We start from the raw sequence: 72,089 nt of genomic DNA, 5'->3' as shown, positions 1-72,089 counted from the left end.
TAAGCCTTTATTACTCAGAAATACATCCAAAGAAAAAGGTTGATTTTTTTCCAAGGCAAAGCTAGGGTTCATCTTCCTTAGGCATCCATTCCAAAGAATCCTTCAATTTTTCCATTTCCATGTATGTGAGATTTTATCAATGGGACCCTTTCACCCGTTGAATCCCAATGTTAACCCTACTCTACATTTTAATTCCTTCATCATAATTTAGGGTTTATGGATATTAGAAAATTCAATGATATCTAGTTCCTTGGTGTCATTGAGTTATGATTCACGTTTTTATGAATTTTAGTATTAATACAAAGCCATGATCACAAACCTTATCTACGTTGTAAAATCCATAATTGTTGGACTTGAATCATTGAATTTTTTAAATTCGTGTCGTTTACGTAATTAGTATAATAGTTGTCAGAGATGGTGGATTATGAACACTCGGTGACCTAGAATTTCATGCATATACTTTTTGATACCATATTCCCTAGTTTACATGTTTTGAATTATTTTAGATAATGTATTTATTTTCAATCTCCAAATTATTATTTGTATTAAGCATTGTAATTATCAGTGTCATTCAGTTGAAAGTAGTACTTAGCATCGAGTGGATGAATAGATGAAGGCTCATTCGCCAGTTAGGTTAAGACCTTTAGTAGAAATCCTTGAGTCCAAGAACTACGGTAATACCATAGTTTTTAAAGTGTCAATCATCAGAACAAGCTTGACACTTTAGTCCTTTTGGATACTAGTTTAGTGGATTCACGTCAATCAGTGTTCATACACGAGGTAAGGTACTGAATACCCTTCCATCTGGGATTAAAGTTTGGACCCCTGTTAGCTTATATTAGGGCATATCAGTTATTAGTAGCTCCCATAGTCCACAATGTATAGTTCAGATCTAGATTCTTACATGAACTTGTATTCAGTTATTCAATTTATATACAACCCATATTCATTGCTTGGTCTTGGATTAGTTTATCATTTTACATGTACCATGTTCAACTTATATTGGTTATTTACTATTTCACATACTCAGTGCATTCAAAGTATTGATTGTATACCTTGTTTGTGCAATGTGTCATAATATAGGTTTTAATACTCAGTATCCGAATCTCGCCTAGTATGATCTCATACCATATCAACAATAGAATTCTTGGTGAGTCCTCATCATATGAGGGACAATGTCAGATTTTCATTATATTTTGTCTTTTTTATTCCCAATTTTTAAATGGTTAGAGTTAGCTGGGGGCTTGTCCCAACAACTTGTCTTACTAGAGGCTTTCCAGACTTATAGTTAGATGTTTAGCTAGTGATCTCAGATTTTTGTTATAGTTTATTGGATTTCTTTAGAATATTTATTTATTATTCCATTCAGCTTTTGCATAAGTGTTTTATTAGTTATTTTTTATATTTTTAGTGTTTTTCCAGGCCATGGATTAGCGTTTGATCACTTATGACTCAAAGAACTATATTACGACTAGGGGTAGTCTCGGATTGAAACAAACTTGATATCAGAGCAGTGGATTTAAAATGTCTTAGGGTGTCTGAAATTCATATCAAGTGGAGTCTTATTCATGAGTGTGAAGTGTGCCACATTTATGAGTTAGAGACTATGAGACTTTTCATGAAAAGTTTATTTCTTTCATTTTCATATCATGTGATGGAGCATGAGCTTATTAAAACTTTTTTCAAACTCATTCTCTACATGTTTATAGAATATGCCTCCAAAGATTCCTAACGGAAAGAGAAGTAGAAATGATAGTGAACCTAAAAATCAATAAGAACTGCCACCGGCTCCAAGAAACCCTTGAATACAAGTCTTCTATGCTGAATTCAGTGCTGTTTTTATAGCCTTATCACAGTCTATGACCACCCAAAATTATCAGCCTATTGTGGCACCAGCCAAATCATTAGTGAATACAATAGAAACCAAAGTTCTAGACTTTACTCGAATAAATACTCCAGTGTTCTTTTTGTACAAGTCTAAGGAGGATGGACATAAGTTCATGGACTGGGTATTAAACTAATTAAAAGTGCTAGCTAGACTCTTATCGACTATAGGGAGTATCCCATATTAGGTATAAATAGTGGAAGAAGGATAGAGGTTCAGATATAGAATCATTAGAATAGGATGGGTTTCTAATTTCATTTTTGGATAGGTTCTTTCTGCTTGAGCTAATGGAGGCCAAGGTACATCAATTCATAAATTTGAAGTAGGGTAGCATAAGTATAAAAGAGTATTCCCTTAAGCTTATTTCTTTGGAATGGTATGCTCTAACTATGGTTTTTGATTCTACGGCCTTCATGAGCAAGTTTGTATCTGGAGCTTCTAAAGATGTAGTTAAAGAATATAAGACTGCTATATTTGTAATGGACATGGACATCTCAATGCCGATGGTCCATGCTTTACAGATAGAGGAAAATGTAGTTAAGGAGAAAAAAAGAGATGATAAGAGGTCTATAATATGTAGCTTTAATTTCTCTCAATAGAGGTTAAATAATGGAAATCATTCTCTGTTCCACAAGAAATCTTTAGCTTTATCCCCATCTTCTGTTAGTGCCCCAATTCCCAAGCTCAGGCAATATAATTGAGATAACACACCAGGTTCTAGTCTCAAGGTAGTTTAAGTTGTATTTGTACCAACCCGATATATAAAAAATATGGTAAGAACCATAAAAGTGAGTATATAAATTGTAGTGATGGTTGATTTACGTGTGTGAATATAGGCTACAAACTGAGGGAATGCCCATTGGAATATCAGAGAGGCAGGAAGGCCCATCAACAAAGTCAATCCAATTCTACAACAGCTCTAACAGGTCGCTCGGCTCAGCAGAGTGCCTTATCTAGTATGGCTGGCAGACAATATCATAATAGGTTCTATTACCTTTAGAATCCATAGGATTATAAGGGTTTTTTAGGCGTAGTCACATGTACGTTACAGGTCTTCCATATTCATGTCTATACATTATAGATCGTGGAGCCATACTTTCTTATGTAACTCCCTACAGAAAAGTAGACTTTGGTGTCAGTCTCAAAATTTTTCAGAACCCTTCATAGTGTCTACTCTAGTTGGTGACTCAGTTATAACTAGACAGGTATACAGAAATTGTCAAATTATGTTTTCCAAAAAAGTTACCTCAGTTAATCTCATAGAGTTATATGTGGTAGATTTTGATGTCATTCTTGGTATGGATTGGAGACACATTTGTTATGCCTCTATTGCTTGTATAAAGAGAGTATTCCAATTCTACTTTCTAAATAAACTAGAGATAGAGTGGAAGGATAGTACCTCAATGCGTATGGGTTGGTTTATCTCTAACCTTAAGGCAGGAAAGATAATCTCTAAAGGGTGTATCTATCATCTTTTCTGAGTTAAGGATTCAAAATTGAAATCCCTATCTCTTGGGTCAGTTTTAGTGGTAAATGGATTTCCAAAAGTATTTCTAGAAAGTCTGCTTGGATTTCCTCCCAAACGACAAATTGACATTGAAATAGATCTCCTCCTAAATAGCCAAGCTATTTTAAATCCACCCTACATAATAGCTCCATCTAAACTTAAAGAATTGAAGAACCTCCTACATAAGGGTTTTATCAGGACTAGCGCCTCTCCATAGGGTGCTCCAGTTATTTTCTTATGCAAGAAAGATGGTTCTCTCAAAATATTCATCGACTACCATCAATTGAAAAAGGTTACAATCAAAAATAAGTATCTTATCCCTAGGATTGATGACTTGTTTGACCAACTTTAGGTCGCAAATTGTTTCTCTAAGATATACCTTATATTAGGCTATCATCAGCTTAGAGCCGAAGAATTTGACATTCTAAAGACAACCTTTAGAAATTAGTTTTGGTCACTTTGAATTTATTTTTATACCTTCTGGACTAACAAATGCTCCCGCATTTTTTATAGACTTGATAAAAAGGGTGTTCAAATAGTATTTGGATATGTTCTCCATTGTATTCATAGATGACATCCTTATTTATTCTAGGAGTGAGGATGAACATGCAGATCATCTTAGGATTGTCTTGCAGACTCTTAAAGATAGTCAGTTATTCCCCAAATTTAACATGTGTGAATTCTGGTTGAAATCAGTAATATTTCTTGGTCATTTTATCTCCAGTAAAGGCATTTGTGTTGATCCTCAAAAGACCAAAGTAGGGAGGAATTGTCCTAGACCTATCTCTCCAATAGATATTACGAATTTATTGGGCTTAGTTTTCTACTATAGATGGTTCTTTGAGGGATTTTTCTCCATTGCTTATCCTATGTCACGGTTGACTTAGTGGTTTGATTCTTCTAAGAAGAGTTTTCAGGAATTAAAGAATCGACTCACCACCACTCTAATTTTAACTTTACCAGTTGGCTTAAATGGTTTTGTGGTCTACTGTGACACTTACAGGGTTGGACTTGTTTGTGTGTTAGTATAGAAGGGAAAAGTTATAGCATATGCCTCTATATAGCTCAAGCCTTATGAAAAAAACTACTTAACTATGATCTTGAGTTGGGAATAATTGTTTTTTTCTTACATATTTAGAGGCATTATCTCTATGGAGTTTATGTTGATGTGTTCACCGATCATAAAAGTCTAAGATCACAAGAGTGTTCAGCCAGAATGATCTAAATCTTCATCAAAAGAGATGGTTAGAGTTATTGAAGGACTATGGTATAAGTGTTTTGTACTATCTGAGTAAAGACAATGTGGTGGCCAATATCCTTAGCAGATTATCTATGAAAAGTATATCTCATGTAGAGGATTATAATAACTAAATGTCTCACGAGGTTTATATATTGAGCAGATTAGGAATTTGGATGGTTGACTCAGCCGAAGGTAGTATTTTAGTTCAAATGGTTCAGAATCTTCTTTGGTAGTGGAGGTTAAAGAATAAAAATATAGTGACCCTATTTTACTTATACTGAAAGCAGCGGTCTAGAGTTAGAAGGTTGATTTTTTCTCCTAAGGATGATATGGTGTTCTTTGCTATCAAGGCAGGATTTGTGTTTTAGTCATTGATGAATCGAGATAGCCGATGCTAGTAGAGACTCATGGTTTTTGGTATTCTATTCACCAAGAGGCACTAAGATGTATCGTGATTTATGAGAAGTTTATTGGTGGAATGGTATGAAGAAAGATACAGTAAAATTTATGGCTAAGTGTCCAAATTGCCTACAGGTTAAGGTTGAGCACTAGAGACCTTGTGGCACGATTTAGGACATTAGTATTCCTACCTATAAGTGAGAGGTAGTAAATATGGACTTCATTATTGGGTTGCCTCGTACTCTTTGGCAGCATAATTCTATTTGAGTTATGGTGGACGAAATGACTAAGTCAACCCATTTATTGCCAATTAACACTTTATATTCAGCCAAGGACTATACTAAGCTCTACCTTAAGGAGTTAGTCAAATTGCATGGAGTTCTTCTAAGTATCATTTCAGATAGAGGAACTCAATTAACTTTTCAATTTTGGAAGGAATTTTAGAAAAGTCTTGGTAGTCAAGCTCATCCGAGTACAAAATTTCACTCGCAGACAGATGGTCGGGCAGAAAGATTATTCGCACCTTAAAAGACATGAAGAGAGCATGCTTAATCAATTTCAAATGTATTTAGGATGATCATATACCTTTGATCTAGTTTGAATATCATAACAACTATCACTGTACTATTCAGATAGCCCTATTTAAGGCACTTTGTAATACCCCGTACTTCTACCTAACATGAAATCATCCTAAATATATTAGAAACTTATTTTGAAAGATGAATCCACTTTTATATATGTGGAATTTTTAAGATTTTCACTTTTTTCATGTGAGAAATTAATTATCTTTTCAACGATACCAATTTCGTCCAAATCCGGTATCGAGGTAGAATGTTATGTCCATTTTATAGAAAGCAGTCAAAATAGCCCAGGTGCAATAATGAGGGCTGACGGACCATCGAGCTAGTGATGGACCATGGCCCAAACTATCGCAGCGGAGGCAGTGAGACCACTTTCATCCTAAGAGGGATGGCTCAGATCGATGGAACGTCGAGCTAGTGATGGACCATCTCCCAAGCCATCGTAACAGAGGTAGTGAACCCCTATTCTACCCAAGTTCGATGGTCAAGATCGGCAGGCCGTTGATCCAGCGATGGACCATTGCACCTACCATTGCCTAGTTTATTCAATTATTTTAAAGTCATTTTTAAAAGGGTATTTAGGTCTTTTCCACCTATTTTAACCCCTAATTATATCATACCAAGGCTCATAAGTTCATTATCTATATCCCCCCCCTATATACATATTATCATGGTTATTTCTGTATGGAATTTAAGCAGATTTGGTAGTTGTGCTTCACATGAGGTACCAAGATTATTAAAATTCTCCCAGTAGCTCTACAGGTTGATCCAAATAGAGTTGATAATGATTATTTTCTATTTCTCCTAGAGGCAAATTTGTAAGGTGTACATGGACCTCAAAGTCTCAGTGGGTCTTATCTAACTAGATAGACCAGTGAGAATATATAGGTAGGATGGGAATGCATTATATTCATCATCATTATCCCTTATTAGGTTCATGCATAAATCATTCTCATCATATCTATTAGTTGTTTTGCTTTGGTGCGATGAGCGATTGATTGACTATAGTTGTATTTTTTCTCTTTTGAGTTGAGTAATCATACCTTGTTTAGTTATTTGAGATGAACTAGATTGTTAATTGTTGTTTTAAATATTCGACTAGGTAGGACCTTCCTGGATGCAGGTGTATTTGGTTTCATCGGATTTAATTATTTTAGGTGGTGCTCGCCATCACATTGAATTAGTGTCAGTCGATAATACAGTTGAGTACTTATGGTTGGTACTAATGCTTGTTTATTTTCTGCACCTTACATGCAGGTACTGAGACTACGGTCCCCATAGATTGATTTCATGGTTTTTCACTTTGTTGCACTCCAAAAATTCTTGAGATAGCGATTGTTGATCCGAGAGACTACTGAATCTCCTTTATCTTTGTCTTTATGCTCTTTGCACACCACAGACACTTTAGACTCATACATTGTACTCCTTACTTTAGAGGCTTAAATTTTATAATTGGACTTCTTGGGATTGGTGTTGTAGTTAGTTGAGATTAATTATCATAGCCATTATCTTCTTTGTATTTTTACATTTCTTATTTATTGTTTAATTTTGGGTTGGCTTACGTATCATGCAGGGTGTTATAGGTTCCCTCTGGATCGAGTTTTGGGTAGAGACAATAGGGTATTTACATGCTTTCTCTTGAAGGATTGTTAAGAGCTTAACAATTCACACTACTACTTCACCACAAGTAGTAGTGAGGCTGTGCATTAGCACTTTCTTAATCATCCTTCAGAATTTATTTCTTACAAAATATTATTACATAACATTTAAGTATAGTCCTGTAGAGCGTTTCATTTGCAAAGAGTGCATTGATCATTGTCATTATACATAGATATTGTTATAAAGAAGTCAAATAAAACATGAAAAAATTGTTCTAGAAAAAATTAGCCTATTATAAAAAGATTTTGTTATACCAAGGAACAAGGACGGCTCAACCTATCCGGTGGCCTAAAGCCAAAATTCACTACGAGTCTCTAAATTTTTTTTATTTTTATAAAAAAATCATGCATACATTATTTGAAGTGTATTTTTCTAGCCTTTTAACTGAAAAATTGTTAATTGTTATTTTCAAAGTAGAATAATAAGTAAAGTATGTCACATAAATTGAGATCATAAATAAAAAACTTCAAATTAAAGAGAATAGAAACTAATTAGAATAGTAGAACAAATTCTAAAATTTGATTTTGGTATTATAATAAAATTTCACTACTCGTATTAGTTTGTTACTTCATTTAATTGTTTTTTTCAAAAAGTAACACATAAGGCCAACTTATAATAATTAATTTGAAGCCTAAAATATTTGGGGGCCTAAAGCGATCGCTTCGTTCGCTTGACCCTTGAGCCAGCTCTGCCAAGGAATCATTATAGAGAGGTTTGACTTATATATATATATATATATATATATATATATATATATATATATATATATTACCTTAGTAGACTATTAAATGCCACATCCTATACATTATTGTTATTTTGCAGGTTTGAATAATATAGTCGATGCAGCATCCAAGTGTTGTAAGGATCACCCAGAGATAATAAGTCCATGCAAACATGGTGTAGATGATGATCCACAATCAGATGGAAAATGTTGGAAACTATGCAATGACGAACCTGAATCATGTGAGCAGGGAGGGATTTGCAAAACAGTTGGACAAAAGACTTTGTGTCACTGCACACGTTCTTAATTGAATTTTTACAAAAAAAATAAAAATAAAAGATGAATTTATATTTATTCACCAAAAGGGTATTTTGTCTTTTTTTACATGGATTATAATGTATGTTTCCGATCTATATGTCTCTTTTTAATAAGATCAAGGTTCAATGATTTTTCTTCTAAAATTATTCTCCATCGGGTGTTAACGATAGGAGTCAGGAATTTGGATTCTAAAATCAGTTTCATCTGATCCAAAATAGTTATTCAATTAAAAAAGCGGGAAAATTATTTAATGAATAAACTACTCTTTCAAATTATTCATTTTTTAGTTTGTTTGGTATACGTTAACTAGGCAAAAAATTTAATAAATAAATGAAGAATATTTAAATTTGTGATCTTAAATATGTCATAAACATTTATGTGGTTATATTGACAACAAAATCACTTTAGTGAAAAAATCAAAGCTATGAGGTACAAAGTTGAGAGGGCTTTGCAATAGGTTGCAACTTTTTACTACTTTAAGGCGAGCAAGGGTCGCTTCTATGAAAGTTGGCCAGGTGGGAGACGATCTTATTTAAGAAACTCATCTACATTGGTGGTGGCGCAGCTATGATATTTTTAAGCGCCTGCCGGGCCGCTCGTGAGGCATGAGTCCATTTCTATGGAAGACCGTGTGGCCTGTGGTGCCCGTGTTGCAATATTTTTTTTTGTTTCTACGAGAATGCGCCTGCTGTCAAACCTTCGTAGGTGCAAACACATTTTACTTAAGAAATTGACATTTTTCCTTTTTATTATTTATTTTTAATATTTTGATTTTGGAGCTTGAGAACTCAATTTTAGGCGATTTAGAAGGTCATTTTTTATCTTTCTTTATCAAGTAAGTTTGTAAATCAGTTTTTTTTTTTTACTAATTTTCAATTATTATTTCATGATTTAATCATTAAGTCTTAATTTTCCAACATAAAAATTTGGGATTATCCCTATAAGTTATGAAATAATATTTGGGCGATTTCAAGACTGATTTTAACTCCCTTTTTGATGAAATTTGGGGTCATCGCGGCTATGATGCTTTTCCAAACATGTAGGATTGACTCTACTTCTGTCGAGGATTCCATGGCCTGTGGTGCCCACTGCTGTAGTATTTTTCCACTTCTGTGAGACTGTGCCTGCGGTCAAACCTCTGTAAGTGCAAACTTGTTGTCAATTAAACAATGAGTATTTCCCTTTTCATTCTATTTTTCAATAGCTCAATTTTTGGAGCTTAGTAACTCAATTTTAGGCTACTCATCAGGGTATTTTTGAGATTTTATATTGAGTAAGTTTTTAATAATATTTTAATATTTTTCAATGATAATTTCATGATTTCATCTTAAGCGGGATGAGTCCATTTCTTTGGAGGACCGTGTGGCCTGTAGTGTTCACGTTGAAATATTTTTTTTATTTTTTTGAGACTACGTCAGCTGTCAAACGTCCGTAGGTGTAGAGCAGTTTTCACTTAAAAAATTGACTTTTTTCCTTTTTATTTTTTCTTTAACATCTCAATTTTGGAGTTTGAAAACGCAATTTTTGGGTGATTTAGAAGGCCATTTTTGAGATTTCTTCATCGGATAAGTTTGTAAATCAATATTTTAATATATTTCAATGACTATTTCATGATTTATTATTGAAATAGTAATTTTCTAACTTAAAATTTTGGGGTGATCCTTGTAAAGTTGAGAAATGGTATTTTGATGATTTCGAGGTCTATATTAAATCCTTTTTCGATGAAATTTTAGATTCCAACTCTTTAAGTTATGGGTTTAATGATTTTCTAACAAAATTATAGTATTTACTTAAGATCTTGGGTTTGACTTTTGATAGGCTTTTTGGACGTGAAATAGAAAACTTGTGGTATGCGTATAGTTGGTAATTTTTCTAGATAGATTGGGAGCATTTTGAGGCCATTCAGATAGGAAACTCCAGCTTTGAGTTTGTTAACTATTGAGGTTTAGATTTCATGTGAATAACACAATAATATTAGTGAGAAAATGATTTATAATGTGCTACATATTTGTGCCGATTCAAACAAAATCTCTAATCGGGTAGCAGCTGACCCACTATTTAGGTTAGTATGGACTGCTACCTATTTATTCACCTGGTTAGCATAGTGAGAGACAACATTTGAATTGCATGGTAGAATGCATCATTTGTAATATCATTATTTTGTGTCTGATTCAAATAAAAGATGCACGTGGAAATAAAGTAATACCTTTCTATCCATTCCTCTGGCTGACATTTCTTTCTGGAGGCATGATCTGAAATGCGTAAAACATAAGTTGGAAGAGTAAATAGATTTAAATCCATTTTATGATAATAACATGAAAGAATATAAGTTTTTATTAAATTTGTATCATATTCTCTCCCTCATAAGTGTGGCGCGCTTCACACCTATGAAAAAGACTTTACTAAACATGAATTTAGACATCCTAGAGCTTTTTAACCTAGTGTTCAGATACCAAGTTTGACTTAATCAGAATCTATATCCTCGACGTGATATAGTACTTACAGCCACAAGGGATCCTAAGTGAACCCTTGGTATTTGGGCATAATTCAAAAAAATGCACTTATTCAAATCATAGAGGAAGCATTTTCAAAAAAATATATTGACAATATATGTAATACCCCATCCCAGGAAATCTCTATTCCCAATACGACTAAGCCTCACAAGTCGTATTCACATATATGAGTCGTGAGTGGGACTTGATAAGTCATCAATTTGACAACTTACTAGCATTTTTAAGCCTATATTATCATGCTTTGTCAATGAGTTATTGTTACTTTCTTACTTAATTTCATTTGTGTAGGTAAAATTTGAAATGAGAAAATGAGCAAGGAGACTTGATAAAAATGAGATAAGAAGAAGGTGAAAAAAAGAAATGTGAGCAAAAAGAACATAAGCTGAAATTGCAGGCCCAAGAGTCAACCCTCAGTTACCGTGATCGCAGTCAAGAGATGGCAATCGCGGTGGAGTGAAAAATTTCTAAGGAAATTTTTGTAATTTTTGGAAAATGTGGAATTGAGGGTTAAATAGAGATTTTTAGCTCATTATTCATCATCTTTTATCTTACATATTATCCTATTCTTAGTTTAGGGTTTTTGTAATTTCTTGGGGCTTGGAGCAAAAATTTGCACTAATTTGAGACAAGAATTAATTAGAGTAACTCCAAAGTGTAGATTTGGCATCACCCATTGAAGATTAATTGGATTCTAAAGTGTGGTTTACCATTTCTTTATTTTCTTATGGATAACTTTGATTGAAATATTGGTTCACTTGTGTTTATTATCATTATGATTTGCTAGATCTACCTCTTGAGATTATGCTAGAATAGGATGCAATTGTGTGTGAGTTGTGATATATTTGTGTGTATTTTAGTTTGTTGATGATGAGTTCTATTATTGCTTTATTAAATTGGTTGGGATTTAAGGGTGAAAGTCCCAAATTCCCAAATGAGTTTGATGGATGAAAATTCCAAGCTCTTGAAAGCTCAAACCATCCTTAAAAGAGGGGTTTTGGGTGAACTTTAGGAACCCACCTCAACCTTGAAAGAGGGATGTGGGAACCAAAGTAATAGTAGATAATTTATGCGTATGTCTTGCCAATTTTTTACTATCTTAGACATAAGGGTGATTAGGAGGTTGACTATACCATAGGTGTTATCCTAGAAATAGGGATACCCAATTGAGGTGTTGGGTGGCTTTAATTGTTTCACTCGTTAGGTACTCAAAAGCGTCAAAGAGTGACATCTTTGAGGTTTTGTTGAAGAGCTAGCTTCAAGGACTTTAAACCTAGACTACCACATCATCAACAATTAGAATTTACAATGAATTATCATGTTCCCATGCATAACTTTCCCCTAGAAAAGCATAGTCCCAAGACCCATTTCAATTGATTATGCTCTAATTATTCTTGATCTCAAATTAGTCCTTTAGAATCCCAAGAATTGCCTTCATATTAGACAATATTGAAAAAAACCCCAAACTATTTTGTGCCATAGGTTTGAACTAGAAAGCTACTTTTATTTTGAATTTCCTCAATCACCACTCACATTGTTCCTTGCGGATTCAACCCCGACTTTTAGTTGGGTAAATATATTGAAAACAACCGCCTTGCACTTAAATTGACGTGTAAGTTGAGCGTTATAAAAAATGGTGCCATTGCCGGGGAACAATTTGGCGTATTGAGTTAGTTTGGAATTCTAGCTTACTTTCTTGATTTCAAATTTGTAAATATTTGTTTGTGATTTTTTTGTGTTATATAGATTTTTATTTTTATTTTTTTATCTACTTGTCACTATGGCATCTCGGGACTATTATGATTTTGGTAGTTGGAAATCATATCTTGATGATCCATGTCCATATTGTGACGTATCCCACTTTTTATGAGATTGTAGATATGCTCTCTGGAAAGATATGTGTGCTCCATCTCGATCCTATTGGGAGTATGAATATTTTTAATGTGGTTGTCATGATGGATATTGGAGTAATTGTCTAAATACCCCTTCCCCCTGTCATACTAACCCAATAGCTAGTTCTTCTTATGATTTTGATAGGTCTTATGATGAGAAAAAGGAAATCAAAAGGATAAAGGAAGTGGGTATGCATGTTAATTTATCAAATACCATGGGTATGCCCACTCTTTAAAATGAGCTCAAAGTTGATGAATCATCGGTGATTTCCCAATCGACCGAACCAAGCATTAGAGATGATGCCAAAATTGAGGAAATGGTACTAGAGTCGGAACAAAAAGCCAAGCAAATCCTTTGTGAAGGCTCTAGTCCATTTTGGGTTGAGAATTCCAAAATGGATACAACTCTAAAATTAGGGAGAAGATCTCACTCGAACCACTTTTCAATATTACGCTTGGTGGATGTGATGAAAGTCGAACCATCCAAGCAAATGATAAATTTTGGAGATGAGAAGGAAAATCCCTATAATTTGGAGTTTGTCATTCCAAAAAGGCAAAATGAAGCCCCTTACTTGAAGGCCAATAAATATAAAATTTAGTGTGTAACAAGTGAATTTTTTATCTTCTCACCAATACTCAATGAGCCTATTAGAAAGTTTGATGTGAAATTGGGTAAAAGGGTTAAATCTTCAACATGGCGATATAGAAAATATTTTATTGTGTCCGCACCTTTGCCCAAATTACCTCAAAGATGTATTGATCTCAGGTTGGGTTGCCGTATTATGTCTTCCAAATGGAGACATAAATTTGATAGGCAAAAGATATCGTGCCGCGAATTTAACTAAGGCTCTTCTTAGGAGGCAACCCAAGGAATTTTTCTTTATGTTTTCTAACATTTTTAATTCGCTTTTTAGCTTGTTTTTGGGTGTTTGTAGGTGATAGCACAAGTTAGAATGGGTACCTCAAGAATGAAACCCTGGATAAGTATATTGGACTTTCTTTTCATCAGTTTTCTCTCTTTAGTAAGCTTACAAGGTATGATCTTTACAATACAAATGATGACCACATTTCATGGTTTCTTTGTTTGAATTTAATTTATTTGAGCTTAATTTAGTAGAATGTGGTTGTTGGGATGAAGATTTTTGAATATGTGTCTTGTCTCAAATGCTAAATTGCAAAATTCTTGTTTTCATACACTAGTACACACCACATGTTTGGTAAAACACCCACTTGGGGTTTGTTTGCTTTGGTGGGTGATTTAATTTGGTTAGAATGATCACAAGTGGTATGTTTGGTGATGAATTGATGTATTGGGCTTGTTCATATGTGTTGTCATTTTATTTATTGAAGCTCTTACTTTTCATGCACATCACATGTTTGTTAAAATGTCAATAAGAGAGAAACACCTTATATGCTTGTAAAGGTTAGTGTGAACTTTCTTGGGGCATTATGTGATCATTTTTGGAGCATGGCTTTGAGTCTAATTCGTTTTTAATGTGGGATAACTAGTGGTCTTTGGTTGAAATTGTTGAGGAATATTGCGCCCATGGTACGAGAGACATGGATGCTTGCCTTGCCCAATGATAGATTGGGTGACTCCATTCTTAAGGGTATAGGGTTGTATGTTTTTCTATTGGTTCCATGAGTGTTTCATCATCTAAATGGGCAATATGTGAAGTCGCGAGAAAAGAATCCCATGAAGTGTAGTGATAATGTTGCCTTGAATTCACCCAAGTTTTTCTTTAATCATTTAGGAAGAAGCAAAAGTTCACAATTCTTACAAAATGTCATGGGAAAAAAATAAAATGATTTTGAGAAAAAACAAAAAGGATATATATGTATATAGTGTTTTTCTTAGAAATAAAAGATCAAGGATGTTTTTGAGCTTTCTTTTGAGTGAGATCATTAAATTCAATTTTTTGCTCTCTCTACAAGGATGAGTTCTTGACTTGGAGTAACTTATTAAGCTCAAAATTTGCTCAAATTAATTGGGAGACTAACTTTTTGATCGATGAGTATGATGCCATGTGTGGTGAGATTTTTCAATAATTCTTGTACATATGTGTAGTCTAGAACTTGGCCCAAGTGTGTTCAAGGCAAAATCCTAGACATGCTTGGTTTGGAAAATGACTCGAGGCCATTTTTGACTAGTCACATAGCCAAATGTCCACCTTAACATAGTTCCCTAGTTAACCCCTTTGAGCCTTTTGACCCATTTCTCTTTCTTTTTGTTATGATAAACTTGCTAAAACACCTAAACCCTTTTTAAGTCTCCCTTTTGGCACTTAACCTCCTTTGATGTATTGCATGATTTGAAGAAATTAAATATAGGCAAAAGCCTATGCTTGGGGGGTTTGTGTAGTTGGGAGAATAATGTAAGGGTGGTTCGGGGGATGAATGTAATGTACCGATATAAGACAAGAAAGATATATGTAAGGTGGTCAAATCATGTGCTTAGGAGTCAAGAGACATACTTGATGGTAAAGTTGAATAGCCTAACCCATAGAACTTAAAGAGAAATTAGACAAATGGGGTACTAAGAAGAGCTTGAGGTTAGAAAGTCTCTTGAAGGAGTCATTGAAATGAAGAAAGAAAATGGTGGCATTATATTTTTTGGTAAATGCTAAAAAAGGTAGGGAAATATGAGCAATGATTTAAAGGAGAATAAGGTGGGTAGTTTGAAAATTTTGGGAAAAAAAGGTTGAGCAATTGCATTGAAGGAGGTATTTTAGTCACTTGATCTATAGATATTCCTTCCCACACTTTAAGCCTTCATCTTGACCCACAAGACCTTGGCGATTTCAAACTAGGTAAGCTGACATTAGTGGCGAAAAACACAAAGAGCAAGCCTATAGATCTACTCATTGTACTTGAATTTTCTTGCGAGAGTGAGTATGAATTGTTTCATTATTTGAGATCCTTTAGAAATTTAAATGTCTTCTGTGTGTGTGGAGCTAACTCTTGCTTATGAGTGGCATAGATACTTTTGAGTAGAGGGTGAAGTCTTACTCTCGGTTTGGATAAATGGGTGAAGTAAGTTGCATTGTGAAGATTGAGAAATTTTTTGAAGATTTTGTATTTCATCTTAAGATTCTTTGTTTTGGAAGATTCATTTATTACAAACTTGCATATTTACTTCATAATATGCGCTTATTAGAAAATCTTGGTTTACTTGTTTCCATGACATGTCTGGAAAATCTTTGTAGAGCTTTGTTATCTTATTTTCTTAGTATAGCTTTTCTTTGGGTGAGATCGAGATAAAAATACCCCATCTAGTTGAACTGTTCTTGGTTGTTTCAGGAGAAGCAACAGTTTAAGTTTGGGGGTGTTGATAAGTTGTCAATTTGACAACTTACTAGCATTTTTAAGCCTATATTATCATGCTTTGTCAATGATTTATTGTTACTTTCTTACTTAATGATCATTTGTGTAGGTAAAAGTTAAAATGAGAAGATGAGCAAGGAAACTTGACAAAAATGAGATAAGGATAAGGTGAAATAGAAGAAATGTGAGAAAAAAAAAAGAACAAAAGCTGAAATTGCAGGCCCAGGAGTCAACCCTCAGTTACTACAATCGCAGTCAAGAAATGGCGATCGCGGTAAAGCGGAAAAGTTCCAAGGGAATTTTTATAGTTTTTGGAAAATGTGGAATTAGGTCTTAAATAGGTACTTTTAGCTCATTATTCATCATCTTTTATCTTACATATTATCTATCCTATCCTTGGTTTAGGGTTTTTGTAATTTCTTGGGGCTTGGAGCTAAAATTTGCGCTAATTTAAGTCAAGAATTAATTAGAGTAACTCCAAAGTGTAGATTTCGCATCACCCATTGAAAATTCATTGGATTCTAAAGTGTGGTTTGCCCTCTCCTTATTTTCTTATAGATAACTTTGATGGAAATATTGGTTTTTTGTGTTTAGCATCATTATGATTTGCTAGATCTACCTCTTGGGATTATGCTAGAATAGGATACAATTGTGTGTGGGTTTTGATATATTTGTGTGTATTTTATTTTGTTTATGATAGGTTCTATTATTGCTTGATTAAATTGGTTGGGATTTATGGGTTAAAGTCCCAAATGCCCAAATGGGTTTGATGGATGAAAATTTCAAGCTCTTGAAAGCTCAAACCATCCTTGAAAGAGGTGTTTTGGGTGAACTCTAGGAACCCACCTCATCCTTGAAAGAGGGATGTTGGAACCAAAGTAATAGTAGATAATTTATGGGTATGTCTTGCCAATTTTTCACTATCTTAGACATAAGGGTGACTAGGAGGTTGACTATACCATGGGTGTTATCCTAGAAATAGGGATACCCAATTGAGGTGTTGGGTGGATTTAATTGTTACACTCGTTAGGTTCTCAAAAGGGTCAATGAGTGACATCTTTAAGGTTTTGTTGAAGAACTAGATTCAAGGACTTTAAATCTATCCTACCACATCATTAACAATTAGAATTTGCATTGAATTATCATGTTCCCATGCATAACTTTCCCCAAGGAAAGCATAGTCTCAAGATCCATTTCAATTGACTATACTTGAATTAGTCCCTTAGAATCTCAAGAATTTCCTTCACATTAGACAAAATTGAACCCCCCCCCCCCAAACCATTTTGTACCATAGGTTTGAACTAGCAAGCTACTTTTATTTTGAATTTACTCAATTGCCACTCACATTGTGTCTCATGGATTCAACCCCAACTCTTAGTTGGGTAAATATATTGAAAACGACCATCTTGTACTTAAATTGATATGTAAGTAGAGCATTATCAGGACTTATACCTTTATTAGTGAAGTCTGAAGAACATTCTGGAAAGGATACGATGCACCCTTACAAGTCGTATGTTGACTATATGAGTTGTATGGAGCCTGATCGTAAGCTCATCAGTATTGACTCTTTTCAGATCCTGACTATGATACAAGATAGTGATACAGGTCATATGATTAGATATTACTCGTAAGTATGACTCGTATACTACAGTGTTTGCCATCAATGATTCTATCCAGGATACTACTCGTAAGATCAGTCATACCATAATGTTTGAGTCAAATACCTAAGTTGTATAGATTGCCAAGTAATTTATGAAAAATTAAGTTCAGAGGATTTTTTATCTTTTACCCGCTTATAACTCCTATCCCACAACTTATAACCCTCAAGAGGCGTTACTTTTCCCCTATCTTATCAATTAAACATCTTAAAATCCTCTCATATCTCTCTCAAGAACACAAGTTAGGGTTCCCTGTAGACCATCTCCCAGGCTTTCTAGGTAGATATTTTTCCACCAAGTCAAGTCTATTAAGGTATGTGGGGTTATGAACAAGGGTTTTCTTCCACCCTTGTGCCCAAAACTTGATTTTGAGATTAAACTACATGAATTTCAATAAGGGTTTTGATCCCAATTTCTTATATTCTTGAATTTATGAAATTACCATGTGATTTAATATTCTAAGTGAAATAAGATTTTTATATAATTATGCTTGACTCATGAGATCTTCAATTATTATTTAAGCTTCATTAATTTGAATGATATTGATGAATGTTGTTTAATATGATTATTGAGCATGAAGTTTACATATGATTATTTATGAATTAAAGTTGATGTTTTAAGCATTGAATTTGAGCATTAAGTTTATGTCCTCAAGATAAAATTTCTTAATGCTTCTAAAGCAAAGATTGATCTTTTGATCCCAAGCTAAGATTGAAATCCACACTTTCATCCTGTTTATGATTTAAAGTAAAGAAGAGAAGAGCATCATTGGTTTTCATTATATAACCCTTATGATAAATTTTAAGGTGAATTTCTTAAAGTAAGAGCATATGTATATAGTGGGAGTAGTATTTAGAACCGAGATGAGATTGTGGATGAGTGTATCCAAAATCCCAAAAACTACGAGCCAACGTAGGTTAAACTTATTCTCAATATGGAAGAAGTAAAGAAGTGATCACTAAGTTAAGGTTCTATTCTGATGGCAAGGATAGGACAGCTCTCCCTAAGTGGGTAAGACATTGGATTCCATGTTAGCTCTCATGGTTTATATCGGTTAGAAGAATCTCCCACAAGAAGTAATAAGAGTATAGATTTTCACAAGTTCCCATAAGTAAGAATAAGGCTAAAAATTTCAAGAACTAAGTGTTATGGCTCACGAAATTTGATTGATGTGATTTTTATGCTTTATAACCTAGCAAGTTTTAATATTTTCTCAAGCCTAAGGTGATTCATTTACACTTGGCATGAATTTTTTTCAAGAGATTGTATATTGATATTATTGTTTTTAAGTGTTCATTCATCCCCGCATGATCAGTACATTCTAGAAGTGCTAATCCCGCATATATGTCTATGTGTGTAACGACCCGAGACTACCCCCTAGTCGTCACACGATTCTTGGAACCACAAGTGATCTCAAGCTAACTCATGAACTGGCATACTATTAAGCAACAAAATTATAACATAATAAATAGATACAATACTGATAAAGTTTTACAAACTGATAAATCTGAAGGAAGATACTAAGATTTACATGACTAACTCTGACTGATATCTATAAAGCCTCTACTATACTGACTATAGATAGTTGGGACATGCCTTCAACTACCACTAATCAATACATGGAAAATAAATAAACTGTATATGTACTAAAATTGCTTGGAGTTCCCGAAGTAGGAGAACTCATAACCTTCTGGCTGGAATCTACAACTATCTGATCGTAATGTACGGGCTACAATTAGTACCTACATTATGAAACAATGAATTCACACATACGTATATGTGGATCAATACTTCTGGAATGTACTGAGTATGCAGGGGTGAATGCAATAAGTAAAACTGATTTCATGGGTAATCGTAAAACATGCATGCTAAGTGTAAGTAGACTCACCAATAGGCTGGAATAAACTGTAAACTGAAATATCTCAAAGCATGAGTGACAAACATTTTCTAATAAGATGGTGAATCTTTACACTTAGTTTTTGTAAACTTTACTTTAATAATATAAGCATAACTGAAGATGCGATATGATAAAACATGGATTCTATATGAATACTGGGTCTGAAACTACATGATGGAGACAGACATAAATCAAGGATCTGAATATACAATAACTGAGCACGAATGCATAAACATACTGACTTATTTGATTAACTGAATGACTGATAGTTGAATACTGGGCATATAAAATTGAACTGTACTTAGTCTGAAAAACTGGAATGAAATTGTAGAGTATAATACATATAAGAAAGGGACTGACTGAGTAACATGAGATGACTAAGCATGAATTTATCAAAACTGTATTATCTGAGAATGCAAGACCAAGTGCATAATATGATTCTGAAATAGTCTGTAAATTGAGGTATGAGGTACTGAAATATTGATAACTGAATAACTGATAACTATATGTTATGGTCAAGCAAACCTAAAATTAAACTGAGTTATTGATCTGATTACTGGACTGAGACTATGACCGAGACTATAACTAAGACGGTAACTGAGACTATAACTGAGGCTGTAACTGAGACTGTAACTGAGATTGAATACTGAGTTCTAATAATTGAGTAATTGATAGCTGCAATTACTAATAATTGAGTTATTGATAAATGGGTGACAGTCCTAATTTTGTAGAATTGAACTGAGTTCCATACTGAGTCTGAAGATAAAACTGTAACTGTGGGAGTGTTTATCAAACTAACAAGCCCCTCTCTCAACTAATTGGGGTCCAACCTGTAACCCCAGTTGGAAGGGTGTCAATACCATACCATGGGTAATGACAAACTGAAGAGTTACCCTCATCTGGTAGGTTCTCTGAATTAGAATGGTGGTACCCCAAATGGCAGGTAAAACACCTCATCAATCCTCAACTGGCACGTAAAATACCTCATCAACCCTCAACTGGCAGGTTGATGTCTCAACCTACGCTGGCTACGTAGTTCTAGAATGCAAGGCTGTTTCTAAGGATCACACCCTCTACTGGCAGGTGAGTCCCCATCCTTGGGTTCACTCAGTGCTAAATCCTACTCCCAACTGAATAGAGACTGAACTGATTTCTAAACTATACTAGGCTAGACCGAACTATTACTGATCATGTTTACTAGCTAAATTGGACTGAGTTCACTGAGTTCTATAACTGACTGAGTACTACTATTCGTGACATTACTTAGACTATTCTGAAGTTACTGTAATTCTAGTTAAACAGCTAGATTTTCGGGTATTGAATACCCCAAAGACTCGATAATAATAACACCAAGACCATACTAAGGATTTGAGGACATGATGAATAGTCATTATTTAAATAAACCTATAACTTGGGCATTTCATCAAACACTTGCAATTCATGGTTTAAACTAAGCATGGGGATAGTTTTAGACAAGTAGCAGTAGCATGAATTCAATACTAAAAATTGCCAATTGAGGATTTAACATGGGACAATTTATAAAACACACGGGGATCATGAACTTGGACATGGGAATATCTTAAACATGGGAGCATAGCATGGTGACATAACTAAAATCATGAATTGGGGAATTCACATGTAATTTGCTTGAAATAGGGCATGGGCATTTCATCAAAACATGTAAAGTTCATAGCCTGAACATAAGTATGCATTAAACATGAGGGAACAAAAGGGTTCCATGGCAAAATTCATAACTTGGGGATTCAACTTGAAATTAACTTAACATGATATGGGAATTTCATCAAACATGAGGAATACATGAATTTAAAACATGGAAATATTGCAAAACATCATGAATTTAGGATCTATCATGATTTACTTGAATAAGGAATGGGAAATTTAAATTCATAGCATGAGAAACCACCATGAAAACATGAAATTCAATATTTCTTGAACATACAAAATACCATAACAATGGAAAGTTCATTCTTTATGTAAAAGAAAAGAGTTTTTGGGCTCCATGGGTGAAAGAGGACCCATGGATGAACTTCCACATACCTTAAGGCTTTAATTTTGAAGGAGAAACACAATATTGAAAGCATTCTTGAATTAGGAAAATTGAGTTCTTGCTTTTCTTAAAGAAAAATTAATGAAGTTCTTGGTGTTCTTGAGGAGGCTAGGGTTTTTCTTTGAGAGAAAAGATGAATAATTAAGTGTATATTTCCTTTGGGGTATGAAATTAAGTGTTATGGGAAAATTTGGATGAGGGGAAGTGACAAAAGTGCCCCTATACCCTTTAGAAATGGAATTCGCATGTGAAACAGTTCGATAATGAGCTGGCAATGCGTCATGTCGCTATCGCCCTTGGCTTACTGCCTTACACGGAAGAGGCCATAACTTTTTGATCGGATATCCAATTTTGGCAAACTTGGTATTGTTGGAAAGCTAATTTAATTATCTATAATTTAGAAGGTCTTGATCTATAAAATTCTACGTATATAAAAAGTTATACATATTTAAATTAGACCCTTGTAGAATCGAATGCCAAACTTTGGACGAATCAAAGGCTCTAAGCTCAACTTTGTTCTAAGTGAGTCTTATGAATATTTTTCAACTCAAAATCAAATCAAACATTAGTATAATGTAACACCCCAAAATCTAATTCTCAGGACGCCACACGGTGCTCTAAACTATAAGTAATCCTGAGCTAACCCTAACTACTTTCTACTAAATCTGAATCTCAAAATAGGGGAAAATGACCATGAAAACATAATGAATGCAGAAATCGTATCTGAAGCATACTAATCTCATGAATTTTGATAAAATAATACTAAAAAATCTAAATATGAAATCAAAAGTCTAAAACTTAATCTAATATTTCGACAAGCCACTACTAACTGAATCTAGAGAGTCATAATCGTTCAATAATTCTAACCACCTTCTATAATGGAGATTCAACTCTCTTTGGGTAAACACATAGTACAAACTTTTGTGGTCCGTGAACATATCAACATGCACACCATACAGATAATGTCTCCAGATTTTCAAAGCAAACACAACGGTAGCTAATTCAAGATCATTGGTTAGGTAATTCTTCTCATGAGGCTTAACCTTTCTAGAGGAATAGGCTATAACCTTACCTCTCTGCATCAACACACAACCTAATCCAACTCTCGAGGCATCACAATAAACAATGAAACCATCTATACCATCTGGTAATGCTAACACTGGGGCTGAAGTGAGTCGAGTCTTCAACTCCTGAAAACTTTTCTCACAGGAATCTGACCACTAATATCTAATGGAGAGATAGGTCTAGGATAATTTCTTAGGCCTTTTTTCTTTTGGGGATTGACTCTGATGATCAACAGAAATAACATGACCAAGAAAGGCTACTGATCCTAGCCAAAATTCGCACTTGCTGAATTTGGCAAACAATTTCTGATCTCTAAGAGTTTGCAAGACAATTCTAAGATGATCTACATGGTCATCCTCACTATGAGAGTACACAAGGATATCATCTATGAATACTATAACAAACATGTCCAGATATAATTTGAACACTCGATTCAGGAGGTCCATGAAAGCTGTTGGAGTATTTGTTAGCTCGAAGGACATGACTAAAAACTCAAAAATGACCATAATGGGCTCTGAAAGCTATCCTTGGAATATTACATTCCCTTACTTTAAGCTGATGATATCTAGATCTAAGGTCTATCTTTGAGAAATAACTTGCACCTTGGATTTGATCAAATAAGTCATCAATTCTAGGAAAAAGATATATGTTCTTGATTGTGACTTTATTCAACTAACGATAGTCAATATACATATGCAAGGAACCATCTTTCTTACATACGAATAGGATAGAAGTGCCTCATAGAGAAATTCTAGGTCATATGAATCTTTATCTAAAAGATCTTTCAGTTGCTCTTTCAACTTCTTAAGATCTGTAGGAGCCATATGATATGGAAGAATAGAAATAGGCTAAGTATCGGGATAAAGGTCAATCCCAAATTTTATCTGTCTATCAGGAGATACCTCTGGGAGATCTTCTGGAAAAACTTTAGGAAACTAATTGACCACTCAGACAGACTGAATTGTTGGAGTCTCAGGCTTAGTGTCCTTGACTTGAACTAGATGATAAATGCAACCTTTGGAAATCAATTTTTTGGTTTTAAGATAAGATATGAAATGACTCTTGGGAGACACTAAATTTCCTGACCACTCAAAGACTGGCTCATCTAGGAACTAAAACTTTACCACTCGAGTGTGATAATCAATGGATGCATAACAAGAATGGAGCCAATCCATACAAAGAATAAGATCAACATTAACCATATCTTGCTTTATCTGCCAATATGATTTTATGAAGGACAGTGATAGGACACCTGTTATATATCTGTTTAGCAATAATTGACTCACCTACTGGAGTAGAAACCAATAAAGGGTCAGATATTATTTCAGAATTTATCTCAAAATTTCCTTCAACTAATGAGGTCACATAAGAGAAACTTAACCCAGGGTCTAACAACACATAAACATCGAGATGAAGACACGAAGCATAACAGTAACAATGTCTGGTGAATATTCCTACTCTTGGTGGGATGGTAAAGCATAAAACCAATTCTGGCGCTGACCGTTACCAGTGCTAGATTATGCACCCTGAGGAGAAGCTGGGCGACCTAGAAAAGCTGGTCCACTATTAGCCTGAGGCTGGGGACGAACATCCCTATTTCCATGTCTAATATGCGGGCATTCTTTGATTTTATAACCTATCTAGCCACAACCATAGCAACCTTTCTGACCCCACAAACTTTCATCCATATGATTTTTGCCATACTTAGCACATGGGGGATGATTGGGCCTACCACTCACACTATTCTATGATTTGGACATGGAAGACTTACCCAACTATTCCTGCCTATTTCTAGGTGCAAGAGTACTGGCTGAAGAAGGTGCAGGCATAGTTGAACGATTCTGAAACTACGAACGATTTACTTCTCCAAACCTATTCTGACCATAATCAAACTGCTCTGTTCTAGCCCTCTTATTTACTCTATCTCTTTTCTTTAACTTCTCTGCCTCAATATCCTGAGCATGAATTACCAATCTACCAAGATCCATATCTCTAATGAGAATAGCAGTCCTACACTTATTAACTGCCAACCCAGACACACCAGTCACAAACTTACTCATGCTTAAACTAAGGTCAGCCATCTGATCAGGGGAATACTTAGACAACTGGTTGAACTTGAGGCAATACTCCTTTTTCTTTTACTATTATTGAGCCCTACCTAAGGTTCATGAACCCTTCTATCTTATCTTTCCTCATCTCACGTGGGAATAACTTGTCTAAGAACGCATCCTGAAAAATCTGCCAAGTCATGGGAGTTGTATTCTCCCCTCTACTTTTATTCCACTTTACCACCCAATCATATGCAACATCCTTCAGCCTATAGGATTCTAATTCTACACTCTCCTCTTTAGAAATATAAATAATTAAAGTGATCTTCTTTACCTCATCAAGATAAAATTGTGGCTCCTCACCTGCCTTCGACCCAAAGAATTTTAACGGGTTCATTCTCATAAAATCTCAAATTTTGGCTGCAGATAAGTCCCCGTCTTACCATATTGGGACTGCAGCCTAACGGTTTCCTTGAACATTAGCTGTCACAGCTTGAGCTAGCGCCTAAAAGACAGCCTTAAACTCTGTGTGTGACTTATTCTCTTTCAAAGGATCTTCGGATTGAGATGGCTGGTTATCATTTCTGCATGCATTAGCTCGATGAGGAGGCATTTTCTGTCACGTAAAAGCATGATTTAAAAGCAGATAAAGACATTGAATGCATGATAGATTATGAAAGAAAAGACAATTTCCCAAAATGCTACATAGCCTTTTGCTCATAATGTGGCACGCTTTACACTGATAATAAAGACTCTATTTAATGCAACTTGTTGACTCCCTAGGAATATCTAAACCTTAGGCTTTGATACCAAGTTTGTAACGCTTGAAAATTTGATTCCCAGGATACCACGCGGTGCTCCTAACTACAAGTAATCCTGAGCTAACCCTAACTACTTTCTACTAAATCTGAATCTCAAAATAGGGGAAAATGAACATGAAAACATAATGAATGCAGAAATCTTATCTGAAGCATACTAATCTCATAAATCTTGATAAAATAATACTGAAAAATCTAAATATAGAATCAAAAGTCTAAAATTGAATCTAGTAGTCCGACAAGCCTCTACTGACTGAATCTACAGAGTCACTGAGACAGGCCCCAGCTGACTCAAACTGTCTGAATGAATACTAAAATATTTATTAAGAAACTAGAAATCTGAATAACTAAGTCCCTGAACTATGAGGACTCAACAACTGCAGAGATATAGATGAGATACCTGAAAGTCACTCACGCTACTGAGATTGAGCACCAGAATCTACATTATTAGACAATGTTGCACATAGACGTATATATGGATCAGTACTTTGATCATGTACTGAGTATATGGGGGTGAATGAAATAAGTAAATAATATCATCACAGTTTATAAAATCATGCATGCCAAATATAAATGACTCACACAGGCTTGAGTAAATCTTAAATTTGTAGATCATAAATCAAAAATAGTAAAGCATGTAATGTAAATATCATAATCCATTACACTTGGTTCTGAAATCTGTATTATTTTAAAATTCTCAAATCATATAGGCCAAGTGAAATCTTAAAACTTATTTGGCTTGGGAAAATGCTTTATCTAAAAGGAAAATACGTTCTATAGGCTTTAGGAAAGTTCTTCTAACTGACATAAACCATGTGAGCATTCATGGAGTTCAACGTCTCGTCTTCCTAAGGAAGAATCCTAATGTGGGAGAGAGGATTCATACTCTTTCCATGGAGTATATCCTATCTAAGTGATCACATATCTATCATTCACATAGAAGTGGGAACAATCTAAATCCTTTATTAGCACGTAGTTCTGGGGTATGAAATTGTAGTAACGTACCCATCTTAGTGCTAAATACTACTCCCAATAAATTGGTTTCTCATTTTGAAGAAAATCCACTTTTAAAATAGTCTAATAGTTTATAATGAAAATCAACTGCAATATGTAAAACTAAATCTATAATCTAAATCTGTAAAGTGGATTTCATAGCTTTTCTAAGACCAAAAGGTCAAATCTTTATCAATAATCTGAAAGGAATCTAGTCATTAGGTGCTTATGGAACAACAATTCTTGAAATAGCAACCTTTAATGAGGGCTTAATGACCCATATGTCAATCTTATGTTAAAACATCAAAATGATCATTCTTAATAATAAAAACATGGATGAATTAACTCAAAATCTGGAAAAAATTTCTATAATATGCATGAAAATATAAACATAATTAGGTAATTCAACTTCTAAATCATGGAAATCTCATAAAATTGTAAATAACAACATGGGTATAAACCCTAACTTTAATATCATGGGAAATCACATAAATTTCAGTAGATTGAAATTTAAAATAAGTTTTGGGCACAAGGATGAAAGGCTTATACTTTTTAAAAAATCTCACATCCCTTGGATGAAGAGCTAGATGAAGAAGCTTGATTTTGAAGATACTATTCGTGTTCTTCAAAAATGGATTCTTGAGTATCTTTACTTGGGAACCCTCAATCTAAAACTTTCTTGGAGTAACAATGGAGGATCTAGTCTTCTTGGAGAAAGAGCTTTGGAGTTCTTAGGGTATTGCTTGAGAGAAAATTAATGAAAATAAGCCTAATGTTCTTAGACTAGGCTTAAATCTTGTGTTTGGACGGACTGGAGTGGGGTAAAATGACTCATTCAGCCTTAAAAATAAAGAATAAAACTATAGAAATTATCCATACCGGATTGGCTAGGGCGCCATGGGTTCTGGAATGCCACTCTGGGCGAGGCACTGTGGTTTCCATCGCGGGCTTCCCCCAGCACTGGACTAGGAAGGGTGCCGCGGGCTAATCACCCTAAGCTGCTGTTTTGGAGTTCCAAACACGCCCTTATACTTGTCTAAAAATTTTGAAACTCACCCGAGATGTACTATGAACCTCTTCGATCATGAATAAACTTAAAAATTAACTTTCGAAGGTTGGGAAGGTCATAAATAAATTCCTCGAAGTTGAGGGCTTTGGAAAAGACTAAGTCCCAACACTTAGCTGAAACTTTTCTAAGTCTGACACCTCTTTTGGCATGCTTTAAAGGATTTAGATGACGAGGATTTTTGTGGGGGCTTACAATATCTCCCCCTTGGAAACATTCATCCTCAAATGAATATAGCAGAACTAAGATGCTAAAAACTAAAACTATAACTGGCATGCCTAACTGAAAGCATGACTAAACTAATTGCAATTGCAAGTATTATCGACTGAATGGCTATGTAAAAATGAAACATTCAATGAGAAGAGATGATCTGAGAAAACTTGTTACCTTTAACTGAATCTGAATCTGCAGCGAAAAGATGAAGGTACTTGGTATGCATATCCGCTTCTGCTTCCCAAGTGGCTCTATTAACGGATTTATTTCGCCAAAGGACTTTAACCAAAAAAACTTCTTTGTTCCTTATTCTACGAATCTATGGGCCAAGGATATCAACTGAAATCTCTTTAAAAGAGAGGCTATCATGAATCTCTGTGCTTTCTAAGGGTACCACAACCGATGGATCACTAATACACTTATTTGATAAAGATACATAGAATACAAGATGTATGGACGATAAATCTATAGAAAACTCAAGCTCATATACCACCTTCGTAACATGGCTCAAAATCCAGAAGGGACCTACATAACGGGGACTAAGTTTCCCTTTCTTTCCAAATCTCTTTACCCCCTTCATGGGTGAAAATTTCAAATAGACTAAATCTCCAACTTCAAACTCAAGATCTCTTCTTCTTACATCCGCATACGATTTCTGACAAGTTTGAGCTATTTTCAACCTTTCTCAAATAAACTATACTTTCTTTATAGCTTCTACCACCATATCTAGCCCAATCAAAGTGGCTTCACCCACTTCGAACCAACCAGTTAGCGATCTATATCTTTAGCTATAAAGAGCCTTAAACGGAGCCATCTTAATACCAGCATGGTAACTGTTGTAGTAGGAAAACACAGTCAATGGAAAATTCTCATCCCAACCACCTTTGAAATCAAGCACACAAGCCCTTAACATATCCTCCAAAGTCTGGATGGTCCTCTCTGCCTGACTATTTGTCTGCGGATAAAAAGCAGAACTAAAATGAACTTGGGAACCAAGACCCTTCTGAAAAACTCTCTAAAATTGTACGGTAAACTGAGTACCTCTATCCAAGATGATGGACAAAGGGACTCCATGCAATCTGACTAACTCCCTAATATATAGCCTAGCATAGTTTTCAGCTAAATAGGATGTATGAACTGGCAGAAAATGGGCTGACTTAGTCAATTTTTGAACTATAACCCAAATCAATTCATGCTGACATCACGAATGAGGTAACCCTATTACAAAATCCATGTTCACCTCTTCCCACTTCCATGTAGAAATACTGAACTCTTGCAAAATACCACCAGGCCTTTGGTTCTCTACTTTAACTTGTTGACAAGTTACACGTTTAGCTACGAACTCCGCTATATCTCTCTTTATACCACTCCACCAATAGATTTCTCCCAAGTCACGGTACATCTTAGTAGCACCAGGGTGTATGGATTAACGTGCACAATGCGCTTCATCCATAATCCTCTGCCTCAAATCATCTACACATAGTACACACAGTCTACTTTGGTATCTCAGCACACCATCTCCCTCTTAGGAGAAAACCCTTACTTTTGGATTTCTGAATGACTCCTTTAACTTAAGTAAGATGGGATCCTGATCCTGCTTCTCTTTCACCTCAGAAACTAAGGAAGATTCTGCACTACTCTGAACCCAAACGTTCCCCTTAGGTGAATCAACCAATCTGACTCCCAATCTAGCTAAGTGATGCATTTCCCAAACTAGCTCTTTCTTATCATTCTCTATATGAGTGGATGTGCCCATTGAAAAACTACTAAGGGCATCTGCCACTATATTGGCCTTGCCCGGATGATACAACACACTCATGTCATAATTATTCAGCAATTCTAACCACCTTCTCTAATGGAGATTCAACTCTCTCTGGGTAAACATATACTGCAAATTTTTGTGGTCCGTGAACATATCATCATGCACACCATACAATAATATCTCCAGATTTTCAAAGCAAACACAACGGTAGCTAATTCAATATTATTGGTTGGGTAATTTTTCTCATGAGGCTTAACGTTTATAGAGGAATAGGCTATAACCTTACCTCTCTGTATCAACACATAATCTAATCCAACTCTAGAGACATCATAATAAACAATAAAACCATCCATACCATCTAGTAGTGCTAACACTGGGGCTGAAGTGAGTCGAGTCTTCAACTCCTGAAAACTTTTCTCACAGGAATCTGACCACTAAACCGTAACTTTCTTTTGGGTCAATCTAGAAAAAAGAGACACTATGGACGAAAAACCCTCAACAAAACATTTATAATAACCAGCTAGACCTAAGAAACTCCTAATGTCTGATAGAGAGATAGGTCTAGGCAAATTTCTTAGGGCTTTTGTCTTTTGGGGATTGACTCTAATGACATCGACAGAAACAACATGATCGAGAAAGGCTACTGATCCTATCCAAAATTTGCACTTGCTGAATTTGGCAAACAATTTCTGATCTCTAAGAGTTTGCAAGATAATTCTAAGATGATCTATATGGTCATCCTCACTATGGGAGTACACAAAGATATCATCTATAAATACTATAACAAACATGTCCAGATACGATTTGAACACTCGATTCATGAGGTCCATGAAACATATTAGAGCATTTGTTAGCTCAAAGGACATGACTAGAAACTTAAAATACCCATAACGGGTTCTGAAAGCTATCCTTGGAATATCATATTCCCTTACTTTAAGATGATTATATTCGGATCTAAGGTCTATCTTTGAGAAATACCTTGCACCTTGGAGTTGATCAAATAAGTCATCAATTCTAGGAAGAACATATATGTTCTTGATTGTGACTTTATTCAACTAACGATAGTCAATAAACATACGCAAGGAACCATCTTTATTTCACACGAATAGGGTAAGAGCACCCCATAGAGAAATGCTAGGTCTTATGAATCCTTTATCTAAAAGATCTTTCAGTTCCTCTTTCAACTACATAAGATCTGTAGGAGCCATAAGATATGGAGAAATAGAAATAGGCTGAGTATTGGGATGAAGGTCAATCCCAAATTCTATCTGTCTATCGAGAGGTACCCCTAGGAGATCTTCTGAAAAAACTTTAGGAAACTAATTGACCGCTCGGACGGACCAAATTGTTAGAGAATCAGACCTAGTGTCCTTGACTCAAACTAGATGATAAATGCAACCTTTGGAAATCAATTTTCTGGCTTTAAGATAAGATATGAAATGACTCTTGGGAGACACTGAATTTCCTACCACTCAAAAACTGGCTCATCTAGGAACTGAAACTTCACCACTCGAGTACGATAATCTATAGATGCATAATAGGAATGGAGCCAATCCATACCAAGAATAAGATCAAAATCAACCATATCTAACTTTATCAAGTCTGCTAATATGATTTTATGAAGGGCAGAGATAGGAAACCTTTTATAAATCTCTTTAGAAATAATTGACTCACCTACTGGAGTAGAAACCAATAAAGGCTAAGAGATCATTTAAGAATTTGTCGCAAAATTTACTTCAAATAATGAGGTCATATAAGAGAAACTAAACCTAGGGTCTAACAATACATAAACATCGAGATGAAAAACACGAAGCATAACAGTAACCACTTCTAGTGAATATTCCCACTCCTGGCGGGATGGTAAAGCATAAAACTAATGTTGGTGCTGACCGCCACCACAACTAGATGATGCACCCTAAGAGAAGCTGGACAACCTAGGGGAGCTGGTGCCCCATTAGCTTGAGTTTGGGGATGAACATCCGTATTTCCCTGACATGAGGACACTCTTTAATTCCATAACACACCTAGACATAACCATAGCAACCTTTCTGACCTAACAAATATTCACCTGCATAACTCTTACAATGCTTAGCATATGGAGGATGATTGGGCCTACCACTCACACTATTCTGTGATCTAGACATGGAAGACTTACCCTACTGTTCCTACCTATTTCTGGGTGCAGGAGCACTAGTTGAAGAAGGTGCAGGAATAGTTGAACTATTCTGAACCTATTCTGACCATAATCAAACTGCCCTATTCTAGCCCTCTTATTTACTCTATCTCTTTCCTTCAACTTCTCTACCTCAATCTGCTGAGCATGCATCATCAATCTACCAAGATCCATATCTCTAATGAGCATAGCAGTCCTACACTCCTTAAGTGCCAACCCAAACACACCGATCATAAACTTACTCATGCTTGACCTAAGGTCAGTCATCCGAGCAGGGGCATACTTAGACAACTGGTTGAACTTGAGGCAATATGCCTTTACATTCATTGAGCCCTGCCTTGGGTTTATGAACTCTTCTATCTTAGGTTTCCTCATCTCACATGGGAATAACTTGTCTAAGAACGTATCCTAAAAAATCCACCAAGTCATGGGAGTTGTATTCTCCCCTCTACTTTTCTTCCACTTCATCACCCAATCATATGCAACATCTTTTAGCCTATAGGATGCCAATTCTACACTCTCCTCTTCAGAAACATACATAATTTGAGTGATCTTCTTTACGTCATCAAGATAAAATTGTGGCTCCTCACCGGCCTTCGACCCAAAGATTTTTAGCGAGTTCATACTCATAAAATCTCAAATTTTGGCTGTAGCTAAGTCCCCGCCTTTCTAAATTGGGACTACAACCTAATGGTTGCCTTGAACATTAGCTATCACAGCTTGAGCTAGCACCTAAAAGGCAGCCCTAAACTCTATGTGTGACATATTCTCATTCAAAGGATTTACGGACTGATATGGCTGGTTATCATTTCAGCATGTGTTAGCTCGATGAGGAGGTATTTTTTGTCATGTGAAAGCATGATTTTGAAGCAGCTAGAGACACTAAATGCATGATAGATTTTGAAAGAAGAGACAATTTCCTAAAATGCTCCATAGCCTCTTGCTCATAATGTGGCACACTTCACACCGATGATCAAGACTCTACATAACACAGCTTGTCGACTCCCTAGGAATCTCTAAACCTTAGTCTCTGATACCAAGTTTGTAACGCTCCAAAATCTGATTCCCGGGATGCCACACGGTGCTCCAACTATAAGTAGTCCTGAGCTAACCCTGACTACTTTCAACTAAATTTGAATCTCAAAATAGGGGAATATGAACATGAAAACATAATGAATGCGGAAATCTTATCTGAAGCATACTAATCTCATAAATCTTGATAAAAAAAATTGAAAAAATCTAAATACGGAATCAAAAGTCTAAAACTGAATCTAGTAGTCCAACAAGCCTCTACTAACTGAATCTACAGAGTCACTGGGACAGGCCCCAGTTAACTCAAACTGTCTGAATGAATACTAAAATATTTATTAACAAACTAGAAATCTAAATAACTAAGTCCCTGAACTATGAGGACTCAACAACTGCAGAGATATAGCTGAGATACCTGAAAGTCACTCACGCTACTGACATTGAGCACCAAAACCTACATTATTAAACAATGTTGCACATAGACATATATGTGGATCAGTACTTTGATGATGCACTGAGTATGGGGGTGAATGAAATAAGTAAATAATATCATCACAATTTATAAAATCATGCATGCCAAATATAAATGACACACATAGGCTTGAGTAAATCTTAAATTTGTAGATCATAAATCATAAATAGTAAAGCATGTAATGTAAATCTTATAATCCATTACACTTGGTTCTGAAATCTATATTATTTTAAAATTCTCAAATCATATAGGCCAAGTGAAATCTGAAAACTTATTTGGCTTGAGAAAATGCTTTATCTGAAAGGAAAATACTTTCTACAGGCATTAGGAAAGTTCTTCTAACTAACATAAACCATGTGAGCATTCATAGAGTTCAACGCCTCATCTTTCTAAGGAAGAATCTTCATGTGGGAGAGAGGAGTCATACTCTGTCCTGAGACTATATCCTATCTAAGTGATCACATATCTATCATCCACATAGAAGTGGGAACAATCTAATCCTTTATAGGTACATAGTTCTGCGGTATGAAATTGTAGTAACGTACCCATCTTGGTGATAAATACTACTCCCAATAAATTGTTATGGTCGTTCTGAAGAAAATCCACTTTTAACATAGTCTAATAGTTTATAATGAAAACCAACTGTAATATTTAATACTAAATCTATAATTTGAATCTATAAAGTGGATTTCATATCTATTCTAAGACCAAAAGGTCAAATCTTTATCAATAATCTGAAAGGAATCTAGTCATACGGTGCTTATGGCACAACAATTCTTGAAATAGAAACCTTTACTGAGGGCTTAATGACCTATATGTCAATCTTATGTTAAAACATCAAAATGACCATGCTTAATAATAAAAACATGGATGAATTAACTTAAAATCTGCAAAAAAATTCTATAATATGCAAGAAAATATAAACATAATCATGTTATTAAACTTCTAAATCATGGAAATCTCATAAAATTGTAAACAACAAATTGGGTATAAACCCTAACTTCAATATCATGGGAAATCACATAAAATTTAGTAGATTTGAGATTTAAAATAAGTTTTGGGCACAAGAATGATAGGGCTATCCTTGTTCAAAAAACCCACATAACTTGGATGAAGAGCTAGATGAAGAAGCTTGGTTTTAAAGTTCCTATTCGTGTTCTTGAAGATGGATTCTTGAGTATCTTTACTTGGTAACCCTCAATCTAAAACTTTCTTGGAGTAACAATGGAGGGTCTAGTCTTCTTGGAGAAGGAGCTTTGGAGTTCTTAGGGTATTGCTTGAGAGAAAATTAATGAAAATAAGCCTAATGTGCTTAGAATAGGCTTAAATCTTGTGTTTAGACGGACTGGGGTGGGGTAAAATGACTCATTTACCTTTAAAAATGCAGAATAAAACTGTAGAAATTACCTGAATCGGACTGGCCAGGGCGCCGCGGGCTCTGGAATGCCACTCTGAGTTTGGCGCCGTGGTCTCTATCATGGGCTCCCCCCCAGCACCGGACTAGGCAGGGCACCACGGGCTAATCACCCTAAGATGTTGTTTTGGAGTTCCAAACACGCCGTTACACTTGTTTGAAAATTTTGAAAGTCACTCGATATGTACTATTGACTTCTCCGATCATTAATCAACTTAAAAATTAACTTTTGGAGGTTGGGAAGGTCATAAATAAATTCCTCGAAGTTGAGGGCTTTGGAAAAGACAAAGTCCCAACACTTAGCTGAAAATTTTCTAAGCCTGAGACCTCTTTTGGCATGTTTTAAAATACTAAGATAACGAGGAAAAAGACACATGGCATACAAGATGTACGGACGATAAATCTGTAGGCAACTTAAGCTCATATGCCACCTTTCTAACATGGCTCAAATCCAGAAGGAAACTACATAATAGGGACTAAGTTTCCTTTTCTTTCGAAATCTCTTTACCCCCTTCATGGGTGAAAATTTCAAATAGACTAAATTGCCAACTTCAAACTCAAGATAACTTTTCCTTACCTCCGCATACGATTTCTAATGACTTTGAGCTATTTTCAACCTTTTTTGAATCGTCTATACTTTCTTCATAGCTTCTACCACTATATCTAGCCCAATCAAAGTGGCTTTACCAACTTCGAACCAACCAGCTGGCGATCTATATCTTTACCTATATAGAGCCTCAAACGGAGCCATCTTAATACTAGCATAGTAACTGTTGTTGTAGGAAAACTCAATCAATGGAAAATTCTCATCCCAACCACCTTTGAAATCTAGAAAACAAGCCCTTAACATATCCTCCAAAGTATGGATAGTCCTCTCTGCCTGACCATTTATCTGCGGATAAAAAGCAGAACTAAAATGGACTTAGGAACCACGACCCTTCTAAAAAGCTCTCTAAAACAGTACGATAAACTGAATACCTCTATCCAAGATAATGGAAAAAGGAACTCCATGTAATCTGACTAACTCTCTAATGTATAGCCTAGCATAGTTTTCAGCTAAATAGGACGTATGAACTGGCAGAAAATAGGCTTAGTCAATTTTTCTACTATAACCCAAATCAATTCATGCTGACATTGTGAAAAAGGTAACCCTATTACAAAATCCATGTTCACCTCTTCCCACTTCTATATAAGAATACAGAACTCTTGCAAAATACCACCAGGCCTTTGGTGCTCTACTTTAACTTATTGACAAGTTGCACGTTTAGCTACGAACTCCGCTATATATCTCTTCATACCACTCCACTAATAGATTTCTTGCAAGTCACGGTATATCTTAGTAGCACCAGGGTGAATGGAGTAACGTTCACCATGTGATTCAGCCATAATCCTCTATCTCAAGTCATCTACACATGGTACACACAGTCTACTTTGGTATCTTAATACACCATCTCCCCCTTGGGAGAAAACCTTCACCTCTTGATCTCTGATTGACTCCTTTAACTTAAGTAAGATGGGATCCTGATCCTATTTCTCTTTAACCTCAGAAACTAAGGAAGATTCTGTACCCAAACATTCCCCTCGGGTGAATCAACCAATCTGACACCTAATCTAGCCAAGCGATGCACTTCCTAAACTAGATCTTTCTTATCATTCTTCACATGAGTGGAACTGCCCATTTACAAACTACTAAGGGCGTCTTCCACTACATTGGCCTTGCTCGGATGACACAAGTAACTCATATCATAATTTTTCAACAATTGTAACCACCTTCTATAATAGAGATTCAACTCTCTCTGGGTAAACACATACTGCAAACTTTTGTAGTCCGTAAACATATCAACATGCACAACATACAGATAATGTCTCCAAATTTTCAAAGCAAACACAACGATAGCTAATTCAAGATCATTGGTTGGGTAATTCTTCTCATGAGGCTTAACCTTTCTAAAGGAATAGGCTATAACCTTACCTTTCTACATCAACACACAACCTAATCTAACTCTAGAGGCATCGCAATTAACAATGAAACCATTCGTATAATTTGGTAATGCTAACACTGGGGCTGAAGAGAGTCGAGTCTTCAACTCCTAAAATCTTTTCTCGCAGGAATCTGACCACTAAAACTTAACATTATTTAGGGTAAATCTAGACATAGGAGATACTATGGATGAAAAACCCTTAACAAAACATTTGTAATAACCAGCTAGACCTAAGAAACTCCTAATGTCTGATAGAGAGATAGGTCTAGGCCAATTTCTTAGGGATTCTATCTTTCGGGGATTGATTTTGATGACATTGACAGAAACAACATGACCGAGAAAGGCTACTGATACTAGCCAAAATTTCCACTTACTAAATTTGGCAGACAATTTCTAATCTCTAAGAGTTTGCATGACAATTCTAAGATGGTCTACATGGTCATCCTCACTATGGGAGCACCCAAGGATATCATCTATGAATACTATAACAAACATGTCTAGATACAATATGAACACTCGATTTATGAGGTCCATGAAAGCTATTGGAGCATTTGTTATCTCGAAGGACATGACTAGAATCTCAAAATGACCATAACGGGTTCTGAAAGCTATCCTTGGAATATCACATTCCCTTACTTTAAGTTGATGATATCTGGATCTAAGGTTTATCTTTGAGAAATAACTTGCACCTTGGAGTTGATCAAATAAGTTATCAATTCTAGAAAGAAGATATATGTTCTGGATTATGATTTTATTCAACTAACGATAGTCAATATACATATGCAAGGAACCATCTTTATTTCGCATGAATAGGATAGGAGCCCCATAGAGAAATACTAGGTTTTATGAACCTTTTATCTAAAAGATCTTCCAGTTGCTCTTTCAACTCCTTAAGATCTGTAGGATCCATACGATATAGAGGAATAGAAATAGGCTAAGTATCGAGATAAAGGTTAATCCCAAATTCTATCTGTCTATTAGGAGGTACCCCTGGGAGATCTTTTGGAAAAACTTTAGGAAACTAATTGACCACTCGGAGGGACTGAATTGTTGGAGTCTCAGACTTAGTGTCCTTGAATCGAACTAGATGATAAATGCAACCTTTGGAAATTAATTTTCTTGCTTTAAGATAAGATATGAAATGACTCTTGGGAGACACTGAATTTCCTGACCACTCAAAGACTGGCTCATCTAGGAACTTAAACTTTACCACTCGGGTACAATAATCTATAGATACATAATACGAATGGAGCTAATCCATACCAAGAATAAGATCAAAATCAACCATATCTAACTTTCTCAAGTCTGCCAACATGATTTTATGAAGGACAGTGATAGTACACCTTTTATAAATCTATTTAGCAATAAATGACTCACCTACTAGAGTAGGAACCAATAATGGCTCAGAGATCATTTTAGAATTTATCTCACAATTTACTTCAACTAATGAGGTCACATAAGAGAAACTCAACCCAGGGTCTAACAACACATAAACATCAAGATGAAACATAGGAAGTATACCAGTAACAACGTCTGGTAAATATTCCTACTCCTGGTAGGATGGTAAAGCATAAAACTAATTTTGATGCTAACTGCCACCAGTACTAGATGATGCACCCTGAGGAGAAGCTGGGCGACGTAGAGGAGCTGGTGCACTATTAGCCTGAGTCTAGGGACAAACATCCCTATTTCTCTATCTAACACGTGGTCAGTCTTTGATTCCCTAACCCACTTGGCCACAACCATAGCAACCTTTCTGTCCCTACAAATATTCACCCACATTATTCTTACCACACTTAGTACATGGGGGATGATTAGGCCTACCACTCATACTATTCTATGCTATGGATGTGGAAGACTTACCCCGCTATTTCTGCCAGTGTTTGGGTACAGGTGCACTGGCTGAAGAAGGTGCAGGCATAGTTGACCGATTCTGAAACTACGAATAATTTCCTCCTCCAGACCTATTCTGACCATAATCAAACTGCCTTGTTCTATCTCTCCTATTTACTCTATCTCTTTTCTTTTACTTCTCTGCCTAAATCTGCTGAGAATGCATCATCAATCTAGCAAGATCCATATCTCCAATGAGCATAGCAGTCCTACACTCCTTAACTGCCAACCGAGACACACTGGTCATAAACTTACTCATTCTTGACCTAAGGTCAGCCATCTAATTTGGGGCATACTTAGACAACTGGTTGAACTTGAGGCAATACTCTTTTACTTTCATTGAGCCCTGCATCAGGTCCATAAACTCTTATATCTTAGCTTTCCTCATCTCACATGGGATGAACTTGTCTAAGAATGCATCTTGAAAATTTGCCAAGTACTAGGAGCTGTATTCTCCCTTCTACTTTTCTTCCACTTCACCACCCAATCATATGCAACATCCTTCAGCCTATAGGATGCCAATTATACACTCTCCTCTTTAGAAACATACATAATTTTAGTGATCTTCTTTACCTCATTAAGATAAAACTGTGGCTTCTCACCTGCCTTCGACCCAAAGAATTTTAGTGGGTTCATTCATATAAAATCTCAAATTTTGGCTGCAACTAAGTCCCCATCTTGCTAAATTGGGACTGGAACCTGAAAATTTCCCTTAAAATTAGATGTCACATCTTGAGCTCGCGCCTAAAAGGCAGCCCTAAACTCTGTGTGTGACATATTCTCATTCAAAGGACATGCGGACTGAGATGGCTGGTTATTATTTCTGCATATGATAGCTCGATAAGGAGGCATTTTCTGTCACATGAAAGCATGATTTAAAAGTAGATAGAGACACTGAATACATGATAGATTTTGAAAGAAGAGATAATTTCCTAAAATGCTCCATAGCCTCTTTCTCATAGATATGATGCGCTTCACACCGATGATCAAGACTCTATATAATGCATCTTGTCGACTCCCTAGGAATCTATAAACCTTAGGCTCTGATATCAATTTTGTAACGCTCCAAAATCTGATTCCCAGGATGACACACAATGCTCCTAACTACAAATATTCCTAAGCTAACCCTGACTACTTTCTACTAAATCTGAATCTCAAAATAGGGGAAAATGAATATGAAAACATAATGAATGTAGAAATCATATCTGAAGCATACTAATCTCATAAATATTGATAAAACAATACTAAAAAATCTAAATGCGAAATCAAAAGTCTAAAACTGAATCTAGTAATCTGACAAACCTCTACTAACTTAATCTACAAAGTCACTGGGATAGGCCCCAGCTGACTCAAACTGTCTGAATGAATACTAAAACATTTATTAAGAAACTAGAAATCTAAATAACTAAGTCCTTGAACTATGAGGACTCAACAACTACAGGGACATAGATGAGATCCCAAAAAGTCACTCACGCTACTGAGACTGAGCACCTGAACCTACATTATGAGATAATGTAGCACATAGACATATATGTGGATCAGTACTTTGATGATGTACTGAGTATGTGGGGGTGAATGAAATAAGTAAATAATATCATCACAATTTATAAAATCATGTATGCCAAATATAAATGACTCACACAGGCTTGAGTAAATCTAAAATCTGTATTATTTTGAAATTCTCAAATCATATAGGCCAAGTGAAATCTAAAAATTTATTTGTCTTGGGAAAATGCTTTACCTGAAAGGAAAATACTTTCTACATGCTTTAGTAAAGTTCTTCTAACTGACATAAACCATGTGAGCATTCCTGGAGTTCAACGTCTTATCTTTCTAATGAAGAATCCTCATGTGTGGGAGAGAAGTCATACTTTTTCTAGGGAGTATATCCTATCAAAGTGATCACATATCTATCATTCACATAGAAGTGGGAACAATCTGAATCCTTTATTTGCACGTAGTTCTGGAGTATGAAATTGTAGTAACGTACCCATCTTGGTGATAAATACTACTCCCAATAAATTGGTATGCTCATTCTGAAGAAAATTCACTTTTAAAATAGTCTAATAGTTTATAATGAAAAGCAACTGCAATATGTAAAACTAAATCTGTAATCTGAATCTGTAAAGTGGATTTCATATCTATTCTAAGACCAAAAGGTCAAATCTTTATCAATAATCTAAAAGAAATCTATTCATAGGGTGCTTATGGCATAATATTTCTTGAAATGGAAACCTTTAATGAGGGCTTAATGACCCATATGTCAATCTTATGTTAAAACATCAAAATGATCATGCTTAATAATATAAACATGGATGAATTAACTCAAAATCTAGAAAATTTCTATAATATGCATGAAAATATAACATAATCATGTAATTCAACTTCTAAATCATGGGAAATCTCATAAAATTGTAAATAACAACATGGGTATAAACCCTAACTTCAATATCATGGGAAATCACATAAAATTCAGTAGATTTGAAATTTAAAATAAGTTTTGGGCATAAGGATGAAGGGGTTATCATTGTTCAAAAAACCCACGTACCTTGGATGAAGAAGCTTGGTTTTACAGATCCAATTCGCGTTCTTGAAGATGGATTCTTAAGTATCTTTACTTGGGAATCCTCAATCTAAAACTTTCTTAGAGTAACAATGGAGGATCTTATCTTCTTGGAGAAGGAGCTTTGGAGTTCTTAGGGTATTGCTTGAGAGAAAAGTAATGAAAATAAGCCTAATGTGCTTAGAATAGGCTTAAATCTTGTGTTTGGATGGACTGGGGTGGGGTAAAATTACTCTTTTACCCTTATAAACACAGAATAAAACTATAGAAATTACCCAAACTGGATTGACTAGGGCGCTGCGGGCTCTGGAATGCCGCTCTGGCCAAGGCTCCGTAGTCTCCATTGCGGGATCTCCCCAGCACCAGACTAGGCAAGGCTTCGTGGGATAATCACCCTAAGCTACTATTTTGGAGTTCCAAACATGCCCTTACAGTTGTCTAAAATTCTATAACTCACTCGAGATGTACTATTGACTTCCCAGATCATGAATCAACTTAAAAATTAACCTTCGAAGGTCGTGAAGGTCATTGATAAATTCCTCAAAGTTGAAGGCTTTGGAAAAGACTAAGTCCCAACACTTAGCTAAAAATTTTCAAAGTCTGAGACCTCTTTTGTGATGCTTTAAAGGACTTAGATGACGAGGATTTTTGTTGTATCTTGCAGATAAAAGATAATGAAACTCATATTTTCATGGGAATCATTTAGATCATACTTTATACACGTAGAAACAAAGTTTCAAAGACTAGCCCAAAAATGCAGGGTATTACAATATGCTACATTGTCTCATAATGTAGGTCCTGGTGCCCATACAACAGTGTGACTAAATTTGGCATCATGAACAACTTTCCAGCTTGTGGTGAGTCCTCTTAGTTTGAGGGCCCAAAGTTCCAGATTCTCCTAAGGATTCAAGTGTTTAGTTACAGTTTTAGTTTAGCATTTAGGTCAGCTGGGGCTATCCCAGTAGCTCCTATCTTAGTAGAGGATTGTTTAATTACAAAACTCTATAAGATTGTTTAAACTTGAGTATTATTTTTAAGAAGATTGAGTTTTATCTATTGAGTTCTTAATTTAGATTATATTTCTTCTATTATGTGATTTTAAGTTAGATTGGGTATCATGGGTTAGCTTAGGTCTACTTGTGGACTTAAGCACCATGTGGTGTCGAGGGTGTTTTCTCAGGGCATTACAACCATGTATTGGAGCCTAAGGTTTAGAGAGTCCTAGGGAGTCAGACAAGCCACATTATTTAGAGTGTTGATTTTAAGTATAAAACGCACCACATTTATGAGCAAGAGGCTATAGGATGAATTAGGAATTCCCTTTTACTTTCATGATCTATCATCCTTAAAGTCGTCACTATCTGCTCTAATTTGTGCTTTTATGTGGCAGAATATGCCTTTTCATCAATTTGATACTCGTAGAAATGATGCTCAACAACCCATGCAGTCTGACCCTCTGAATGAGAATGTGTCCTATGTCGAGTTTCGGGCTGCATTTTAGGCATTGACCTAAGTTGTGCTAGCAAATTTTTAGGGTAACCAATAGGCAACGGTCCCACATCAGGAAAATGGTAATCTAGCTATTGCCAGCAATCAAGACTTCATGAAGATGAGTCTACATAAATTTCATGGGTCAAAAGTGGGTGAGGATCTTTAGCTCTTTATTGATGAGGTGAGAAAACCCAGATCATATATGTTACTGGAGAAGAGATTGTGAAGTTAGCATCTTATAGGTATAAGGATGTTGCTTATAATAGGCTTACGATGTGAAAGGATAGTAGAGGTGCAAATGTTGCTTTTATGAATTGGCAGGTGTTCCAAGATGTCTTTCTAGATAGGTTTTTTCCTCACAAGATAAGGGCGGCTAAGGTAGAGGGGTTCATGAATTTGAGGCAGGTCTCCATGACTGTGAAGGAGTACTGCCTTAAGTTCACTCAGTTGTCTAAATATGCTCCCGAGTTAGTGGCTGAATCTAGGGCTAGTATGAGTAAGTTCATAATTGGGGTGTCTAGTCTGGTAGTCATGGAATATAGGTCTTCCATGTTAATCGTAGATATAGACATTGAGAGGTTGATGACGTAAAAGATTGAACCAGAGAAGTTGAAAAAGGAGAAAAGAATTATAGTCAGTCAAGGTCTGGAGGGGAAATCGCTTGCAGTTCAAGGGTCATTCATCAGTACCCGCACCATCATCATCTAGTGCCTCTATGCCTTGGACTAGGCAAGAGAAGTAGGGAAGGACTTCGAATTCTAAGTCACAGAATAATGTAGTCGAGAGGCCCAGTTACCCGAATTGTCAAAAGTGTGGCAGGACTCATCCGAGTGAATGTTTGGTGGGTAAAGTAAGTTGTTATGGTTGTAGTAAGATGGGTCACATAGTTAAGGAGTGTCCACATACTAAGAAAGGAAGTAGAGGTACTTATCCTCAGACTCAGGCTACTAATTTTAGCACCTCAGCCAGACGCCCAATTCCTCTTCAAGGCACATCTTCTAGTACCGGTGGCAGACAGTGCCAGAATCGATTCTATGCATTACCATCCCGCCAGGAGTAGGAGAGTTCCCTAGATGTTGTTACTGGTATGTTTCATGCCTTCCATCTTAACATTTATGTGTTGTTAGACCTGGGGTTGAGTTTCTCTTATGTTACTCCTCTAGTAGCTGTGAATTTTGGGGTAAGCCCTGAAAATCTATCCAAGCCATTCTCAGTATCCACCCTAGTGAGTGATTCAGTTATTGCCAGACAAATCTCTAGAGAGTGTCCTATTACGATGCTCAATAAGATTATACTAGAAGACCTAATAGAGTTGGATATGGTAGATTTTGATGTCATTATAGGCATGGATTGGCTTCATTCATGCTATGCAACCATAGATTGTTGCACCGGTGATGTGAAGTTTTAGTTTTCTAATAAAGTAGTATTTTAGTGGGAGGGCACTTCCGTGTCTCCCAAAGGTCATTTCATCTCTTGTCTTAAGGCTAGAAAGCTAATATCAAAAAGGTGTATCTACCATTTAATTTGAGTCAAGAATACTAAGTCTGAAGTCCCTACAGTTTAGTCAGCTCGTATCACAACCCAATTTCTCAAGTCGTGAGGGCTCCTACCTTATCCCCTAGTAGGCAAGTCAAGTCATAGCCTGAAATATTAAATAACATGCTAATAGGCAAAAATCAAAAAAGATTGTGTATAATGATAGCAATAATAAAAAGTAACAAACAGAAAGTAAACTTATCTCATATACTAAAATGAGGGGAGGAAAATGAGCAAATACACAAAAGAATCCCTCCCAAGACCTGGTAAGGTCGGTACTAGAGCCACTACTAAAAGATACCTAGAGTACTAGACAAAATATAAAATATACCCAATATACACAAGTAGTATCGAGTACAAAATACTAAACTAGATTAGAAAGAGAAGGATCTACCTCGAATGATAATAAGCTCATCCTGCTCCAAATCAGTACTGAAAGTTATGAATCACATCAATGTCAGCTAATACGACTCAGGTCTGCATAAAAAAAAGATGCAGAAGTGTAGTATGAGTACCAACGAAATGGGTACTCAGTAGCATCATCGTCCGACTGAGCTCAATACAGAAAAAGTATAACTACAATGCAAGGGTGTAATCTAAGTCAGCAGTAAAAAGGATAGAAAGGTAAACAACTACCAAGCTATGCCAATGAGATAAAGGAATAAATGTAAGTCATCAGAAAATAAATAACGCAATAATTACAGACAAATCAAACATAACCTAACTAGACCCTATAAGCCCGCTAGGCACACAACATAACCCAACTTGGGCCCCATAAACTCGCTAGGCACATTGAAGAAGACAATTTCCCCAACCATACCCCCATAAGCCGGTGGGACACACAAGTAGCAATTAAAGAAAATAAACATAAACAATTTGTAACTGAGTCAATCCCAAGAAATTATGATATTCATCCAGATGTGCACCGGATTTGAACCGGCACCAATGGGTAGTAACGAGAGGCCAGATACCGAACTTGAACTAGTAGTGATTGATAATAACAAGAGGACACGTGCCAGATTCAAACCGGACATAGTGGATAATAACGAGAGGCCACATATATAATATTCAACAGAATTCATAATCAGATGCCGGATTCGAACCGGAACTCAAAGGAACTACAACTATAATCAGATACCGGACTCAAACCGAAACTCATAGTAACCATAATAATCAAATGTCAGACCTAAATAGAAGCTAAAATACGTCTAAATAATCATTCTCAAATCATAATTAAAAAGGAATAAATTCAAGGTTTTGCAATTTAATTTTACGTCCTAAAGTAATAGATGTTATAATATATTGAAAGACAAAATACCAAAATTTACTAAAATAGGGTACTAATTTGGGTAAATAAGACATGTTATATATATCAAATAATACGCAACTACAAGCACTTATCTAAAGCAAGCATAATAGTTCACAATTTTAGTATATAAGCTCAATCTAAAAGTAAGGTAAGCCTAGCCTACCTGAATGCCAAAATTAAAATGTCTTTCTGTAAAGCCTCCGAATAGTGCCACTAGATCTCAAACTTGAACAACTATAGCAGTATTTAAAATGTACTTCGTGCTACAATCAAGCATGGTTGTAAATTCATTGATGGAGAACCTTTTTTTCTTATTCATTTATTTCAAATAAAGGCAAGACATGAACAGAACCAAAAAAATTGTTAATGTTTGAATGGACTGCACTTTTCAATAAGGAAGCTTTAAATTCTAAAAGAATTGTAAAGATTGGCCAATACGTTGCTGGTATAATGACATCATGCAATTTGGTGTTCTTTTGCCCAAAATCCACGTGCAGCAGGTGTGACAACACCACCTTTTGTTTTCTTTGTTATATTTGCACTCGGTTATTGCATAAATTTATGGTAAAATAATTACAATATTTTAAATATATCATAATTAATAGAAAATTATTTCTATCAAAATCTTTATTATATAATAATAATATTTTAACATCTCTAGATTTACAATCTCCACTTAAAATGTTAATAGACTATAAAAGCTAATATAAAATAATAAGAATACAGTATAACTTAAAGAATTTTATCGATAACCAAAATATTTTAGAAGCGTAATAAATTATATTTCTATCAAATGCCAAATTAAATTAAATGATCCATTATATATTACTAAAATTTTCAAATGAATAGCCTGGGAGCAGAATTATCAGTCACAACAAATCATAAATAACTTGGTGCAGTTATAGAAAATCTCTGAATATCAAAAGTGTGTTAAAATATTAAAAAATGATTGTGAGAGTCATTACAGCTCGAGTAGTAAATGAGTTTCCAACAGTCTTCCATGAAGATTTACTAGGGGTACCTCCAGATAGAGAAATAAAATTTGAGTTAATAAAGCAGCTTAAAGATCTCTTAGATAAGGGTTTCATTAGACCCAGTGTCTCTCCTTGGGGTGCTTCGGTCCTTTTCGAGCGTAAAAAAGATGGCACCCTCAGAATGTGTATAGATTATAGACAACTAAACAAGGCCACTATTAAGAACAAGTATCCTATTCCTAGAATCAATGATCTATTTGATCAACTCCAAGGTGCCCAATGATTCTCTAAGATTGACCTTAGATCGGGGTATCATCAACTGAAAGTTAGAGAGCAAGATATTCTAAAATGAAATTTCCAAACATGATATGGACATTTTGAGTTTGTGGTTATGTCTATTGGAATGATGAATTGTAAGACCCCGCAAAATTTCTAGCTTAATTAAGTTCTTTAAGCTTGTTAAGGGGTCCCAAACTTAGAAAATTCTTGTCAGTATTCAGACTTAGTTTATTTTAGGCCTTCAAAAGTTGGAAATCTCATTTTGCAACCTTAAAGTCCTTTAAATGTCTATATTTTAGTTAATTCATGATCAGGAAGGTCAATAGGTGTTCCTGGATAAGTTTTGGATTTTTTGGACTTCGTTTGAAGATCCTTTGGAATCTCAAAATAGTGTACCAACATGATCTTGGCGCGTCGTGTGTCCAATCGCATTGGTTAATATTTTCCCCAACTACCAGCATCAAATTCCAATGAGTCAGCGCAATCTTGGCGCGATGTGTTGGATATCGTGTTGGTGTCATCAATGTACCGCATCGACCTGCGCATCGGCAATCCAGTTTTTACTTATTAAAAGGTCACACTCTTGGGGGTATTTTGGTCTTTTTTCCCCGACTCTCATCCCCTAAAACACAAAATTTAATACCCTGGGAAGCAAATAGACACTTTCTTTCTTAATTTCTCTCAAGAATAAGCCTTAGAGTTTTTAAATTTCAAATCAAGAACTCAAGATTCTATCATTAATTTCTAAAAAAATTTCAACAAGGTATGTAAAGTGTTCATCCAAGGGTCCCTTCCACCTTTGGATTTCAAGAAACTTCTTTTAAAAAAAACATGAATTGTGATCTCCCTGTTGTGGGTTTGAATGTTATCATGTTGATGTTATGGAATGTGTTCCAAGTTGAAATCTTTATGTGTTTCTTGATATTATGATAGCATGTAAGTGGAATTTTGATTCTCTTATATTGAACCCTTGAATTATAAAGTCATGATGTATTAGCATTGTTGATCATACCCAAGTATAAAGCTATGCCTACCATGTGTTTGACAAAATGTTAAATTGAGACTATGGTGCTTTTGTGATCCTTTGGTGGTCTAAATGATGAACTTATGCTATACCCATATGTTCACAATGCCTTCCATGTTAAAGTTATACCTTGTATGTGTTTGATGGAATGCTCATGAGATTGGTTTAATAAAATTATGATGTGTTAGTATGCATTCCTATTCATGTCCAAGTTTATGACTTTCAAGTGATTAATGAAATGCCTTATAGATCGTATTGTGAGTTGTTGACTATTGCCAAGTATTCAAGAATTGTCATGTCTTACTATTTTCATGCTTTAAGTCCTGGTTTATTTAATACCCAAAAATTTAGTTGTGTCTAGAGCCAGTGTCAGTTACAGAACAGTCTCAATTATGTCACGATTAGTAGTACTCTAGTTCAATTATAGAACTCAGGAAAACTCAATTCAGTTGAACTAATCAGTACAATCAATAATAGGTTAGTCCAACCTAGTATTAACTAGGAAATCAGTTTAGTATATATTTACTTGGGAGTAGGATTCAGTACCGAGTGAATCCAAGGATGGGAACTCACCTGCCAGCAGAGGGTATGATCCTTAGAAGCAGTCCTTGCGTTCTAGAATTACATAACCAATGTAGGTTAAGACATTAAAACCTGATAGTTGAGGGTTGATGAGGTGGCTTAACATAATAGTTGAGGGTCCCACCGTCATTATTTCAGAACCTGTTAGATGATGGTATCTTTTTAGTGTCTTTACCCGTGGCACGGTACTGGCACCATTCCAACTGGGTTACAAGTTGGACCCCAAATCTATTTAGAAAATGGACATGTCGGTTAGATGATTACCTCCCACAGTCTCAGTCTCAGTCTTTAGTAAAAAACCTCAGATAGTTCTACAAATTTTAGGATTTTCAGATACTATCACTCAGCTTAGTGTATTACTCAGCTAGTTCCATCAGAAATAAGACTGTCGGACACTGCCACTCAGTAAACAGTAAATTAGTTATCCGTTATATTAGTTATCAGTAAACTCAGTATTTAGAATCCTTGAGACTTCAATTATAGTTATGTATTCATGCATGCATTCTCATGCAGTTATGTTCATGTTATTTAGTCAGTTATAGTTCATCAATATGAACCCTTGCATTCAGCCTTACCTCACTTTACATACCAGTACATTCACACATACTGACACATACTTTTCTTTGTTCTATGGTATTTTATACCATATGTTCAGATGTATGGGCCCTAGAGCATTCTTAGCGGTTCAGACATTCAACCGATAGCAGTAGACTAGTAGTGAGTCCTCATCATTCGAGGATATTATTTTGTTTCAATATCTTATTAGATTTATCATTTTAGTAGATGGAGTTAGTTGAGGGATTGTCCCATTAACTTCTTGTTCAGACAATTTAGATTAGAGGTTTTTCATACTAGAGGTTTAGATAGTATTCAGCATTTCAGATTCTGATGTTTTATCAGATTTTATCATTTTCTTTTCATCAGTATTATAGTTTAAAAACTTATGGCATTTCAGCCCATTATTCCACATAATACAGTGTTATTACTCAATTATTGTAGCAAGTACCATTCATGGGTTAGCTTGTGGTCCTTCTGAATTATGAGCATCGTGTAGTGTCCGGGATACCAGAATCGAGGTGTTACAAACTTGGTATCAAAGCCTAAGATTCAACAGTGTCCTAGAAAGTCTGAAAGCCGCATCTAGTAGAGTCTTATGCATGGGTGTGTAGCATGCCACACTTATGGACAAGAGGCTACGAGATGTTTTAGGAATAATTTCTTTTTTATCAGTATTCATGTTGTGCGAGTGAGCATGAGCTCTAGATAAACTCTCTTTTTATACAAGTTTCTCTTCCATCTATAGAAAATACCTCCAAAGAGGACTCAGGGAAGAGGAATGGGAGATCAGCCTGTCCCTCAGCCCGACCAGCCCAATTCTTTGGGCGAACATGTCTTCCACATAGAATGTAGAGTAGCATTCACCACCCTAGCTCATTCTGTGGTAGCCCAAAATAAATGCCCAGCTGCAGTTTTGACCACCCCAGTGGCCAATACTGCAGTAGCCAAGATTCGGGACTTCCCCCGAATGAACCCTCCATCTTTTTCAGGGGCTAAGTCAGATGAGGATCCTCAGGAATTCCTTGATCAGGTGCAGAAGATTACAGGTATTATGGGGTGAAATCTAGTGAGAGTTCTAAGCTAGATGCATATCAGTTGCAGGATGTGGCTCACACTTGGTTCAAATTATGGAAAACAGGAAGGGTCATAGATGCAAGGCCCATTGAATGGGAGGAGTTTTCCACTACTTTTCTAGATAGATTATTTGCCCTAGAGCTGAGAAAAGCTAAGGTGTTAGAGTTTATTAATCTAAAGCAGGGCAATATGACAGTGAAAGAGTATTCTCTCAAGTTTACTCAATTAGCTAGATACACTCCTCATGTAGTGGCAGATAGTAGATTCGGAATGAGTAAGTTTGTGCCTGGGGTGAATGATAGTGTGGTCAAAGAGTACAGGACGAGATAGACTTGGCTAGGCTAATGATCTATGCTCAGCGGATAAAGAAGCAGAATAATAAGAAGAGAGAGAAGTAGAACAAGAGAGCTAGAATAGGTAGTTTCAACTTTGCTCAGCCTAAGTCATAGGATGGGAACCATTCTTAATTCTTCCTAAAATCTTTAGTTCCATCTCTATCCTCAGCTAATGCTCCAGTTCCAAAATTCAGAGACGGCAATAAAGATAGGGCATCAGGCCCTAAACATCAGGGTAGTGTCAGCAGTGCCTGAACCAATCCTCTTTATCAGACTTATAGCAAGAACCATCAGGGTATTTGTAGAGCTGGCAGTGATGTTTTTTTTGGATATGGAAAGCTAGGCCACAGAGTCAGAAATTATCCCCAATCAGGTTCTCAGGGTCTGTGAAACCATCCTCTATCTCAGTTTGATCACTCGAATCAGCAGGGTGCCTCATTTAGTGCCAACAGTGGGTAATATCCAAATAGACTCTATGGTCTTCAATCCTAGCAGGATCAGGAAAATTCTCATGATGTGGTCACTGGTATGTTATAGATCTTTCATATACATGTTTATGCTTTGCTAGATCTAGGAGCTTCCTTTTCTTTTGTTACTCCTTATAAAGTAATTGATTTCCAAGTCATACCCAAAATTCTAGTTGAGCCTTTCTCAGTCTCTACCCGAGTGGGTAAATCTATCATACCTCAACGAGTATACAGGAACTGTCCGATTATGGTATCTCAAAAAATAACTTCAGCAGACTTAGTCAAATTAGAAATGACTTATTTTGATGTCATTCTCTGCATGGATTGGCTTCATTCCTGCTATGCCTCAGTTGACTATAGAAATAGAATTGTCTAGTTCTAGTTCCCAAATGAACCCATCCTAGAGTGGAGGGGTAGTACTTCAGCGTTTAGGGATCAACTTGTTTATTACCTTCAGACGAGAAAAATGATATCTAAGGTATGTTTCTATCACCTTGTCCGAGTGAAGGACTCTAGTTCATAAATCCCTACTCTTGAATCAGTGTCAACAGTATGTGAATTTCCAGATGTATTTCCCAAAAATCTTCCCAAAATTTCTCCAGAAAGGGAAATTGATTTTGGAATTGATTTTCTCCCAAATACTCAACCCATATCTATTCTATCATACACAATGGAACCTGTAGAACTCAGAGAATTGAAAGAACAAATGAAGGATCTCTCAGACAAGGGATTTATTATACCCAGTGTGTCCCCATGGGGTGCACCAATTTTATTCGTGCATAAGAAAGATGGTTCTCTCAGAATGTTCATAGACTACTGTCAGCTTAATAAGGTCACGGTAAAAAACAAGTATCCCTTTCCCAGAATTGATGACTTGTTTGACCAACTTCAAGGTGCTAGTTACTTTTCTAAGATAAACCTCAGATCAGGCTATCATCAGCTAAGAGTCGGAGAATGTGACATCCTAAAGAAAGCTTTCAGAACCCGGTATGGTCACTTTGAATTTTTAGTCATGTTCATTGGTCTTACCAATGCCCCAACAGCTTTCATGAACTTGATGAACCATGTGTTCAAGCAGTACTTGGACATGTTTATCATAGTTTTCACAAATTACATCCTGGTTTACTCCCACAGTGAACATGATCATGCAGACCATCTAAGAATAGTATTGCAGACTCTTAGAAATCATCAATTATTTGCTAAATTCAGTAAGTATGAATTTTAGATAAGCTCAGTAGCATTCCTTAGCCATATCGTTTCTGGTGATGACATTAGGGTGGATCCCCAAAAGACCGAAGCGGTAAGAAATTGTCCCAGACCCATCTCTCCATCAGATATCAGGATTTTCTTGGGGTTTTCTGGCTATTATAGGTGGTTTGTTGAGGGATTTTCATTTATTGCATCCCCTATGTCTAGATTGAATCAGAAGAAAGTCAAATTTTAGTTGTCAGATTTAGGCAAGAAGAGTTTTTAAGAGTTGAAGACTCAACTCACCTCAGCTCTAGTTTTGAGTCTTCCAGATGGTTCAGATTGGTTTATGGTATACTGTGATACATCCAGAATAGGTTTTGGTTATGTCCTCATGCAGCATGGTAAGGTCATAGCCTACACCTCCTGATGGATTAAACCTCATAAGAAGGATTATCTGACTCATAATCTCAAGTTAGCAGCAGTATGTTTACCTTAAAGATTTGGAGGCACTACTTGTATGGGGTGCATGTAGATATGTTCACAGATCACAAAAGCCTTCAGTATGTGTTTTCTTATAAAGGCTTAAAGCTCCATCAGAGAAGGTGGTTGGAGTTGTTGAAAGACTATAATATGAGCATTCTATATTACCTGGGAAAGGCCAATGTAGTAGCTGATGCTCTCAGTAGACTATCTATGGGTAGTGTTGCTCATGTTGAAGACAGTAAGAACAAGTTAGTTTAGAAAGTTCATCAAATTTCCCGACTAGGTGTCCACTTAGTAGATTCAGCAGAGGGTAGTGTGTGGGTTCAGAATAGTTCAGAATCATCTCTAGTTTCTGGAGTAATAGAAAAGCAAGATAGAGATCCCAGTATAGTCAAGTTGAAAGAATCCATCAAAGATCAGAAGGTTAAGGTTTTCTCCCAAGGGGGAGATGATGTTCTACATTGTTAGGGTCGTCTGTGTGTGCCAGGTGTTGATGACTTAAGATAGCGAATTCTTGCAGAAGTGGATGGTGCACTCTACTCTATTCATCCAGAGGGCACTAAGATGTACCGCAACTTGTGGGAGATCTATTGGAGGAGAGAGATGAAGAGAGATATTACAGAGTTTGTGGCTAAGTTCTTAACATATCAGTAGGTTAAGGTTAAGCATCAGAAGCCTAGTGGTTTCATGCAAGAGTTCGTATTTCTACTTGGAAGTGGAAAGAAGTGAACATGGACTTTTTGATGGGCTTGCCTCGTACTCATCATCACCATGATTCAGTTTGGGTCATTGTAGACAGGATGACTAAATTAGCTCATTTTCTTCCAGTCCATACCTCTTATTCAATCGAGGATTATGCCAAACTCTACATCAGAGAGTTGGTCAAATTCCACGATGTTTTATTTCCCATTGTCTTAGATAGAGGTACCCAGTTTACCTCTTATTTCTGGAAATCATTCCAAAAAGGTATTGCACGTGAGTTCATCTCAGTATAGCCTTTCATCCCCAGATAGATGGTCAAGTGGAAAGGACCCTTTAGACTTTGGAATATATGTTGCGAGCATGTGCAATAGATTTTAAAGGTAGTTGGGATGACCACTAGCCTTTGATTGAGTTTCCATACAACAATAGCTATCATTCCAGCATTCAAATGGCTCTATTTAAAGCTCTCTATAGTAGGAGATACAGATGTCTAATAGCTTAGTTTGAAGTGGGTGATGCCACAGTTGTAGGGCCTAACCTAGTATTCAATACCTTAGAGAAAGTTCAATTGATCAAAGAGAGGCTCAAGACAGCTCAGAGCCGACAGAAATCATATGATGATGTGTCAAGAAAGGATCTCAAGTTTAAGATAAGAGATTATGTGTATTTGAAAATCTCTAACAAGAAGAGAGTGAAGAGGTTTGGCAAGAAGGGAAAGCTTAGTCCCCGATATGTCAATCCATTCAAAATTCTCAGTCGCTTTGGCAAAGTAGCTTACGAGCTCTAATTGTCTTCATATTTATCTTAAGTCCATCCAATATTCCATGTCTCCTTGCTAAATAAGTGCATAGGTGACTCAACAGTTGTAGTCACTATAGAGGGCATAGATATTTAGAACAACCTCTGTTTCAAAGAGATTCCAGTTGAAGTCCTTGACTATCAGACTCGTAGATTGAGGAACAAAAAAGTCCCTCTAGTCAAAGTTCTTTGGCAGAATCAGTCCATTGAGAGAGCTACTTAGGAAGCAGAAGTAGACATGCGGACCAAGTATCCTAACCTCTTCTTCACTAATCTAGACTCAGCCCAAGGTAATGGATTTTCTTAAGATTATTCAGTTTCATGCTCAGATTTCCATTACAAACTTGGTATTATTTACTTTTGCATATTCAGTTATATGTTCATGAGTCATTTCAGTCATGTATTATACATCAGATACGCATGATCAGTATGAGGAACTCAGTTTATCAGTACTCTCGGTCATGTATTCATGAACTAGCTTAGTTATATACTCATGCATCAGTTCTGCATATTCAGTATGATAATTCAGTATATCAGTAATATTAGTCCTACAGTCATATCCCAGATGTTCATGTCCAGTAAGTAGATTCAGCCTACTAGTACTCTCAGTTCAGTCAGTCTCATTTGAGAATGAATGTTCCCAAGGGGGAGATATTGTAATACCCCACAAAATTTCTAGCTTAATTCAGTCCTTTAAGCTTGTTAAGGGGTGCCAGACTTAGAAAATTCTAGCTAACTATTCAGACTTAGTTTATTTTAGGCTTTCAAAAGTTGGAAATCTCATTTCATGACATTATAGTCCTTTAATTATCTATATTTTAGTTAATTTATGATCGGGAAGGTCAATAGATTTTCCCGGACAAGTTTTAGATTTTTCGGACTTTGTTTGAAGCTCCTTTGGAATCCTAAAATAGTGTACCAATGCGATCTTAGCACGCTGCATGGCCTATCACATTGGTTAATATTTTCCCATCTACTAGTATCAAATTCCAGTGAGTCTGTTCAATCTTGGCGTGACGCATTAGATATCATGTTGGTGTCATCGACGCGCCGTGTCGACCTGTGCATCGACAATCCATTTTTCACTCATTAAAAGACCACATTCTTAGGGGTATTTTGGTATTTTTACCCTAACTCTTAGACCCCAAAACACAAAATTTAATACCTTAGTAAGCATTCTTGGGGGGTATTTTTCAAATCAAGAACTCAAGATTCCACCATTAATTTCCATAAATCTATTTTTCACTCATTAAAAGATCGCATTCTTGGGGGTATTTTGCAAATCAAGAACTCAAGATTCCACCATTAATTTTCATAAATTCTTCAACAAGGTATGTAAAGTGTTCATACAAAGGTCCCTTCCACCCTTGGAGTTCAAGAAAACTTCTTTAAAAAAAACATAAATTGTGATTTCCCAGTTGTGGGCTTGATTGTAATTATGTTGATATTGTGGAATGTGTTAATAGTTGAAATCTTTATGTGTTTCTTGATATTATGATAGTATGTAAGTTGAATTTTGATTCTCTTATATTAAAACCCTTGAATTATGAAGTCATGATGTATTAGCATTGTTGACCATGCCCAAGTATAAAGCTACGCCTACCATGTGTTTGATAAAATGCTAAATTGAGACTATGGTGCTTTTGTGATCCTTTGGTGGTCTAAATGATAAACTTATGTTATACCCACATATTCACAATGCCTTCCATGTTAAAGATATACCTTTTATGTGTTTGATGGAATGCTCATGAGATTGGTTTAGTGAAATTGTGATGTGTTAGTATGCATTCCTATTCATGTGCAAGTTTATGACTTTCAAGTGATTGATGAAATGCCTTATAGATCATATTGTGAGTTATTGACTATTGTAATGCCTTATTATTTTCATGCTATCGTGTCCTGGGGGTATTTAGTGCCTGATAATTTAGTTGTGTGCCTAGAGCCAGTGTCAGTTATAGAATAGTCTCAATCATCTCACGATTAGTAGTACTCTAGTTCAATTACAAAACTCAGGAAAACTCAGTAAACTCAGTTCAGTTCAGTTAATCAGTATAATTATTAACAGGTCAGTCCGGCCTAGTATGAACTAGGAAATCAGTTCAGTGTCTATTCAGCTAGGAGTAGGATTCAGCATCGAGTGAATCCAAGGATAGGGACTCACCTGCCAGCAGAGTGTGTGATCCCTAGAAGCAGTCCTTGCTTTCCAAAACTACGTAGTCAGCATAGGTTTAGACATCAAAACCTATTAGTTGAGGGTTGATAAGGTGGATTAACCTGACAGTTGAGGGTCCCACCATTCTCATTTGAGAACCTGCCAGATGAAGGTATCTCTTCAATGTCTTTACTTGTGGCATAATATTGATACCCTTCTAACTGGGGTAACAAGTTAGACCCCGAATCTATTCAAAAAGGGTGAATGATGATTAGATGATTACCTTTCACAGTCTCAATATAAGTAAGAACTCAGATAGTTCTATAGATTTCAGGACTGTCAGATACAGTCACTCAACTCAGTACGGAACTTAGCTAGTTCCATCAAAACTAGGACTGTCAGCCACAGTCACTCAGTAAATAGTATAACAGTTATCAGTTATATCAATTAGCAGTAATCCATATTATCAGTAAACTCAGTATTTAGAATCCTTTTGACTTCAGTTACAGTTATGTATTCATGCATGTATTCTGAGGCAGTCATGTTCTGTTATTCAATCAGTTATAGTTCATACACTTGAACCCTTTCATTCATCCTTACCTCACTTTGCGTACCAGTATATTCACATACACTGATGCATACTTTTCTTTGCGCTATGGTCTTTTGTACCATAGGTTCAGACGTACGGGCACTAGAACATTCTTAGCAATTCAGACATTCAGCCAGCAGTAGTAGACTAGCAGTGAGTCCTCATCATTCGAGGATATTCTTTTATTTCATTATCTAATTATATTAAGAATTTCAGTAGACAGTATTCACCATTTAGATTTTGATGTTTTTATCAGATTTTATTATTTTGTTTTCATCAGTATTACAGTTTTAAATCTTATGGGATTTAGCCCATTATTTTGCATTATACAGTGTTATTACTCAGTTATTGCAGTAGGTACCAATCATGGGTTAGCTTGCGGTCCTTTGAGATTATGAGCACCATGTAGCTCTGGGGTACCAAACTCAAGGTATTACATGAATGCTCTCACAGCTTTTATGGATTTGATAAAAAGGGCCTTCAAGTAGTATTTGGGTATGTTTGTCATCATCTTTATAGATGAAATACTTGTATACTCCAGAAGTGAAGAAGAGTATGCTTATCATTTGAGAATAGTATTGCAAAACCTTAAAGATCATATGTTGTATGTGAAGTTTGGTAAGTGTGATTTTTGGTTGGAGTCCGTTACTTTCTTGGGGCATGTTATTTCAGGAGCTACTATTCATGTAGATCCTCAAAAGACCGATGCAGTGAAGCACTAGCTTAGACCCATGAATCTATCTGATATCCATAGATTTTTAGGTCTGGCAGGGTATTGCAGAAGATTTTTTTTTTAAAGGTTCTCCTCTATAGCGGTGCCCTTGACTAAGTTGACCTAAAAAAAATAAAGTTTGTGTGGTCTGATAAGTATTAAAAGTGCTTTCAGGAGTTTAAGGATAAATTAACTTCGGCTCCAATATTAGCTTTGCCGAAACGGTTAGATGGATTTATGGTATATTGTGATGCCTACAGAATTGGGTTAGGTTGTATACTAAAGAAAAATGGGAAAGTGATAGCTTATGCTTCCAGGCAACCTAAGGACCACGAAAAGAATTACCCAAATCATTATCTGGAGTTAGCTTCCATGGTTTTTACTTTAAAAATATGGAGGCACCACCTATATGGTTTGGATGTTGATATTTTCACAAACCATAAGAGCCTGTAGTATGTATTTACTCAGCGGGAATTAAATCTTCACTAGAGAAGGTAGTTGGAGTTGTTGAGGGATTACGACATGAGTGTACTCTATTATTCGTGCAAGGCTAGTATAGTGGTGGATGCATTGAATAGATTGTTCATAGGTAGTGTAGCTCATGTGAAAGAGAAAAGGCGAGAGTTGGCTAAGAAAGTGCACAGTTTATCCCATTTGGGAGTTTGTTTAATCGACACAGACGATGGGGGAGTAGTGGTTCAAAGTCATCTTTGGTAGTGGAGGTTAAAGAGAAGCAATGAAGTGATCTGGTACTTAGCCAGATATTGGAATCAGTCTAGCATCAAAAGGCTGAGGTTTTCTCCAAAAGGGGAGATGGTGTACTTCGATATCAAGGTAGACTCTGTGTTCCAAATATAAATGGGTTAAGAGAGAGGATATTAACCGAAGATCATAGTTCAAGGTACTCTATTCGTCCTAGTTGTACTAAAATGTATAAAGATCTGGGAGAGATTTATTGGTGGAATGGTATTAAGAGGGACATAGCGGAGTTCGTGGCAAGGTGTCTGAATTGCTAGCAAGTTAAGTTTGAACACCAGAGACCAGGTAGTGTGATCCAACAAATTAGGATCCCTACTTAGAAGTGGGAAGAAGTAAATATGGATTTCATTACAGGGTTGCCTTGTACAAGGTGCCAGTATGATTCAATATGGGTCCTAGTAGATCGAATGACCAAGTCAGCTTATTTTCTACCTATTAAGACTTCAAATACAGTAGAGTATTATACTCAGTTTTACATTCATAAGTTAGTAAGACTTCATGGGATACCCTTATCCATTATCTCAGAAAGAGGCACGCAATTCACTTTGAAATTTTGGAAATCATTTCAGAAAGGCCTTGGTACAAATTTTATCTTAGTACGACTTTTCATCCACAGAAAAATGGTCTGGCCGAACGTACAATTTAGACACTAGAGGATATGTTGAGGGCTTGTGTTCTATATTTTAAGGGAAGCTTGGATGATCATTTATAATTGATTGAGTTCACCTATAATAACAGTTACCATGCCAGCATTTAGATGGAACCATTGAAAGCATTGTATGGGCATAGATACAGATCACCCATAGGGTGGTTTGAGGTTAGAAAAGCGGCATTGATTGGACCAAATCCGGTTCTTAAAGCTATGGCTAAGGTTCAGTTGATTCATGAACAATTGAGGACTACTCAAAGTCATCAAAAGTCATACGCTGGTGTGAGAAAAAGAGAGCTTGAATTCAGAGTAAGTGACTGAGTGTTTCTAAAAGGGTCATCAATGAAAGGAATAATAAGATTTCGAAAGAAAGGAAGTTGTTTCCATGATTCATTGGTCCTTATGTGATAGTGAGGCATATAGGAGAAGTTGCTTATGAATTGGATCTTCCAATAGATTTTATTGTGGTTTATTCTGTATTCCATGTATCGATGCTTAAAAAGTGCACTGGAAATCTGTCCTTGTTTGTTCCCCTAGAGAGTATTGAGGTCAAGGATAGTGTGAGGAAATTTCAGTGGAGATACTTGATCAAAAAGTATGGAGGCTAAGGAATAAGGAAGTAGCATCGGTGAAAGTTTTTCAGAAAAAATAGTCGGTCAAAGGGGCCACTTTGAAAGCTGAAGCAGACATGGTGGCCAAGTATCCTTATCTTTTTTCTTCTAGTTCAGTTCATACCAAAGGTAAGTAACTATTTTTAGCCGATACCATTTTCTCTTTGATCATGTCTAAATAATCATGGTGTGTGCCTTTTATTGCATGTGGTGGGATTATTTATAATGGTTATAAGCTTGATTGTAAGTTGTTATTGAAATATTTGATATTTTCTCTAAGTCCTAAGAGGTTCCAAAGTCAAGAATAAAAGTTCCCAAGGGGGAGATATTATAATACTCCATCCCAGGAAATCTCTATTCCCAATACAACTAGCCTCAGGAGTTGTATTCATCGATATGAGTCATAAGTGGGACTCATACCCAGATTATTGAAGTCTGATGAATATTATGGAAAGGATATGACTTATCCTTACAAGTTGTATGTTGACTATATGAGTCATATGGAGACTAATCGTAAGATCATCAATGTTGACCCTTTTGAGATCCTGACTAAGATACGAGCTAGTGATATGGGTCGTATTATTAGATACGAGTTATAAGTATGACTTGTATACTAAATAGTGTTTTCCATCCATGATTCTTTCTAGGATATGACTCGCAAGATAAGTTGTACCCTAGCATACGAGTTGTATACCAGAGTCGCATACACCGCCAGGTAATTTCTAAGAAATTAAGTTCAGAGGCTTTTTTTCTTTTACCCCCTTATAACTCCTAGCCTATGAATTATAACCCTCAAGGGGAATTACTCTTCCCTTATCTCATTGGTTAAACATCTCAAAATCCTCTTATATCCCTCTTAAGAACACAAATTAGGGTCCCCTCAAGACTATCTCCATGGCTTTTTGGGTCAAGATTTCTCCACCAAGTCAAGTCTATTAAGGTATGTGAGGTTATGAACAAGGGTTTTCTTCCACCCTTGTGCCCCAAACTTGCTTTTGAGATTAAACTACATGAATTTCAACTAGGGTTTTGATATCAATTTCTTATATTCTTGAATTTATGCAATTACCTTATGATGTAGGATTCTAAGCGAAATGAGATTTTCATATAATTATGTTTGACTCATGAGATCTTCAATTATGATTTAAGCTTCATTAATTTGAATGAGATTATAGAATTATGTTTAAGATGATTATTGAGCATGAAGTTTCCATATGATTATTTATGAATTAAAGTTGATATTTTAAGCATTGACTTTAAGCATTAAGTTTAGAAGGAAATTATGCACTCAAGATAAAATTTGTTAAGTGCTTCTAAAGCAAAGATTGATCTTTTGACCCAAGCTAAGATTGAAATCCATACTTTCATTCTACTTATGTTTTTAAAGTAAATAAGAGAAGAGAATCATTGGTTTTCTTTATATAACCCTTAAGATAAATTTTAAGGTGAATTTCTTAAAGTAAAAGCATATATATAGTGGGAGTAGAATTTAGCATCGAGATGAGACTACGAATGAGTGTATCCAAAATCTCGGAAACTATAAGGCAACGTAGGTTAAACTTATTCCCAATAAGGATGAAATTAATAAGTTATCACTAAGTTAAGGTTCCATTCTGATGGAAAGGATAGGAAAACTCTCCCCAACGTGATAAGATGTTAGACTCCAAGTTAGTTCTCATGATTTATGTCGGTTAGAAGAATCTTTCATAAGAAGTAATAAAAGTATAGATTTTCATAAGTTCACATAAGTAAGAATAAAGCTAAATATTTCAAAAACTAAGTGTTATGGCTCACGAAAGTTGATTGATGTGATTTTTATGCTTTATGGCCTTGCAAATTTTAAGATTTACTCAAGCCTAAGGTGAGTCATTTACACTTGGCATGCATTGTCTTCAAGAGATTCTATATTGATATTATTATTTTTAAGTAGGCATTCACCCCCACATGCTTAGTACATTCCAAAAATACTGATCCACATATATTTCTATGTAATACATTGTCTCATAATGTAGGTCCCAATGACTGTATCCAATAGCGTGACTAAGTTTGGCGTTATTACCTACAATCCAACTGTGGTGAGTCCTCTTAGTTCGAGGGCTCAAAGTTTCAGATTCTCCTAAGGATTTAAGTATTTAGTTCCAATTTCAGTTCAGTAGTTGGGTCAGCTGGGGTCTACCTTAGTGTCTCCTCAGTACTATCTTAGTAGAGGCTTTCTGATGGTGTATGTTAAGATTACAAAACTTTGAAAGATTGTCTAAGTTTGAGTATCGTTTTTAAGAAATTGAGATTTATATGTTGAGTTTTTAATTTAGATTATATTCCTTTTATTATGTGATTTCAAGTTAGATAGGGTATCATGGGTTAGCTTAGGGCTATGTGTGGCCTTAAGTTGTGTGTGGCATCTAGGGTGTTCTCTCGGGGTGTCACAATATAATTTTTTGGCTATTTTAAACAACTGATAAAAGGTAAAGTTTGAAACATACTAGATTGTCTGTGTCTAAAAACCCTTTGTAATCATAATTGAGTTACTAGGACAAGACCCTCAGCTAACTCTAACTAAAATTAAGCTAAAAAATGTCTATATTGAAGAATTAGAATTGCAAGTTCTCCTGAATAATAAAAATTCACCAAGTCTGCTAATTGATAGAATGAGATGCAAATCTAAATATGAGTTTGAGTGTAGATACCTGAATATATATCATAATAGGACATAGCACAAGAGAAAAGTATGTGGTCAGTACTATCGAATGTACCGAGTATGTGTAATGACCCTTGTCATCATTATGGGTAAGTCGCCAAAGTTTTGATCAAGGTTTTTCCCAAATTAGGAGTTAAAAATATCAAGCTAGGATAGTGTTGGCTGAAATCAAGTGTGGTATGCTCAAGGGTAATCCAAAAATGGATTAGTTAAAGGTTATATGTTTTCAATTGATTTCTTAATAGATAAGGTGATAAAAAATCTGTAGGAATTTTTGCAAGTGAACCCGGGTGAGAAGAACTCTCAATATCCAAATTTAACAGAAATGAGTTGGTTTTGGATTTCAAAATCTGAGTGTGTATTGAAAAACTTAGCAAAATTAGAAAAAATCCTGAGTTTCTACCTCGCCTACCCTACTAGAGATTGGCATGATACAACCATTATGCCGATAAAGCAGGAATTCTCTCGTAATAGCAAAAGTCACTTTGATTAATCCCTCCATAGTGGCGGGAACTTACTATAGCACAGCTTCTATAATGGGATATATGTTGATAAATGTAAAAATATCTCAAAAATTTTATTTTTATTCCACTTTTATTTTGGGGATAATTATGGTGATTTAGGGTGAATTTTATCTATTTTCATCAAAATTCTTCATAAAGATAAGTAAATCCCTCCCATTAACTAGTTTTCTGATTATTAGCTCATAGAATCACTAGTTTCTGGGTTTTAAGAGAGTATTTAACTTGACCTAGCTAATTTTTCTAGTGAAATTAGGTGAATTTGGTAGGAAACCTTTGAGTTTTAGTTATAAGTTGTTAAATACCCTTGCATGATTATAATTCACCATTGTAACCATGAAATTTATAGGATCAAGGTGGAATAATGATAGAAAATCCTAGAATGAGAAGATAATCATGAATTTGTCCTTAGGGTTTTGAGATTAGGTTATATTCCTTGATATGGTTCGATTATTTAGTTGATTATTTATTTTATTAATGTTTTATACCACAATAAAGTGGAGGTTGCAAGAAAAGAAAAACATCTAATTTATTAGAGCAATGCAGGAGCTTGGATTGAGGTAGGTGGTGATTTAATATAGTTGAAACCCAATTTATTTTATGTGTGTATGTTAATTATTTATTCATATACTTGTTACAATGCATGTTCAAATGAATTGAATCGTTAATTGATATCCTGGTTCATATACTTATTACAATGCATGTCTAAATGAAGTGAATGGTTAATTGATATCCTAAGTGTAAATTACATGCAATAAGGTTATATTAAAAGCTTATTCATTTTACAAGTATTATTGTGATTGTGATTGTTGTAAAATCTATTGTTTATTTTGGGTTGTACATATTTGGTCATCTTCATTGAATTGGTGATATGGGATTGGTAGATACTAGATGTCTAGAGTGTTTGGTACATACACAAGAGATCGACCCTTGCAGGTCATGGCTAGTGAGAGACCATAAAACCCTTAGCATGTGTGTACAAGTTTAACACCTTGAGTCTATACCCCGGACGCTACACAGTGCTCATAATCCCAAAAAATACCTGCTGCAATAACTGAATAATAATACACTAAATATGCAAAAAGTACGTGAAAAACTGGTCATAAGGTTCAATACTGTAAATAATACTGGATATGGTATCACAAAACCAAAAAAAAACTGAACATCAATACTAAAAATTGAACAACTGTTTGAAAATACTCGTCTGAAAAACCTCTAAACTATCTGAACTGTGGAGTTGATGGGATAATTCCCACACTAACTCCAACTTCTGAAAATGAACAGAAATGCTGAAATAAATAATCACATCCTTAAACTATGAGGACTCACCACTAACTCTGTATGATGAGAATCTGAACTACTAAGGGTGCTCGGGAGCCCGTGCATCTGAACCTACGATATAAGACACCATAGCACAAAAGAAAGATATGCGCCAGTACTTTGAATGTACTGGTATGCTCAGTGAGGTAGGCTGAAATGCATGGGTTCATATGCATGAACAATACTAACTGAATATCATGAGTATGACTAAATGAGAGTACATGCATAAATATAAAAACTATATTGAGATTGTAATAACACTAAATACTGAATCTGAATACTGATTAATCGATATTAAAGTATACTGATATTGAATTACTAGTAACTGAATAACTGTATTTGACAGTCTTGATTCTGTGGAACTATACTGAATTCTGTACTGAGCTGAGTGATTAGGTCTGATAGTCCTAAATCTGCAAAACTGAACTGAGTTTCATACTGAGACTGAATCTAAAACTGAGACTGTAAAAAGTAATCATCTAACCGACATAACTCTTCTCTAACTGATTTGGGGTCCAACCAATAAATGGGGAATGGTGTCAATACCATGCCATAGGTAAGGACAAGTGTTGAATCACCCTCATCTGGAAGGTACTCTAAATAGGAATGGTGGTAAGCTTAACTAGCACGTAGATCACCTCATCAACCCTCAACTGGCAAGTTGATGTCTCAAACTACGCTGTCTAGGTAGTTCTGGAATGCAAGGACTACTTTTAAGGATTTCACCCTCTACTGGTAGGTAAGTCCCCATCCTTGGGTTCACTCGGTGCTGAATTTTACTCCCAACTGAATAGACACTGGATTGAATTCTAAACTATACTAGGCTAGACTGAACTATTACTGATTGTACAGTATAACTGAGCTGAATTAATTTTACTGAACTGAGCTAGACTAATTCTGAGTTCACTGAGTTTTCCTAAGTTTTGTAAATGACTGAATTCTACTGATCAAGACATTACTGATTCTACTATGTTACTGACCATGACTCTAGACAAGCAGCTAAATTGTCGGGTATTAAATACCCCCAGGTCTTGATAGCATAAACTTAAAAAACATGGCATAACCTTAAGCTATGGTAACTAACTACTTAGTCATCATTCATTCATTTGGGCATTCAAGAAAACACTTGCATACATGCTAACACGAGATAATTTCACTATTCAACTCGTATGGACAATTCATCAAACACTTGTAGGGCACAATATATGCACGTAACACTAAAACAACATGTAGGAATCATGATTCAATTCCAATTACATAATTCCAAGAGTTTCAACATGAAATCACATGATAAAGCACACATATCAATTAACTCTACATGAATCTTGTAATAAATCATGAATAAACTTTAATTCAAATCATAGAAATTATGAAATCACTCTACATAAACTTTAAAAGAGTTTCTTAGACTTCAAGGGTGGAAGGAACCCTTGGATGAACACTTCACATACCTTAATTGGTCAATTCTGGGAAATTTATGATGGAAACTTGAGCCTTGAGTTTGAATTACATTCACCTAGGGTTTTTGTTCTTGAGCAATTTGTGAAAGAATGAATATAACTTTCTAAAAAAGGGAAAAATTTAGTGTTATGGGGGATGAAGGGCATGGGAAAAAGACTTAATTAACCCTGAGGACGTGGCTTTTTTTAATAAATGTAAACAGAACCATCAACACACAGGCTGACGCATCGCATCATTGACAATGATGTGATATCCATTACGACGCGTCGAGTTCACATTGGTTCACTGGAATTGAATGATTGGAGATGGGGAAAACATTTATCAATGCAATAGTCGACACGATGCGTCAAGATCGCGTTGATTCACTGGCTTAGGATTCCAAAGGTGCTTCAAATGAAGTCTGAAAAATCCAAATCTTGTCAGGGAACACCTATTGACATCCCTGATCATGAAGTAACTCAAATATCAATATTTAATAGACGTAAGGGTTGAAAAATAAGATTGCTAACTTTCGAAGACTAAAATAACACTAAGTCTGAATACTTAGCTAGAATTTTCTAAGGTTGGGACCCCTTAACAAGCTTACAGGACTGAATTAAGCTAGGAATTTTGCGGGGTCTTACATTATCTCCCCCTTGGGAATATTCAGCCTCAAATGAGACTAACTAAGCTGAGAATACTAGTAGACTGAACATGAACATTTCAAATATGATTATCTGACTGACATTACTGACATACTGAATTTCATACTGAACATGCATATCTGATGCATGAATACATGATTGAACTGACTCATGAATATATGACTGAATATGCAATGGTAATTGATACCAAGTTCATAATGGAAAATCTGAGCATGAAACTGAATAAGCTTAAGGAAAACTATTAACTTGAGCTGAATTTGAGTTTGTAGAGAATAGGTGAGGATACTTGGTCCGCATATCTACTTCTGCTTCCCAAGTAGCTCCCTCAATGGACTGATTCCGCTAAAGAACTTTGACTAGAGGGATTTTTTTAGTTCCTCAGTCTGCGAATCTAATAATCAAGGATTTCAATTGGAATCTCTTCATTAGAGAGGTTGTTCTGAACATCTATGCCCTCTACGGGAACTACGGCTGATGGGTCACCTATGCATTTCTTTAGCAAGGATACATGAAACACCGAATAGAATTAAGATAGATCTAAGGGCAAATCAAGATTGTAAGCTACCTTTTCAAAATTGCTAAGAATTCAGTAAGGACCGATATATCGGGGATGGGTTTTCACTTCTTGCCAGACCGCCTCACTCCTTTCATAGGAGATATTTTCAAGTACACATAGTCACTAATCTCGAACTTGAGATCCTTTCTGCACACATTTGCGTATGATTTCTATCGGCTCTGAGCTATCTTAAGTCTTTCCCTGATCAACTGGACTTTCTCTGAGGTATCAAATACCAAGTTAGGACCTACCACTGCAGCCTCACCCACTTCAAACCAACCAATGGGAGATGTACACCTTCTCTCATAAAGTACCTTAAATAGAGCCATCTGAATACTGGAATAATAGCTGTTGTTATATGCGAACTCAATCAAAGAAAAATGGTCATCCTAACTACCTCTAAAGTCTATTGCACACGCTCGCAGCATATCCTCTAAAGTCTGAATGGTCCTTTCTGCTTGGCCATCTTTCTGAGGGTAAAAGGCTGTACTAAGGTGAATTCGGGTACCAAGACCCTTTTGGAATGCTTTCCAGAATAAGAGGTGAACTAGGAACCTCTATCTGAGATTATGGACGATGGAACACCGTGCAATTTGACCAACTCCCAGATATAAAGTTTAGCATAATCCTTAGCTGAGTAAGAGGTATGGACTGGTAGGAAATAAGCTGATTTGGTTATCCTGTCTATAATAACCCAAACTGAATCATGCTGACAACGAGTTCAAGGCAAACCCGTCATAAAGTCCATATTCACCTCTTCCTATTTCTAGGTAGGAATGCTAAAATCTTGTATGGACCCACTAGGTTTCTGATGCTCAATCTTAACCTGCTGATATATTGAGCACTTATACACAAACTCTACAATATCTATCTTCATCCCACTCTACCAATTGATCTCCCGCAAATCACAGTACATCTTAGTGGCTTCTGGATGAATAAAGTAGCGCACACCATGCGTTGCTGCAAGGATTCACTGCCTTAAGTCATCTACGCCTGGCACACATCATCGACCCTGACAACGCAAAATACCATTTCTGCCTTAGGAGAAAACCTCTACCTTCTGATATCTAACTGATTATTTCAACTTGACCAGACTGGGATCCCTATCCTACTCTCCTTCACTTCGGAAACTGGGGATGATTCTGAACTACTCTGCACCCATACACTAGCTTCTACTTAATCGACTAACCGAATACCTAGTCGGGCTAGCTAATGAACTTCCTGAGCTAACATCTTCTTACTTTCCTTGACATGAGCAATACTACCCATAGACATTCTACTGAGAGTGTCGGCCACTACATTGGCCTTTCCCGAATGATACAAAACACTCATGTCATAGTCTTTCAACAACTCCAACCAACTTTTCCGATAGAGGTTTAAGTCTTTCTGAGAGAATACATACTGCAGGCTCTTATGGTTAGTGAACACATCCACGTGCATACCATACAAATGGTGCCTCCAAATTATTAAGGCAAACACTACTACTGCTAACTTAAAATCATAAGTAGGATAATTCTTCTTATGGGTTTTAAGTTGTCTAGAGGCATAGGCTATGACCTTACCTCTCTACATTAGAACACACCCCAAGCCAACTCTGGAGGCATCACAATGCACAATAAAGCCATCTGAACCATCTGGTAGGGTCAAAACTGAAGTTGTAGTGAGTCGAGTCTTCAACTCCTGAAAACTCTTTTCACAATAATCTAACCAGTGGAATTTAATTTTCTTCTGAGTTAGTCTGGACATAGGGGATGCAATAGATGAAAATCCCTCAACAAACCTTCTATAATAGTTGGCCAAGCCTAAGAAACTCCTGATATCTGAAGGATAGATGGGTCTGGGCCAGTTTCTTACTACTTCAGTCTTTTGGGGATCAACCCTAATGCCATCACCGGAAACTATATGGCTGAGAAAAGCTACTGACCTTAGCTAAAATTCACACTTACTGAATTTGGTGAATAACTGATAATTTCTAAGAGTCTATAATACTATTCTGAGATGGTCTGTATGGTCATATTCACTGTGGCAGTAGACAAGAATATCATCTATGAAGACTATGATAAACATGTCCAAGTACTACTTGAACACATGGTTCATCAAGTCTATGAAAGTTGTTGGGGCATTGGTAAGACCAAAGAACATGACTAAGAATTTAAAGTGATCATACTGAGTTCTGAAAGCTGTTTTTGGGATGTCACACTCCCTGACTCTGAGCTAGTGATAGCCTGATCTGAGGTCTATCTTAGAGAAGTAATTGGTACCCTGAAGTTAGTCAAATAAGTTATCAATTCTAGGAAGTAGAGACTTGTTCTTGATTGTGACTTTATTTAACTGATGGTAGCCAATACACATTCTGAGGGAGCCATCTTTCTTATGCACGAATAAAATTGGTGTGCCCCATGGGGATACACTGGGTCTGATAAATCCCTTATCTAGGAGTCCTTTAATTCTTCTTTATAATTCTATGAGTTCTGTAGGTTCCATTCTTTATAGAGTGATAGATATGGGCTGAGTATCTGGAAGAAGGTCCATTCTAAAGTCAATTTCCCTTTTGGGAGGAATCCCAAAAAGATCTTCGAGAAATAGATCTGGGAATTCATATGATACTAACACTAATTCAAGAGTAGGAGTTTCTGAACTAGAGTCCTGGACTCGAATGAGATAGTAGACGTATCCCTTAGATATCATCTTCCTTGCCCAAAGGTAAGAAATAAGTTGACCCCTAAGTGCTAAAGTACTACCCCTCCACTCTAAGACAGGTTCATTTAAAAACTGAAACTAGACAATTCTGTTTCTGCAGTCGACTAAGGTATAGAAGGAATGAATCCAATCCATGCCAAGAATGACATCAAAATCAGTCATCTTTAATTCGACTAAGTCTGCTGAAGTGACTTTCTGAGATACCATAATGAGACAGTTCCTGTATACCCGTGGGGTTATAAAAGATTTACCTATTAGGGTAGAGACTGAGAAAGGCTCTACTAGGATTTTGGGACTGACTCTGAAATTGATAGCTATATAAGGAGTAACAAAGGACAATAAAGCTCTTGGATTTAGCAAAGCATAAATATGCAAATGATAAACTTGTAACGTACCAGTGACCACATTAGGAGAACTCTCCTGATCCTGTCAGGGCTAAAGAGCATAGATTCTATTTGGGTGTTGGCCACTGGTGGCACTGGAAGTGGTACCCTGCTAATTTGGGCGATTGGACTGAGTTGGGAGACGGTTATACAGACCCTGAGAACCTAACTGAGGACAATCTATGACTCTGTGGCCTGACTTGCCACACCCTAAACACATATCGTTGTATGCTATACAGATACCCTGGTGGTTTCTGCCACACTTCTGACAAAAGGGATTGGTTCGGGCACTGTTAATACTGCCCTAAGGTTTAGGGCCTGATGCCCTATCCCTGTTGCCTTCTCTAAATTTTAGCACAGGATCACTGGCTGAGGACGGAGCTGGGACTAGAGATTTTGGATGGAACTGAGAATAATTCCCACCCTCTAACTTAGGCTGAGCGAAGTTAAAACTACTTGTTCTCACTCTCTTGCTCTCCTTCTCCTTCTCTTTATTCTTGGCCTCCTCTATCTGATGAGCATGGACCATAAGCCTAGATATGTCCATCTTCTTAATAATTATTATGGTCCTACACTCCTTGACCACGCTGATAGTCACCTCTAACACAAACTTACTCATTCAAGATCTGTTATCTGCCACCACATGAGAAGCATATCTAGCTAATTGAGTAAACTTAAGAGAATACTCTTTCACTATCATATTGCCCAGCTTCAAATTTATAAATTCCAAAAGCTTCGCTTCCCTCAACTCCAGTGGGAAAAACCTATCAAGAAAAGCAGTGGCAAACTTTTCCCACTCTATAGACCCTACGTCTATGGCCCTTTCTACTTTCCACTATTTAAACCATGAGTGTGCCATATCCTACAACTGATATATGGCCTACTCAGCACTCTCACCAGTGGTCATCCCTATAATATCAGTAACCTTCTGCACCTGATCACAAAATTCCTAAGGGTTCTCATCTGACTTAAACTCGATAAACGTGGAGGGTTCATTAGGGTGAAGTCTCTAATCCTGGCAGCGGCAGTATTGGACAATGGGTTGGCTGGAACGACAGCTAAGCATTTATTTTGGGCTACCACAGAATGAGCTAGGGTGGTAAATGTTGCTCTAAACTCGGCGTGGGAGACGTGTATGTCCAGTGGATATGGAAGGACAGGCTGGGATTCTAGCTGGTCTCCTGTTCCTCTTTCCTTAGTCCTCTTTGGAGGCATATTTCTATAAATGAAAAAAAAGAATTAGACTAAGAGTTTAACTGGAGCTCATGCTCACTCGCACGATATAAATACTGAAATAAGGGAAACTTTTCCAAAGACATCTCGTAGCCTCCTGTCCATAAGTTGCATAAGACTCTACTAGATACGACTTTCAGACTTCCTAGGACTTTATTGAACCTTAGTCTTTGATACCAAGTTTGTAACGCCACGAGTCTGTACCCCGGATGCTACATAGTGCTCATAATCATGAAGGACCACAAGCTAACCCATGACTGGTACCTACTGCAATAACTAAATAATAATATGGTAAATATGTAGAAAGTAGGTAAAAAACTAGCCATAAGGTTCAATACTATAAATAATACTGCATATGGTATCACAATACCAAAAAAACTGAATATCAAAAATTGAACAACTATTTCAAAATACTCTAGTTTGAAACTCCTCTAAATTGTCTGAACAGTGGAGTTGATGGGAGAAGTCTCCAACTAATTTTGACTACTAAAAATGAACTAAAATGCTAAAATAAATAATCATATCCTCTAATTATGAGGACTCACCACTAACTCTATATGCTGAGAATCTAAACTGCTAAGGGTGCTCGAGATCCTCTGCGTCTGAACCTATGATATAAGACATCATAGTGCAAAAGAAAGGTATGCGTCAGTACTTTAAATATACTAGTATGCTCAGTGAGGTAGGCTGAAATGCATGGGTTCATATGCATTAACAATACTAATTGAATATCATGAGTATGACTAAATAAGAATAAATGCATAAATATGGAAACTGTACTGAGATCGTAATAACAGCGAATACTGAATCTGAATACTAATTAATAGATATCTGAGTATACTGATACTAAATTACTGGCAACTGAATGACTGTATCTGACAATCTTGATTCTGTAGAACTATATTGAATTTTGTACTAAGCTGAGCAACTATGTCTGACAGTCCTAAATCTGTGGAATTGAACAGAGTTCTATACTGAGACTGAATCTAAAATTGATACTGTGGGAAGTAATCATCTAATCGGCATGCCCCTTCTCTAACTGATTTGGGGTCCAACCTGTAACCCCAGTTGGAAGGTTATTAATATCGTGCCATGGGTAAGGACAAGTGCTGAGTCACTCTCATCTGGCAGGTACTTTAAACGAGAAT

The sequence above is a fragment of the Capsicum annuum genome, chromosome 7 (genome assembly GCF_002878395.1).
Source record: "Capsicum annuum cultivar UCD-10X-F1 chromosome 7, UCD10Xv1.1, whole genome shotgun sequence".
Lineage (NCBI taxonomy): Eukaryota > Viridiplantae > Streptophyta > Magnoliopsida > Solanales > Solanaceae > Capsicum > Capsicum annuum.
Note: the sequence above shows the minus strand (reverse complement) of the source record.